The sequence below is a fragment of the Salmo salar genome, chromosome ssa12 (assembly GCF_905237065.1).
Source record: "Salmo salar chromosome ssa12, Ssal_v3.1, whole genome shotgun sequence".
NCBI classification, from domain to species: domain Eukaryota; kingdom Metazoa; phylum Chordata; class Actinopteri; order Salmoniformes; family Salmonidae; genus Salmo; species Salmo salar.
The window spans coordinates 11,423,158-11,495,246 of record NC_059453.1 but is presented as its reverse complement, the minus strand read 5'-3'; the positions used below and the strand labels follow the sequence as shown (position 1 = coordinate 11,495,246).

Genomic DNA, 72,089 nt, shown 5'->3' with positions numbered 1-72,089 from the left:
ACTGTTTACCAGGGGGCAGGGCTACCGACGTAAAGGCTAATCTGAAGATGGTGCTGGCTAAAGATAAAACTGGCGAGTGTAGAGAGTATAGAGATATTGTTATCCACGTCGGCACCAACGATGTTAGGATGAAACAGTCAGAGGTCACCAAGCACAACATAGCTTCAGCGTGTAAATTAGCTAGAAAGATGTGTCGGCATCGAGTAATTGTCTCTGGCCCCCTCCCACTTATGGGGAGTGATGAGTCTCACAACTCAATCGCTGGTTGATAACTTTTTTCTGCCCCTCCCAAAAGATATAATTTGTAGATAATTGGCCCTCTTTCTGGGACTCACCCACAAACAGGACCAAGCCTGGGCTGCTGAGGAGTGACGGATTCCATCCAAGCTGGAGGGGTGCTCTCATCTTATCTATGAACATAGACAGGGCTCTAGCTCCACAATGAGATAGGGTGCAGGCCAGGCAGCAGGCTGTTAGCCAGCCTGTCAGCTTAGTTGAGTCTGCCTCTAACACAGTCACTATTGTCAGCTCAGCTATCCCCATTGAGACCGTTACTGTGCCTTGATCTAGGTTGGGCAAAACTAAACATGGCGGTGTTCGCTCTAGCAATCTCACTGGAATAAAGACCTCCTCCATTCCTGTCATTATTGAAAGAGATTGTGATATCTCACATCTCAAAATAGGGCTACTTAATGTTAGATCCCTCACTTCCAAGGCAGTTATAGTCATTGAACTAATCACTGATCATAATCTTGATGTCATTGGCCTGACTGAAACATGGCTTAAGCCTGATGAATTTACTGTGTTAAATGAGGCCTCACCCCCTGGTTACACTAGTCTCTGAGGGTGGAGAGACAGTAGGAGTCTCTGAGGGTAGAGAGACAGTAGAAGACTCTTGAGGGTGAAGAGACACTAGGAGTCTGAGGGTGGTGTAGTCACCGTCTATGTAAAGATATGGCTCTAAACTCTCCATTTTGGGTCCCTTACCTTGACCTCCTCCTCAATCGCCCTCTTCAGCTCCTCCACCTGCTGGGTGAAGGCCTGTTTTCCTCTGGTCAGCTGAGACACCAGGGCTTCCTTCTCCTCCAGCTGGCGACCAAACTCACCTGCAGGGACAGAGGAACATCTTGTTAATAGGGTCACTGTTTTCTAAGATTGAAAATGTATTTTGAGGTATCGTAGGGCATTGTTAGTTTCTACTGTACTATTCACCACCTATGTGGATACAGCCCACAACACGTATTGTTTTCTACTAAATGAAAGCATTGGCTTGTTGTTCATTGTTGATGGTACCATTTTCTGTCAGGAGTCTGGCCCTCTGTCCGCTGATGTCGTTGACCTGGCGAACATTCTCATCATTCTTAGTCTTGAGCTCACTCAGCTGGTCCTCAAGAGTACGGCACATCTTCTCCAGATTGCCCTGTTAGTGAAACATGTTCCATCATTACTTTTTATATGTGACTCCTGTCAACTTCAGTTCACTTGAATGGTAATGTAGTTGACCATCCTCAACACTGCTTGATCAAAACATTACTACTCACCTTAGCCTTGGCGACAGCCTCCATGTTGCTGGAGAGGTCATCAATCTCCATCTTGTACTCACTCTTCTCCTTCTCCAGCTTCTGCTTGACGCGCTGCAGGTTGTCGATCTGCTCCCCGAGCTCAGCCACACTGTCGGCCTGCTTCTTGCGCAGAGCGGCGGCTGTGGCCTCATGCTGCAGGGTGGACTCTTCAAGATCACGACGCAGCTTCTGGAACTCAGCCTCACGCTTCTTGTTCATCTCAATCTGAGCAGCAGTGGCGCCTCCGGCCTCCTCCAGCCTCTCGCTGATCTCCTCAAGTTCCCTGGAGAGATCAGCCCTCTGCTTCTCAACCTTAGCCCTGGCAGCGCGCTCAGCCTCAATTTCCTCCTCCAGCTCCTCAATACGGGCCTAGAACAGGGGTAGGAGCAGGGGGGATAAACACCACAATACAGTTAAAACAATTGAACCTCACAAAATAAATATAGTATGTATATTTTGCATAAATGTGTTTAATACAAAGACAGTTACACTAATATATTCAGTAGACAGTGTCCCATGCAGGAGCCAAACCCTCAAAGGTAAGAAGTTAGACAGAGGAGATGGATATAAGCCATTTTAACATGGATATTGTCATTGAGGGCTGAATGGGGATGGTAAGAAGCACCAACAAGAAACACCATCTTCCAACCTACTGAGCCATCAGAAGCCACCTGGAAAACTGTCTGCTGCCAGAAAAAGTGTGCATTTTTTTTCAAAGGAAATGATTGAAGTCTGTGCTTTTCTGTACTGGAGTTTATATCCTGTACTATACCTGGAGTTCCTTGATCTTCTTCTGCAGCTGAGCTCCCAGAGACTGCTCATCCTCAATCTTGCTGAGGAGCTGGGTGGTCTCAAACTCCTTCCTAAGAAACACAAACACGTTGATTGCAGAGTTGGTTTTGCTTTGATGTGTAAAGGGAGAGGATCATACCATTCACTTTGCTTTTAAGAATCACATGTAAATGGTAATTCATAATTACAATAATTAGTCAAGAACAACCATTATAGCAGGTAGTACTGTAGTCATTTGTTTGCGTTTACTTCTTGATTTTCTCATCAGCTTGCTGCTTGTCATTCTCCAGGTCCATTATGGACTCCTGGGCCAGTTTCAGATCTCCCTCCAGCTTTCTCTTGGATCTCTCAAGGTCCATACGGAGCTTCTTCTCTTGCTCCAGAGAACCCTCAAGCTAGAAGATAAAAACACATATATTGTTCAAATCTAAACAACTGAAGATATCATTTTACATACTTTCATGGCCAAAATGTCAAACCCCACTCACGTCATCCACTTGCTGTTCCAGCTTGGTCTTGGCCTTGGTCAGTGTGTTGACTTTGTCCTCCTCTGCCTGCAGGTCATCCAGTGTCTGCTGGTGGGCCTCTTGGAGGGCTTTCTTCTCCTTGGTCAGCTTGGCAACACTCTCATCCATAGATGCCATCTCCTCAGTCAGGTTTTTAACCTGAAAACGGCAACATCAAAATTAGTCTTTGGTCACTTAAAGGGGAGATTTAGTTTGTTATATATTGCATTCATTTCATTTAGATTCGCACTGCATCAACAATTACTATACTATATATTCAACACTAGATGTCAGTGTTCATCATGCCAGTGTACTGAATGGAAGTCATAAATGAGGGGGAGCAGAACATGCAATGAATGTTGGGAGTACCCCACAACTGAAATTCTACTATTGTACAAGTGAATTCCATTTCTGTTAAGCTATGTTTTGAGTTGATTATTGTTTAGATTATTGTTTGGTTAGACTGTCTATGGTAAGACACAAGACCTTGTTTTCAGTGGCGTGCTTCTCCTTCTCCACTTTGGCCAGGGTGAGCTCCAGGTCATCAATGTCCTTCTTCAGCTCAGAGCACTCATCCTCCAGCTTCCTCTTCTTGGCAGTCAACTCAGCATTGATCTCCTCCTCATCCTCCAGCCTCTCGGTCGTCTCTTTGAGTTTGGCCTCCTGCTGGATCTTGCTCTTGATGAGCCCCTCACACCTTTCCTCAGCATCGTTCAGACTCTCTCCTTCCTGGTTTCAGAACAGGAGTAAACAAATCAGAGGCCTCACTTTGTGTATCAAAATATACATTTTACTCAAAGAGGTCAGAGCAAATCTATAGAAATTCATGAGATATATAACATGGGCAATAAAAATGTGTGTTCATATGTATTTGTTTTAACGTGTATGTAAATTTGCCCGTAATCAATGCTGTTTTTTCACTCACAGATGCGACTTGGAGCGCCAGGTCATTCTTCTCCTGCGTCAGGGCCACCAACTTCTCCTCCATTTGCTTCTTCGTGGACAGAGCCTTGGCCAGGTCTGCTGTCATCTTATCATAGTTCTCCTTCATGTTGGCCAGCTCCTTCTCAGTCTCAGCGCTCTGCAGCAGGGGCTTGATCTTGAAGTACAACTTCATCCATGGCCACGTTTTCACATTCATGAATGAGCGGATGTTGTACTGGATGGCGTAAATTGATTCTCTGGTTGACAGAAAGGATGGAGTGGCATGGTGAGTGACATGCTTAAAGCTACATTCTGTGATTAGATGAACAACAAAACAGAACCAACTGCCACTGTTTGTTTACAGATAAGCAAGGGAAATGTAACTCCTCTTTAATTCACAGATAGCGGACTAGATGCAAGGACTGACAGTCATGCTAAGCTCATGAGGCATTTTATATACTTCAAGAATAAATGGGTAAATACCACACATTTAAATGACAATTGAACAGCCAAATCCCAAACTGCAGCTATAATGCTAGAATCCTTAGTTGCTACATCCATTTCTGGACTAAATGAATTAACCCAAAAGCTTTAGTAGACCATTATAAGATGTACTTTCTCATTCTGAACAGCTCACAGCATATACAGTATGTAATCATAATGCATTAGATACAGGTGGTTGACAGAAAGCTTTGCCCAGATGTCTACTATTCCTCACCTCCTCTCCATCATCTTGGTGAACTCTCTCCTCATGAGGAATCCACGGCTGAGAGCCTGGACCATGCCGACCAGAGTGGCCAGCTTCTCATCTCTCATCTCCTCCAGGACACCCAGCAGACCGGCTTTGAAGAACACCTGAGACACAGGTTAACATGGTCAATGGAACAACAGATGGTGACAGATAGAAATGTTGGAATCAAAAGAGGGGAACAACACCACTAGATTGATTTAAACATTAACTTTGATATGGTTACAAACAAATCATGGGATAGGTTGTTTCTAAATTTTGAGTTATTCTACAGTAGATTAATAATCTACACAGATACAGATAACTGAAGCCATACCACTCTAACACAATGCACATAATAATGAGTTTAGTTTCTCTTCTATACTTGTGATGCATGACTTTGAAGAAAAACACTACAATGTTTTTCCAGCTTTTCCATTAGTGAAATGAAGAAGAAAGAACAAAAGGATGGATAGATCACCTGGAGAGATTTTATATGGTTCGGGTTTAAATTATCATTCAAGTTGTGTTTTGTTGTCAGCTTTTACTGGGGGTATTTGACTGACCTTGGTGTGTCCAAACTTGTAATCCTCATGATTCACATCAATGGATCCCAAGCAGCTTCTCAGAAGCCTTCTTGTTGTCCATGAACTGGCCCTCAGGGATGACACTGGCATTCAGTACTTTGTACCTGAATGAGGAGACATTTTTAACATGTCAAGTTGTAATATGTTGGTTATATTTCATTAAAGGTCAGCCAATTCTGATGCTGGGAAAACCCTTGGAGCAGATATTTTCTGTGGTGTGTGCATGTGTGTGTGCGTTTGCGTGCTTGCACGTGTGTACCTCTGTTTGAAGTCAGCATAGATGATTCTGCTGGGGAAGCCCTTTCTGCAGATCCTGATGCCCTCCAGTACACCATTACACCTGAGCTGGTGGATAACCAGGAAGTTCTCCATCAGACCTGGTAAAACAAAACAAGTCTCTTTTAATACTCATAAACAGGTTAAAGATTGGGATTGTTAAGGTTACTGGTACTGTACTGATAAGATTACATATTTAACTCAATATTTATTGTACCTGGAGTCTTTGACTCGTTGGGGATCAGGCAGCGCACAAAGTGAGGATGAGTGCTCCTCAAGTTGGTCATCAGCTTATGTAAGTTCTCCTGTAGGAGGGTTACAAACCATTTTCTCAGACATCATTTATGATAATCAATGCACCTTTTGAAGGACTGAATATACACATTTCAAAAGCTCACCCTGAACTGGGAGGACACAGTCTGCATGGAACCACCCTTCTTCTTGCCTCCTTTCTTTGCTTTATCTGTTAAAATGGGGAAAAGTAAAAGATAACTAGAAAAGTAAATTTCCTAGAGTGGGTGGAATAAATAGAATATTAATAATAAGAGTATGTAAGAAATCTAGAGTGGTCTTGTCTTCAGCAAGCACACTAATTATAAATCAGAGAATCTCTGGTTAACTTCACACTTATCTAGAGGCAAATGCTGCCAATGAGATTGTTTAAAATAACACCTATTGTTTTATTAAATTAACCGAGTGTATGAGTAAATCAACCCAGTGATAAACCTGAGAAATTGTGATACATTGAAAGACTTTAAAGAACATTTGGGTCTGAGTTGTAACTAGTATTTAGTTAAATATTCTGACATGATGCTAGTCTTACCCTCAGGAGGGGGAGGGGGATACAGGGCAGCCAAAATTTTGACAGAGGACTTCTGGTACAGCTGACAAACTGAGTCGTTCAGGGGATCCTTGTTCTTCTCCAGCCACCCAGTGATGTTGTAGTCCACAGTACCGGCGTAGTGCACCAGGGAGAAGTGGGCCTCTGCCTTGCCTTTGGCAGGCTTGGGCTTCTCAAACGCATTTGTTTTTCCAAGATGCTGGGCATACAGCTTGTCCTTGAAGGTAGTGTCTGAAGACTTGGGGAACATGCACTCCTCTTCAAGGATGGAGAAGATGCCCAATGGCTTTACGAAAAGAGATGTATATCAAATTAGTGATATTTACATTTAGTTAACATGCTATTATAGGATTATATTCATTTAGGGACACATAATAGGAAACATATTGAGTTCTCAACAGTCAGTGGCATATATTAATGGGTGCCAAGGGAAGCAAGGCTTCCCAAAGAAATTGACATAATATAATGTATCTTTCGTCTCGCTTAGCACGAGGATGAATGTCTCTCACCAGGTAAAGCATCAGAGTGAGCAGAACTGCACCCCTCTGCCTCTGTATGTGTAGCCCTTCTACCTGATTATGTCTGGTCAAAAAGAGTATGATATTGTAGCATTGAATGCAAGAGAAGCCAGAGAGCATTTGGCCTCCCTTTATATATAATTTTTCATACAAAAACAGCAAATCAGAGTTGAGCTAAACTGAGTGAGCTAATCTGTGAATGGTCCTGGTGCACCAAAAAATGTGCCAAGGAAAGTTTGGATTTGGCTTCACACCAAATCAAGCCAAATGTCATTGACAGAAAGAAAAACTTAAATTGTTGCATCTCATTGTGTTGTTGTCCTCTGGAGGATAGCTAGCTAGCTAGCTAAAATTGGCCCTTTCCTAAATTAGCCATGGATGGAGATAGGGACTTGGACTCATAGTTTTACTTAATTCTACGTACTGGCCAATGATTCTAACACCAATTCTGATCCAACTATAAAATTAATACATTGTGCTTTGGCCTGAAAGTAAGGAAGTTCAATATGTAGCTAGATGTAGAAGGCTAATGTTGACTACCTAATCGTTGCCCAGGAAAGGAAGTTAGAATAGCGAGCAAGCATTTTAGCCAGGTAGCTTAGAACAATTGTTTTTTAAGCTTTTAAGTTTCTGCAAGTAGGGTGAGTCAACATGTTTCTACTTACTCACACAAACATTAGTAACATGGACAAACACATTTAGCTTAGGTTGATTGGACTAAAATCGTTTTTGGAATCTTTTCATTCACTGTATTAGACTAAGCATAGGTTATTTGATGATATTGAAATGGTGCTGGAATATTGGAGGGGGCAGCTCCTGTTTTCTTTGCGACTTGCAGTAACTCTCTGTGGTTCTAAATCAATAGATGTACTTGACTGACCATGCTGTAGGTCATGTAACTGTTTGTTACATGCATTATGGACTCCACGAGACAGATGTTGCTCTCCGGTTTTGTGATGAAACAAAGGTGTTGTTGAATTTATTCTACCACTGTGTCTTCTTATTGTCTCGGCCTTAGGCCTGTATATATTTCACCCATATATAACTAAGCAAGTCAGTTAAGAACAAATTCTTATTTTTCAATGACGGCCTAGGAACACTGGGTTAACTGCCTTGTTCAGGGGCAGAACAGCAGATTTTTACCTTTTCAGCTCGGGGATTCGATCTTGCAACCTTTCGGTTACTAGTCCAGCGCTCTAACAACTAGGCTACCTGCCGCCCCATATCTCATTGTCAAAGCACAAAAACTAACAGGTTATAGAGCAAAGAACGCAATTATCACAACACAGGTTGTAATATGGATTTTTTTTTTTTACTCGATTGGCATCCCCAGTGGATTTAATACTGTATATGTTGTACCACTGTGATAATATAATCACACAACGCTCTGTATGAGCTATGGTGTTATGGTCCATTATAATCCCCACAGACAGCTTACCTTCTCAATAAGCTCAATGCAGGCAGCCAAGTCCATGCCGAAGTCAATGAAGGCCCAGACGATTCCCTCCTTCTTGTACTCCTCTTGCTCCAGGACGAACATGGTGTGGTTGAAAAACTGTTGCAGTTTCTCATTGGTGAAGTTGATGCACAGCTGCTCCATGCTGTTGTACTGTTGATGGAATTTTAAAAGGGCTCATTTCAACATACAAGACTGTAATCCATCTCAATCACATCTAAGTGTCTTGTTCTGGTCTCATACTCACATCAAAGATCTCAAACCCGGCAATGTCAAGCACACCGATATAGAACTGCCTTGGATTCTTGGTGTCCAACATCTCATTGATACGGATGACCATCCACAAGAACATCCTCTCATAGATAGACTTGGCCAGAGCACTGACTGAGTTATTAACCTGCAATGATAATACCTCAAATTAATATGTGAGATATTGACCATGTCTAGTGATAAGGTGATACAAGCTTTGGAAAAACAAAAGCAATGCACTCGCCCCAACAATAATTCCGGTGCTCAGAAAATGGTAGATTCTGTGTTTGGCCGCCTTACCTGAGGCACAGTCTGTCCCTTGGTCACATACTCGTTGCCGACCTTCACTCTTGGGTAGCACAGAGCCTTCAACATCTCAGCTGAGTTCAGGCCCAGCAGGTAGGCGATTTTATCAGCCACTGGAGAGAGAACCAACAACAACAGACTCAGGGACACTAGATCGCTTGTTTCTGATGTCACACTGACAAAATAGTTTGGTTAACATCTTTGTGGGCTAGGTTTTGATTCACCCACATTTGTGGAGGTTGGAATTTGTTCTCCAAAAATGATCTCCTGCCTGACTTTCATGTGGCACTGTCTGTCTTAGGTGTTCTATTTCTATGTTGGGGAATGGGACTAATGTTCTACATATTGTATATCTATGAGTGGGACTCACCCTCTGTGCCGTCTGGCTCGGCCTGCTCCTCACGCTGCTTCTGCTTGAATTTCAAGTTTCCATGGTGCAATACAGCTCCTGTCAGCTTGTAGATGCCAACCTTCTCATCATTAGAGAAACCCAGGATTGTAATGGCATCCTGGCATTAAAGAGGAAGTACAACAGTGATGAACTGAACTGTAGTTTGGTCAGTTACACTACAGTTCTGTGCTGCTCACTGCAGAACAAATGGGATGGATAGATTTGACTGGCTTCTCTGTTCCACATGATAACGCTTGGCCACACATTAGTAGATGGCAGCACAAAATTAGTTTTACACAGTTCCACAGGGCACTTAGTGGTGCTCTCTTGTGGACGGCACGAAGATTTCCTTGAGGCACATGCCTAACTAACACAAGGCATTTAGAATCAAACAAAAACATAGATGAAAATTCTCAGCTGCCACCAAGTTGGAATTTCACAGTACATTCAGTGTGTATGGTGGTCCTATCCATTCCATATCTAGAGTTTGGTGAACCCTTTGTTTGACTCACATCTGTGGCATCCAGCTCTTCATTGTCATTGATGCTGGCCACAGTGATCTGTCCCTGGCTGCACATGGGGAAGTCGTAGGGGTTAGTGGTGATGAGCGCCATTTCTGTGGACAACAGAGAACAGCTTGTCAGTTAAGTCTCAGAATTCTGCTGTCCTACCTTTACAGTATCTCTCCCTCCTTTACTCAGTAGATGGACTCAATGATACATGTAGTATATAATAAATAGCATCAAAAGAGGAGATTGAGACTTGTGGACTAGTGCATCACAGTGCATTACTTGATAGATATTTCCCAGAGACCTTCCAAATGTCTAGATGCCTTGTTACCTTGTAAGTAATCATTGTAATAGTATTATTAGTGTGTACTATAAATATTTTTAACAAGTTACACAGATTGGGGTGGGAAAGAGTTCCTCTGAACCTCTACTTTGTCGTACCAACTAGCTCAGGTTTGTGGCCTGTCATCATCTGGAAGAAGATGTGGTAGCCTCTCTCATCGGGAAGCTGGAAGGACACTCTGGACTTCTCCAGCAGGTCTGAGGGTGAAAGAGAGAGAGAGAGAGGGAGAGAGAGAGAGAGAGAGAGAGAGAGAGAGAGAGAGAGTGAACGACACAAAGAGAGAGAGAAAAAAGGGAGAGAACAAGAGAGAACAAGAGAGAGAGCAAGAGAGAGAACATGAGATACATTTAAATTGAATGATCTCCCCAATAAATTCTGTGTGCATTTAGGAAAGCATTGAGAAACAATCAAAACTAACTCACAGGTTTCAATATCAGCTTTAGCCAGTTTACCACCTTGGAAGTGAATCCTGATGAATTTACCCTATATCAGAGCATGGGGGTTAGAAATAGGCCAACAAATAAATTAACATTTTACTTTGATAGACCCCTTTAAACGTTACAGTTTGTTGGACAGATGTTGGATCTATTGATACAGATATAGGAGCTTGATGTAGGATCCAGTTTGCTACAGCAGGAAAATAATCCTGCAGCAACAGGAAATGTGAATTATGATGACATTTTAAAGATGAAAATTACAATTTTAGAACCTCGAATACACTACAAGTTCGAATTTTCAGCAACAAATCAGTGATCAAAATAAAATTGTAAATCTGTATAACGAAAGGGTATAACGTATCTGTATAACAAATTTTTTCCCAATATAAGGTAACTTCCACAGTATGCCCTTCATACTTACAAAGCGAGACGAGTTGTCGTTCCTCACTGTCTTGGCATTACCGTAAGACTCCAGCAGAGGGTTAGCTGCAATGATCTGATCCTCAAGAGACCCCTGATTGAGACAAACACAAGTTGCTCAAAAACTGGTAACATTGTCAAGTTAGTTTTTCTCAATTGCTTGAAAGAGGATTCACCACTGGAAAAAAAGTTTATATAGCCAACCAAACTGAAATGTGTTAAAAAGGCAAACATAACAACAACCTACCTGCATTTTGCCAGGTTCTGCTTCCTTCTTGGCACCAGACACTGCAATGGTGGCAAAGTACTGGATGACACGCTTGGTGTTGACAGTCTTTCCTGCACCGGATTCTCCACTGGTTTATATGACAGAGAAAGAGGGGTTTTAGTTACATGTCCGAGTGTAAGATTGGCTTTCACTAAGAAATAGCATAGACAAATACACTGTTAACCTGTGTTCTGACATAAGTCTTTAACAAATACTACTTCTCATCGACTCGTTATTACACATAGCCTAATGCTCTAATCCATTCATATTGTCATGTATTTCATCACACCAAGTGACCCAACTTATTACAATAGAAACACTTTCTCAAGTGACATTTTAGTAAACAACTTACGTAATCAGGACGGACTGGTTCTCCTTATCTGGAACCAAAAAACATATTGCTTATCATACTCAAGCAACATTATGGGGACATTTTTTAATTCATAGCATCATCATGAATTTTACTTTGGAACATTCTATTCAAGGGTAGTGAAATCAGATATTCCCAGAAAACTGTTAATACCTAGACTAGAAAACAGGAGATACCTTTCTGATGCATATTTTAATTTCCATTGATGCATCCATCCATCTATCCATGAGCACTTAATATCCATCTATCCAACCAACCAACCAACCAACCAACCATCCATCCATCCAACCATCCATCCATCCCTCCATCCAACCATCCATTCCTCCATCCATCCATGAGAGCTCGTACCAATCATCATGAACTGAAAGGCGTTGTCAGAGACGGAGAAGATATGGGGTGGAGCCTCCATCCTCTTCTTCCCTCTGTAGGCGTTGACAACCTCTGCGTCGTACACTGGGAGCCACTTGTAGGGGTTCACCGTGGCACAGAAGAGCCCAGAGTAGGTCTGGATGAAAGCATAATTACATTTGTGGATTAGTAAAGTCAGATGTACTTTTACCTGGATTTATGTAAGGATGTGGGTATACTTTGGTATACTGATGTGGGTCTACTGTATTGATTTGTTTTGGTTTCTACCATTCATTTATGTGTGTATTTATTTTGTTCATGTATGTGAGTGTTTGAATGCAGGTTTCTTACATAGATCATCCATGCTGCATAACGCTCTTTGAGGTTATACAACACAGAGGCTTCATTCAGGTAGGTCATCATGGCCATGTCCTCAATCTTGTCGTACTTAGGGGGATTCATCTCGAAGATGTCTGCATCTTTGAACTCTTTTCCTTCCTGAAATAGTCAGGAATATAGATTACACACAGATAACGGCCCAGTACATCACTGGGGCCAAGCTTCCTGCCATCCAGGACCTATATAATAGGTGGTGTCAGAGGAAAGCCCAAACAATTGACTCCAGTCTCCCAAGTCATAGACTGTTTTCTCTACTACCGCACGGCAAGCGGTACCGGAGTGCCAAGTCAAGGACCAAAAGGCTCCTTAACCGTTTCTACCCCCAAGCCATAAGACTGCTGAACAATTAATCAATAGGCCACCGGACTATTTAAATTGGACCCCCTCCCCCCATTTGTTTTGTACACTGCTGCTACTCGCTGTTTATTATCTATGCAAAGTCACTTCACCCCTACCTACATGTACAAATGACCTTGACTAACCTGTACTCCCACACATTGACTCGTTTCCAGTACCCCCTGTATATAGCCTAGTTATTGTTATTTTATTGTGTTACTTTTTATTATTTGTTTTACTTTAGTTTAGTTGGGAAATATTTTCTTAGCTCTTCTTGAACTGCGCTGTTGGTTAAGGGCTTGTAAGTAAGCATTTCACGCTAAGGTCAACACTTGTTGAATTCGGCGCATGTGACAAATAAAGTTTGATTTGATTTGATCAAAGTGGACATGACTGAATGCTTTTTGCTCATTAATATTACAGTTCAATCCAACATTTAATCCAACTACTTAGTTATCACCCACTGACACATAACTGGTGATTCTTGACTTGTCAATATCAAATGTTCCATGCCAATTTTAAATAGCAGCTTTAAACATGATGTGTTTGAAGGTTATATTCTGCTTACAAAAACAAATACATGTTCAATCTATCTGTTGTTACTGATACATATTGTCTATTGAAATGTTTTTGATCATTTTGATGATTTTTCATGAAACAGAGTAATTACACGAACTTGACCTTGAATACTTTTCAGATCAGGCTTACCTCCTTAGTGCCGTCAGGTTTCGTGACTGTTACAGTACACTTCCCGTCGGCCCTGGCAGTGACTAAACCCTTAAGGTACAGCTCTGCCTTGTCTGTCACATAGCAGGAGTTCTTTGAATCAAAGGGTGCGGTTTGTGCCTCAATCCTCTCCCTCTCAGGCTTACGGAGGTATATGGCAGCCTTGCCGTAGATTTGCATCTCAGCGTCCGTACTCATGGTGACGGATAACTAGGAAAAGAGATGAAACATGATTGACTCTGTGGTGCTTCCTCCCCAGTCAACAGAGTTAGGTGAGTGGTATCTCTCACAGAATATTCTCATCACTTTTTATGAGGAGACTCAAACCATGTCTCACCTTCTTTTTCCCCTCCTACAGATGAATGTGTACTTCTTGGAGGACTCTGTGAAACATGAGAGTGTTGTGAAAACGCAAAAGTCTAAAGCCTTATCATTTTAACCCCAGATTGTCTAAAAAACATTTAACTAAATAATAAAGCCATGTCAATTTAAACTACAGGTGCAACTGCTAACTTTCATTTTCCTAATAGCATCTCACTTACTACTGAAATAAATACCCCTGAAAACCCAGTTGCATTCTAGACTACTCCCTTAATTTACAAACAGGTGCTGGAGCACCACTTTAGACCATAAAAGGAAGTTACAGATTTGAAGTAATGCACATTTAAAGAAAACCAATGGCACTTGATTGCATATTGTCAAATCTTACAAGAGACATGCAGCACTCAATTTAAACAGTGCAGTTAGCTACTGCCTCAGTTGCTGAGTAAAGACACATTTACAACTCTAAGGAGGTGGAGAGGTCTTACCACAGAGGAAGAAGGTATCTGACTTATGGATGCTGGGGCCTCAGCCTCCTTATATCTGGTTGGAAGTGCCAACCAAGCAAAAGTTAATTATGGACCACTCTGGGAAAGGAAATGAATTGGATGAGAGACCTCTGTGTGGTTGTGTCTCACTAGCACCTCCCACTTCCAGGAGCACCACACTCCATTATTTTTTTATGTCATATTTGTCTCTGAATTGAATTTCGCTGAATTTACATAAATGAGAGATGTCATTACTAATAAATATGACAATACCAAAAGTTTGATTCATCCCAATGTTACCTCTACTGAACCTCATATACTGTAATGGAGTGAGTCCATGTTGCCCCACTACAACTATAATAGTTTTCATTAAACCTAATCTGTCCTTATTTAGTACCATTTTAGTGGCATTAATCTTCATCAACAACTTTTATATATATGTTCACCTATTATTTATATTATTTAGCTTGTAAACACATCTGAACTGTCTCCTCACCTCATGCTTATAACGTAGTTGGCCGTTACCTCGTGCTTTGCTCACTTTGATTTATCACCCTGGTGGAACCATATTAAATTAATATGTAAAATCTAGAACAGAAACATTTAGGCTTTCAATTACAGCTTATAAAACCGTTAAATCTAATGTGTTATTTATCTACAGTATGATCTAGTAAAAAGATTCTTGAGACGCTTTTATTTGTCTCACATTTCAGTCGGCTAAAACGGTCCAGTAGGATTCTTATGACTTACATAACACCAGTACAGTATTTCAATCATCTTATCCAGTCATATTGCTGACAGCGAATTAACTGCCTCAAACTTTTATTACACTTTGAAGTTAACCGCTTAGTAGCTGAACTGGCTTCAATAAAACGGTTATAAAAGTGAATAGGGAATAGTTGCAAAAAAGTAACAGATTCCTTTACATTTACATTGCATTTTCACCACCTGAATACACCCTGTGTGTTTGGGGTGCTGTGTCCACCCAGCACATTAGTAGGGAGACCGGGGTTGGTTGTCACTTTTTACTCTGGTGTGTATTTCTCATCACCAGTATATTTTATGAGGAAACCAATGTCTTGTGTTGAAATGGGGACCCTTTTTATCCTCATATCTAATTCCAACATGGAGTTATGAGTCATCAAACACACTCTGTCCACTTGTGACAACCAGCCCCATCGCAGGGGCAGTATTATTCCACAATACTGATGATGTCACACAGTATGGGGTTATTCTTTTGGTAAGAGGAAGTGATGCAATAGAGCAAACAGAATCTTAGCAATAGCCATGTCTTTCTTTGATTGAACAATGTTCCTAACAAAATGCAGAATTTTATGCTTTAAGAAAAGCATATGACATTTTGATCTTTGGCATTTAAAGTATACTGGCAGTATACTCTATACATTACTGTATACCCCCCATGGCTTGACCTAGGAAGTCAGAATATAGGTTTGAAATATAGCTCTCCCTTTCTTCTTTTTAACAAACATAATTCATGGATTATCTCATAGTTCGAACATTTACAACAACAAAAACATAAATTCCCCTCACATCAATGTTTTGTCATGCTCACATGAATTGCCCAGGGCCTCGTTTCCCAGTTGAGATGTAACTTAAGCACTGCGATGATCGCACCAGATGCATCGTTATTTTACAAGCACATTTTTTTATAGTTTCCCAAATAAGCACGTAGAGAAAGCGTTTGCTAAATGCATCGTTAGACCATGTGTCGATACTGATAGGATGGAATGAAAAGCACCTCTGCTCTGGGATCAGCTTTCTCCATTCAAATCTTACCTTAAAAACATTAGAATTATTCCACAATACTGATGACGGATCAGCTCCTAGAGAGATATTATCACCTATGGCTGCAAATAGGCAATTGAGGCGGCTTATTATGCTTGCCCAATAATAATGCACAAATCACAGATTGGGAACATAATTTGCTCACATGCTGTTGCACATCATGAAACACCAAGGCAAAAATTACAGATAGTAGCCTGGTCGCAAAATAGACTCCAGTTGATTGAACATTACATTTTATCCTTCACTTGTTTATAACACTTTTAAATTCCTTGGCAACTTTGTATTTGTAGTCAACTTTGTTCTGAAGTTATCGGCAGTCACAGTCAGACAGATAACCCAAACTTCTTGATTCTATGTTTAGCGAAGATCTGTGAATAACAATGCACTGTGGCTGCTCTACGAGTGGTCACTCGTAGATGTGCAAAGCTTCTTAAGAGACACGTTACTAACAAAGGCTCTGGGAAACACCTTGACTATTAAAGAGACATTGTAAGAAGGTTCTAAAGATTATCTTAATGCTACGAAAGCTCAGAGAATTCACACATTTGAACCTTAAAAATATTACACTGCGCCATTTAGATTGGGAATAATTAGCAATCTGACAACCAACCCGTGAGACAACCAACCCCAGTCTCCCCTACAAGAAGCCCCAAAGGGGCTACTGGACACACTAGATGAGCAGGGAGCTGACCATCTGGAAGGATCCCATCTAGGCCTTTTCATTTCTTGGACTGTGCTCTCATCTTCATTGCAGCCAAGGTTTATTGTTTGATATATCTGCCAACGCAGCCTAATTCTGGCACCGATGCCACTGTTATTAGACAAGATATTTACTCGCCGTGTTTGTGGGTGGAGAGAACATTAGCACCATGCAAACTAAATGGTTATGAGATTAAGTTATTTTAATGTGCAAATATCTTGCATGATATATGACCTGTCGTATACACCCGGCATGAGCTCCAAAACTTGCTCTGGGCAGAAGTTAACCTCAGGGAAATAAACCAAATTTGAACTTTGATTGAAAATGCAGTGATAGACATTTGGGTGACAATAAACCAAAAGTCTGATATAATTTTTTCATTGGAATTTGGTTATGCTTTATTTAAGATTTTTGAAAGCATAATGATCACACATTGTAAATACAACTATATTTTGGCTGTCTTTTTGAGTGGGTGAATATAGGTTGTAATCTCATTGATTAACATCTCAACCAAATATTACCCAATTATCCACGTTTAAATGACGTGGTGTGCCCAGTGGGATGACCCTTCACAACAAGTTGATTTAGCTGAACCGGCTGAGTTAGTGCTTGGGGTGGAACAAGAGCCTGCTAACCATGTGGATGGGCTGTCCAGAACAAGAGTTGCAGGTCCCTTGTATACTGTTATTAACTGCCAGATGTCATTAAGCAGTTGAGTAAACTGTCATTATAAAACTGTTTTGTACATATTGGCACATGGGGGAATCGAATAGTAACTCTTGATCCAATACATTTTAAGGGTGCTTTAAACGATCAGTCTGTGCTTGCAAAGTAGTTTTATCACTACAGACAGGAGTTTGGCTGAGACACCCCAGCGCCTTGGCTCAAGTCAGCATTTCTTTTACATGAATCAATCCATTAAAATGTCACAGCCAGTAAAAATCTAAATCTGGATATGAAATGTCAGATGCTTGTGGCATAGATCCACAAAACAACCAATCTTGGCTCGGTTAATTGAGATCTTATTTTCCAGGTCACATATCTCACTATAAATCTATTACGGTGGCAGCAATGTGAGGAACGTCTGGTTAACTAATAAGGTCAAAATAATGTGCTGGCCTGTATCAGATCTCTGTGGTCCACAGTATAGGTATGAGGTCTTCACCTTTCAGCATGCAGTGTGACGTCAATGGAGGGCTAAATGTAATATTAATCTAATACATTTACAAGGAGAAACACTTGGATCAAATGGGGAGCTGTTGCAATTTAAAGCAAGCTGTACAGATCTTTAGTCCAAATTATTCAAATTATTACCCCCTTTCAGTGACCTCCAACCATGGCCATGATATGAAACTGCATGTCAGAAATACATGCAGCCTGAAGTCAATTGGGATTGCTTCATGATGCCTGATGAGCTATTCTTGAAACAAACATTTGATCCCATACAGTCGATGGCAAAGTTACAGGAAGCAAACTAAAGCAACAGATCATTTACAAGCCCAATATGGCCATGTTCAGAAGTGCGTGTATCAGAAATACATCCAGCTTCCACAGCAATATATCTCAGGTAATTTGGCATTGCTTTATTGGTAGATCTGCTGCAATTTGAGCTGTGCACCAGAGGATAGGACCATATATGAAACAGACTTATAACTGATATGGCCATTAAACGGACCAGTCAAATACCTGCTTCTTTTGGACAGCTTTATTTTTAGACTTTCAAATGTAAAAACAGCAGAGATTGCAGAAAGACACAGTCAAGGACAATATGAGTAAGTCCATAACAGAGAACATCAATAAAACTGGGAATCCCACAACCTCCCTTCAGCTGCAGCTGTTGGAACACAAGCGTCTCTGGGAGAGCAGGGGACTCTTCCTAGCCAAGCCTTTTAGAACAGAAAGACACATGACAGCCCAATCCACTAGATGGCCCCACCAAGGATCACTGTTTAGAAGTTAAACCCTTCATATCCAGTCGCACAATTGGAAGACTGATTTAAATCATGGGGGAAATGGGAAGTGTTCCTGTCTGCCAGTGAATGAGTTGAATAGAAGGTGTTGAATAGAAAGTTGTCCAGTTTAACTGCTGCTTTGGTAATATCCTTGACGTCTATGGCAGCTGTTATATCTGGGATGACTGAAGACTTGATAATAGGAGCCTCTGTTTTATAGTCCTGCAATTTATCCCACAAACAGGGCAATGTACCAAAAAGTCATAATATGTTAAAATGTCATAATAACAGTCAACTTTAATATCGCAATCATCTAAATAATGTTGTACTCAACTTGTTGGATCAGAATCAGGGTTGTGTTCATTAGGTACACCGTAGCAAAACATTAAGAAGCTGGCGGCCACAGGCTTCTTAATTAGGCATTGTTCAATGCTCAATGTTAAATAAAAAATATTTATACCATCCCATCTAAGCCAATATAACAACAATTTCAATGAAACTCAGCCAACTAACTTATATGCAGGTGCACAACACACTCCCCATCCTCTCGTCATGTTCTGTTCAGCCGTTAACGAGAACCACATACCTGATTTATAAACAGGGTCGTTAAATGTCACAAATGTTCCAAATTAAATGGTGTATTTCTCAATTATGCTTTAAGATACAAATGTCAAATATATGTCAACAATCCTTACTCCAAAGGACTCTTCAATGGATTAAATGTGAAAATCCCAAAATCTTATTTTTTTCTAGTTTGGTGAGGAATCACCCCAATAGCTTTCTAATAGCTACAATAATGTGGCATACAGATTGTGACTTTCTAGTTAACCTTCTTCTCTCAAGTAATTAATGTTTCCTCTTTCAGAACCTGTTCATAATCCATTTCATTTTTACATGTTGAACGCTAAATATGTTCAAAATCACATTGAGGTGACATTAGTGTGGGACCAATGTGTCTGATCAACTTCCCCTCGCACTCCATGGTCCTGGACCTTTCTCTTTGGTTTTGACTAGATGGTATACAGCTCTACGTCAGAATTGAGTTTTTGAATTTACACAGCAGGTTAGGAGAATTAGGTTAAGGTTAGGAAAAGCGTTAGGGTTAGTTAAAATGCAAAATGTTCAAACTTAAAGCTGTATCCCATCTAGCCTGCAACTAATGTAAGCTTACCGAGTGGGTAACTGCTCACTGCATTCAAACCTCTCCCGCCACTGTGGATTCTATTTATAGCCTTCTCATAAAACTGTGAAGCCTCTATTATGTGTATGCTGACAAAGTGATCTAGCCTCCAACTCATTGCAATTTGAACCCTCTGGTAAATGTGGGTAAGTGTAACATTACCGAATACATGAAATGCTTTTTTCCTAAACGGGTAAAGACTTGTTACTGCTTGTCTAATAATATATTATTGAATTATTGCAAGCACCACTCCGCAACAACCAAGCCAGCCTCTGTGAAGAATTCCTGCTGCTGCCACTGCATCACATGCTCTCTGCGCCTTTTAATACACCAATGGTTCACAGAATGAGTTACTTACATAGCTAGCTAGTCTAGTGGTGCCTGCAGAGTGTTAGCAAAGATACTTACGTTGCCCTGTTCATTTGGGGAAAATGGTGTAGTCGACACAGATGTATTAATTTAAACACTGAATAACGTTATGCATAGAATTAAATATAGATTTTCTCTTTGAATTGTATGCTGGTACAAGTTCAAAAAAATATGTATGCTCAGCACACGTGGGAACTTCCTCAGGATTGTTGGAAAAGCATTCCAGTTGAAGCTGGTTGAGAGAATGCCAAGAGTGTGCAAAGCTGTCATCAAGGCAAAGGGTGGCTACATTGAAGAATCTCAAATATAAAATATACTTTTTTTGGTTACTGCATGATTCCATATGTGTTATTTCATAGTTTGGATGTCTTCACTATTATTCTACAATGAAGAAAATAGTAAAAATACTTTTTTGACTGGTACTGTATATACAGTCATTGGTCCAGATACATCATTCGAACAAAAACAATTAGCCAGCTTGCTAGCTAGCCAGCCACACCATAAAGAGTTAACCTAACAGACATCTGGTGTCATCGAAACAATTATTGGTACCATGATTGTCTTAAAAAAAAACTGTACACAAAGATTGATCTCCCCTGATCTGGACACAGCACCAGCTTTTTTGTTTCACCTGGCTGATGGTTCCTGATCTTTTGAGAACATAATTTGAAGCTTGAGAGGAATGGGAGATGCAGTACTTGATGCAAATCTGAGGCAGAGGGCTCATAGTGAGGATGACTGCCTACTACTCTGAATCTGAACTGTGTGTGGAGAGCTTTCTGGCGCCCAGAGCTGCTGAGGAATCACCCACGTGGGTGCTACAGATTGTGGAGGAGGAGAAGTCCAGTGGCTATGTTACGCCCCTGAAAAAGGGGAGAAATAATCACGAGAGTGATACGGTATTATTTCCTCAGTGAGAACTTTTACTGTAATGAGGAAAAGACCGCGATTTCCCCGCGAACTTGGGTGGAGACCAGAGCAATCGATCTCACGCTCATAGATTAAAGAGCATTTAGTAGATCACAGATTAACACTTTTCCCCTTCAATTAGGCACCACAAAATAAAGTAATTAATATAACGTTTACACATTCCTTTTACAATTCTTACCTTTTGTACGCTTGATGGATTTTAACTTTAACACAATTATGAATGTTGTCAATCTCTATCAACTAATACAGAATGCATTATCTTTTTAACCTTAGATGTTTTAAGATCCTCACATACTATGAAATTACTAATACTTTTTAATGTATAACAGGCTATGAGTATTTCCTTTAACCTGTCACACTCTCCCCGACAAAATAAATGTTGTCCCAACATTACCAACATCGTCTTCTTCAACAGTCTGTCTGCACTGGACCTAGGAAATCCTCTTCTGTAAGGTAGTACTTGAGCAGAGGTCAAGGGTCACAGTTCAAATATAACTAACAAGTTATTTTCACAGTCCATATCTGTTGACCAGCTGTATAAACAGTCCATAAGCAGTCTTTTCTCATACCATTGATCAACAGTCCATCCATTTTAATGATCTATATGCATAGTCTGCAAATTGTCTCTTGTGACAGTCTGTGAAATCAGTCAGTAGTCCATGGTCAAACATGTCAACTCTGTAGCCTCATGTTTGCTGAAGCCCATACATGTAAGGTGGCTGAAAGTAACATTGCTGTAGTGATGGCAGCCATGGAACCATTCCTGGTGCAGAGTAGACAGGGAACAACTGTGGCTGGATACTGTAGCAGGAAGGGATACCAAGCTGATCATAGGTGATACGTCTTGGAGGGTGTCTCTCTCTTTGTGGCAGCTGGTAGGCTGGTTCCTCAGGTTCAGCAGCAGCAGTTAATGAAGGAAAGGCACTTGGTGGACGATCATCAGGCACATTTTCAGCAGGCAAGTTCATCTCCTCAGCAGGCAGGTCTTTAACTGTTGTTGTCTCCTCCAGCCGCTTTTCAACCAGAGGCTGTGCTGGTTGCGTATCAGGTACTGGCACTGCAACTGTCTGTTTCACTGGTGGGGGCCTGTGTTCCCACTCTCTTGCTGGTTCAGCATCCCTCTCCTCAGGTACTGTAGGAGATGTGGGAACCTGTAGCGGCTCATGATGAAGGTCATATTCATCCCCGCTGTCTTCATCAGAATCTAGAGGCTCTGATTCAGGCTGATGTCTCCTTTTTTTCTGACTTTTGTCATCTTTGGTCATTTCTGGTTGTGTCTCAAAAGGTAAGTGGTCACAGGACATGAGCAGGTTTCTGTGCAGGACCCTGGAGCGTCCCCTACCCTTTTCTGGTCTCAATTCATAAATCGGCAGGTCTGAACCCATTTGTCTCACTACTGTGTGAATTGTATCTTCCCAATAGTTACGGAGTTTTCCTGGTCCTCCACTTCTTACTTCTTTCAGCGGCTTTCTGAGCATTTTCATTTGCAATGGCGTATGCTTCTTCCATCCCTCGTTTCCAGTTCTCCACGTAGTCTCGCTGGTTACTGGAACCTGCCTCTGTGCACAATCCAAAGAGCATATCAACTGGAAGCCTGGGTGATCTCCCAAACAGAAGATAAAATGGTGAATCGCAGTCACTTCGCAACGGGTGCAGTTATAGGCATAAACCAGTTTGTTCAGAGACTCCTTCCAGTTTGACTTTTGTGTCTCAGTTAGTGTCTTTAACATTTGCAACACTGTTCTGTTCATGCGTTCCACTTGACCGTTCCCCATCGGGTGATAGGGTGTTGTTCTGGACCCCGCCATGCCACTGAGTTTCTTTAATTGATGGAACAACTGATTTTCAAATTCTCCCCCTTGGTCATGGTGGATGCGGGACGGGAACCCGAACTTCAGGGCAAAGTCATTGAAGATGAGATTTGCAGCAGTTTTACCTGACTTTGATGTGGTGGCGTAGGCTTGAGTGAAACGTGTAAAATGATCAACAATCACGAGGATGTACTCATATCCCCCTTTGCATCTGTCGAGATGAAGGAAGTCTATACATACCAGTTCAAATGGCTGTGTCGTCACAATGTTTGTCAGAGGAGCTCTTGTTTCATGGGCTGGCTTTTTCTGCTTGACACAGCTACAAGTTTTAGTCACATAGTGCTCGATGTCAGCTTGCATATATGGCCAGAAGAAGCGGTCACGTACTAGTGATACAGTGCGGTCAGTACCTTGGTGTCCCATGTTATTGTGCAACTCTTCCATTACTTTACCTTTGTGCTGCTCTGGTAGAACTAACTGCTTGCGGGCTGTAGTGATTCTGTACAGAATGCCATCACTGTCTATTGTCAATTTGTCCCATTCCCTGAATAGGCATTTTGTCTTTGGACTGCATTCCTTTTGCTCTTTAACTGGCGGTTTGGAACCAGACAGTTTGAAATTGAGCACAGGACGGATGACCGGATCAGATTCTTGTGCTTCTCTTATCCCATCTTTTGGGATCGAGCTGATTGTTGCAGTGGTTGTCTCACCTTCAGCTGATACTGACATAGATGCAGCTGAAAGTGACCAAGGTACAACAGCCTCTTTCTGTACCTCAACTGCTTGTATCGTGGCGGCAATGGTGTCTGGTGGAAGCTCCTCAGAACATTCTTCCATCAGTGACTCTACATCCAGTGGCATCCTTGACAAAGCATCTGCATCACCGTTCTCTTTGCCTGGCCTGTACTTTATTGTAAAGTGGAAATCAGCCAATTCTGCAACCCACCTGGAAGTGGTTGCGTTCAGTTTTGCAGTAGACAGAATGTAGCTGAGCGGGTTGTTATCGCTGTATACAGTGAAGGTCGGAGCATAGTACAAATAATCACGGAACTTATCAGTGATTGCCCATTTTAGAGCTAGAAATTCTAGCTTGCCCGAGTGGTAGTGATAGTTCTTCTCAGCTGCTGTTAAGGTTCGAGAGCCATAAGCAATGACCCTAAGCTTCCCATCTTGCTTTTGATACAGAACTGCTCCCAAGCCTTGGTGTGACGCATCAGTGTGTACAACAAATGGCTGAGTGAAATCAGGGAAACCTAAGACTGGTGGGTGAAGCAAACACTCAATCAGCTGTTCAAGTGCCTGTTGATGCTGGTCAGTCCACAGGATTGGCTTGTTTGAGGGCACCACATTACTTACTTTCTTTGTTTTTGTTTTCCGTGGGTGGTGAGGTAATTTCTCTGAATCTGCTTTCAGGAGGTCATACAGGCAGCTGGCCCTCCTAGAAAAGTCTTTGATGTACTGTCTGTAGTAAGTGAGTAAACCAAGCATTTTTCTGAGCTGGCCCACAGTCTCTGGTCTGATTTCTTTCAATGCTCTTACTGCTTCAAAATCGGCTGGGTCAACTCGGCTGCCCTCTGCAGACACTATTCTGCCCAAATAACGGACCTGGGGTTTAAAGAGATCACACTTACTTGGTTTGAGTTTAATGCCATACTCTCTGAGACGCTGCAAAACTTTTCGCACATCATTCACATGGCTGTCGAATGTTTTACTGAAAACTAGCGTGTCGTCCAGATAAGGAATGCAGATGTTATCCCGGAGCCCTTCCAAACACTCCTCCATACACCGCTGAAAAGCTGCAGGAGCGTTCATGAGGCCGAATGGCATACGTATCCACTCATAGAGTCCCCATGGAGTCACAAATGCTGTCAGTGGTCTGCTTTCTTCAGAGATGAACCCCTGGTGATACGCTTTTCCCTGGTCTAAGAGGGAGAACCAGGAATTACCACCTAAACTGTCCATGATGTCTTGGACCCGAGGGATGGGCTGGCGGTCGGGATGTGTCTTTCTGTTCAGGTCTCTGTAATCTATACACTTCCTAACTTGACTTCCTAACCCAGCCCTGGGCTATGAGGTCATAAAGGTAACCCTTCATCTCCTGATACAGTGGCCTGGGCACTGACATGTATGTGCGCTTGACTGGTTCAGAGTCCTTTAGCGAAATAGTCATTTTCAATCGTTCAATGCAGCCAATGTCATTGTCTGATCTGGAGAAGGAGTGACACTCTTCTCTAAGCATTTGCCTAACAACTTCTCTCTGCTCTTCGGTTAGGTGATTTAAACCTACTGGTGGATCCCACTGTTCAGTAGCAGTACATGGGGTTCGAACGCTGGTGTGATTCACTGTGGCTGGGGTGACAGTTTTTTCAAAGACCTGGGCAGGTAACACAGTCATAATGGTTTGTACTGTACCGATTATTGTGCGTCCTAGCAGGGCAATGTCGTGGTCAGTGGGGTTAGAGACATCAAGCATGATAACTGGAAAAACACCTTTCCTGACTCTGACTAGTGTGTCAAAGAACTCAAGGTCGTCTGGCCACTGCGGGTTCAGGTCTGGCTGGAAAAGCATTGTCATGTCCTCTTTGAAAGGCTGGGAAGCTACACGGCACTCAATCTGAATGCTTCTGTGTTTTGGTACGGCAACCTTCTCTTTCTTGGTTTTCACTGCATATTCATCTGTCTGTTCTGCGCTAACAGCCTGTATAAAAGCTCTCACCTTGTTTCTTTTGAGGCTTGGGAAAGCTGTTTTTACTGTACTGTATTGTTTAGTCTTGTCGGTCATTGTCAGGATGTGCTCGATAACATTGAAACCTATGATGGGATGAGATAGGTGACAGCCTTTCATTACCAGCACTGGGATGATCAGTTCCTTTGTTTGGTCAGTTTCAGAGGCTAGCCGAAAAGTTGTTTCAATCCATCCCAGGTACGGCATTTCAGTCCCATTTGCTGCAGTCAACATTAGACCATCAGGTGAGTCCAGGATTTCTGAAACATCTCTCAGCCTTGCGTTTGGGAGAGATTCCTCTTTCCATCGTTCATCAATGACCGATACCTGAGAGCCTGTGTCCCATAGAGCTTGGAGGTGGTGGCGATTCAGGTGACACTCAATAAGGCACTGTCTGCCGACTAGCGAGGTGACCTTACGGGGGTGGCAACCTTGAGCTAGGGATGGTAAAGAGTGGGCATTTTCCTCTGTGCAGGAAAACCTTTCCCTGGTAGAGTCAATTTTCAGGTGAGTGCATTTTTCCCTATGTTTAGTCCAATGTTGGTTTTGACATACTTTGGAACAGTACAGTGTCTCTTTACATGATGAACATTGTTTCAGGTACTCAAATGAATCTTCTCTGGCACAATTTGCACATTTCTGGGACTTTTTGGTAGCTACGGTTAACACTTGTCCCTCAGCGGTAACCCTTCCCCGTTTAAAGGGGCCTCTCTTGATGGTCTGACTCCCCGGATTTTACATCCAGCTTGAAAATGTTCTCCACTCCCACATCGGAAGCAGTGTGTGCAGCGTGCATCTGTTCTGGCCTGCTGGCAGACAAAACACCTCCTTGGAGCTTGAGCAGAACGGTTGGTATACAGGTTAGGTGCATATTGATGCTGCGCAGGGTCAGGTGCTTGGGGCTGACTGTAGTTGCTGTAATAGTGCTGCTGGGAAACAGGTGGCTGGGGTTCCCTATCTGGCCTCCTAACTGGAGGTGGGGCATAGACACAAGGCGGTGACTGAAACATAGGCTGCTGTAATGTCTCCTTAATCTGAGCAATCTCTGCACTGAGACCTTTTAGAGAAGCTACACCTGTCTTAAGTTCAGCTAACTCTGTTAACAGTTCTGCGGGTATCTTAGCTTTGGCTTCCTTCACAGGGCACTTTGCAGATGGCGTATCTTCTAACTGGACTACACTTTCCGTTGTAGCAGGCTGTGGGGAATTAAACCGCCTTTTGTTTCGTCTTTCTATCTCATTAGCACAAGCAATGTTAAGCTTCTCTAGCAAAACCTCATCTGATGTTTCGCTATCTAGCAGGAGAGGCTGCATGTCTATCCTGATACTGTCACTCTGGAGACCTGTAAGGACTGTGTGTAAACACATGCGCTGGACTAGAGCAGGGTCATACTTAAGCCCTGATTCTGACTCCTGGGATGCAAACAGTACTTTCTGCCTCAAATCTAAGACGCGCATCAGGAAGCTTTGAGGGGTCTCCTTGCTATGCTGTGCTTCTGAAGCTAGCTGTTTGTAAAGCTCTGTTGCACTCTTCTCTTGGAAGTGGGAACGCAGGATACATCTAAGTGTGGGAAGAGTTAGCTGGGGTTTACCCTCCAAGTAGCTGCGTAGCTGTGAGCCTGGAGAAATAGCCCTGACTACTGCGTCTACTATTTCTACCTCAGGATAGCCTCTGTTAAGTCCATTCTCGATCTGATGGGCAAGGCTGGAAAAAATCAGTTTATCTTTCTGGCCCGGTTCACCTATCTGACCAGAAATTTTAAACTCTTTGCGCCAGTATGAGCTGGGCTGTGCACTGGCTGAGAGCGGCACGCTCACCTGGAGATTAGCATGGGGTTGGGGCTGACGCAGAGAATCACTGGCTTTGGCTGCAGTAATCTGCTCAGTTCCCACCCCTTGTTGTGGGGTTGCAGTTCTCAGTTCCTCTATTCTGTGATGTGTTCCGGCTGTTTCAATATCATGGTCAGTTTGCCCTGTTTTGTTATCTATGCCACTGATCATCTCTGTCATTTTGTCTTTAAGTAGCAACAATTCCGACATGCCGCCATCTTCTAACTCTGCAGCTTCCTCTCTTTCAAGGAACCTCATAATGTGAGTCATCAATGATATGCGGGATTTGTCTTGAACATCTCTTCTCTGTTCGCCTGAGATGTCAAGGAAATCACATATCTCTAGTAACTTGTCTTTAGTCAGGGTGTGCAATTCTCCTACTACCTCTTCCTGTAGTTCTTCCAAGGCGGTCGTCATGTTGACAGAACAGGAGGAACTTTTACTGTGCAGGAGTTGACTCTGAATTAGATGGTCCTTACTGTCTCTGATGGTCGATCAATGGCCTCAGCTGACACGTACTTAACCACCAACTTCCAGCTCTCCTCGAACAGCAACACTTTCCTCACTGCAGCCTGCCTGAGTTGTTATGTGGGGATTTAGCTGGCTCGGAATTCAGCGACCAGGATGTGGAAACTGGACATCTGAGCAGCAATCTCAGCGGAGCCTCCAAAAATGTTACGCCCCTGAAAAAGGGGAGAAATAATCACGAGAGTGATACGGTATTATTTCCTCAGTGAGAACTTTTACTGTAATGAGGAAAAGACCGCGATTTCCCCGCGAACTTGGGTGGAGACCAGAGCAATCGATCTCAGGCTCATAGATTAAAGAGCATTTAGTAGTTCACAGATTATTACTTTTCCCCTTCAATTAGGCACCACTATAAAATAAAGTAATCAATATAACGTTTACACATTCCTTTTACAATTCTTACCTTTTGTACGCTTGATGGATTTTAACTTTAACACAATTATGAATGTTGTCAATCTCTATCAACTAATACAGAATGCATTATCTTTTTAACCTTAGATGTTTTAAGATCCTCACATACTATGAACTTACTAATACTTTTTAATGTATAACAGGCTATGAGTATTTCCTTTAACCTGTCACAGCTACATGACTCAGACTGGTTCCCAGACTAGCCCTCTACAAGATCGTCACTACACATTTCATCAACCACCTCTTTGATCACATTCCTCTAATGAAGGTTCTGACTGTTGTTGGATGTGGCAGCGCTTGCAAACTATCACAGATTACCAAAAGAAACCCAGTCGCGAGCTGCCCAGTGAAGCAAGTTTACCAGACGAGCTGGTAAGTACCTTCTATGCTCACTTTGAGGCAAGCAACACTGAACCATGCAAGAGACCACCAGCAGTTCTGGATGACTGTGTGATCACGCTCTCCGTAGCCGATGTGAGTAAGACCTTTAAACATATGTATGTACGGTCACAAGGCCACAGGGCCAGACGGAATAGCTACAGAGCATGCGCTGACCTGCTGGAAAGTAAACTTGGTTAGAAGGCCTAGACTACTTCATCCTAATGTAATCTAAATGCATTTGATACAAAACAAACACTGGCTAATTATAAAGGAGAATATTCAATTTAATTATATGCATGCATATCAAACAGATAATACAGTGCATTCAGAAAGTATTCACACCCCTTCACCTTTTCAAATTTTGTTACATTACAGCCTTATTCTAAAATGTATTAAAATTGTTTTTTCCCCTCGTCAATCTAAACACACCCCATAATGACAAAGCAAAAACAGGATTTTATAAATATTTGCACATTTATTTAAAAAAAACGGAAATATCACATTTACATAAGTATTCAGACCCTTTACTCGGTACTTTGTTGAAGCATCTTTGGCAGCGATTACAGCCTTGAGTCTTCTTGGGTATGACGCTACAAGCTAGGCACACCTGTATTTGGGTAGTTTCTCCCATTCTTCTCTGCAGATCCTCTCAAGCTCTGTCAGGTTGGATGTGGAGCGTTGCTGCACAGCTATTTTCAGGTCTCTCCATAGATATTTGATCGGGTTCAAGTCCGGGCTATGGCTGGGCCACTCAAGGACATTCAGAGACTTGTCCCGAAGCCACTCCTGCATTGTCTTGGCTGTGTGCTTAGGGTCATTGTCCTGTTGGAAGGTGAACCTTTACCACAGTCGGAGGTCCTGAGCACTCTGGAGCAGGATTTCATCAAGGATCTGTCTGTACTTTGTTGCGTTCATCTTTCCCTTGATCCTGACTATTCTCCCAATCTCTGCCGCTGAAAACATTCCCACAGCATGATGCTGCCACCACCATGCTTCACCGTAGAGATGGTGCCAGGTTTCCTCCAGCCACAATGCTTGGAATTCAGGCCAGAGAATCTTGTTTCTCATGATCTGAGAGTCCTTTAGGTGCCTTTTCACAAACTCCAAGTGGGCTGTCATGTGCCTTTTACTAAGGAGTAGCTTCTGACTGGCCACTCTACCATAATGGTCTGATTGGTGGAGTGCTGCAAAGATCGTTGTCCTTCTAGAAGGTTCTCTCATCAGAGGAACACAGAGGAACTCTGGAGCTCTGTCAGAGTAGCCATTGGATTGTTGGTCACCTCCCGGACCAAGGCCCTTCTCCTCCGATTGCTCAGTATGGCCGGGAGACTAGCTCTTGGTGGTTCCAAACTTCTTCCATTTAAGGATGATGGAGACAGCAGCCAGCCGCGACCAGGAGACCCATGAGGCGGCGCACAATTAGCCCAGCGTTGTCCGGATTAGGGGAGGGTTTGGCCGGCCAGGGTGTCCTCGTCCCGTCGTGCTCTAGCAACTCCTTGTGGTGGGCCGGGCGCGTGGACGCTGACTTCGGTCACCACTATTTTGTCCTACCACGCCAATGCCACTGAGTGAAATGAATTCATCAGTTGCCATCTGTCCCTGAAAACAAATTGAAATTAGCTAGCTAGCTAGCTAGCAAGTTCACCAATTCAGGATTTTTTTTTAAACTGTCGACACTGCTGATTTTATGATTAGTTAATTTAGTTGTTCATCCCTAAACAGCTGATAACTAGGACGAGATTGCCTGCTAGCTAGCTAGCCATTGCATCTGACGAGATAACTTCGCTTGGCTAGCGGGGCTGATAAACAGCAATGACTTAACATTTGAATACAAAATTCATATGAAAAAGTAATTTGCTGAACATAATTTGGTGAATAAATAAACGTAATACTTAAAGTTATTCCTCAGGAATATTTTTTCCCCAAAAGGGTCTTCAGTCTGCCATTGAAACAGAAGTTTGGGGAATTTTTGCTGTGTCGCACGGTGCTATGGGATAGCTTCCCCATCAAAGGGAACAAAAAAGTATGCTCCCGTGCGTGCTTTGTTTTCCAGCTCTCTCCCAAGTACGCTTATAGAACTTCCGGTAAACTTAGTACATACTTGCCATTTCGTGTTCCTGTGTTTGGAATCCCACTTGAAAAGTGAGTGCTTAGTCCCATCCTGCACTCCCTGTTCACCCACTACTGCGTGGCTGACTCCCAACATCCTCATTAAGTTTGTGGACAACACGACAGTGTTAGGCCTGATCACCGATGACAATAAGACAGCCTACAAGGAGAAGGTCAGAGACCTGGCAGTGTGGTTCCAGGACAACAACCTCCCCCTTAACGTCAGTGACACCAAGGAGCTGATCACGGACCTCAGGAAACGGGAGGCCAAGCACGCCCCCATTCAAATCGACGTGGCTGTAATGGAGTGGGTCGAGAGCTTCAAGATCCTCAGTGTCCACATCACTAAGGACCTATCATGGTTCGAACACAACAAAGGAGGCTGAAAAGATTTGGCATGGGCCCTCAAATCCTCTCAAAGTTCAACAGCTACACCGCTGAGAGCATCTTGACTGGCTGCATCACCGCTTGGTATGGCAACAACTTGGCATCCGACCGCAAGGCGCTACAGAGTGTAGTGCCTACGGTCCAGTACATCACTGGAGCTGAGCTCCTTGCCATCCAAGACCTCTATAACAGGCGGTGTCAACGACTCCAGCCACAAGTCTGGGACCAAAAGGCTCCTGAACAGCTTCTACACCGAAGCCATAAGACTGCTGAACAGTTAATCAAATGCCGACCTGGACTATTTGCGTTGAACCCCTTTTTGAAAAGTATATATATATATATGTATATATATATATGTATATATATATATATATATATATATATATATATATATATATACTGCTCAAAAAAATAAAGGGAACACAAAAATAACACATCCTAGATCTGAATGAATGAAATAATCTTATTAAATACTGTTATCTTTACATAGTTGAATGTGCTGACAACAAAATCACACAAAAATAATCAATGGAAATCCAATTTATCAACCCATGGAGGTCTGGATTTGGAGTCACACTCAAAATTAAAGTGGAAAACCACACTACAGGCTGATCCAACTTTGATGTAATGTCCTTAAAACAAGTCAAAATGAGGCTCAGTAGTGTGTGTGGCCTCCACGTGCCTGTATGACCTCCCTACAACACCTGGGCATGCTCCTGATGAGGTGGCGGATGGTCTCCTGAGGGATCTCCTCCCAGACCTGGACTAAAGCATCCGCCAACTCCTAGACAGTCTGTGGTGCAACGTGGCGTTGGTGGATGGAGTGAGACATGATGTCCCAGATGTGCTCAATTGGTTTCAGGTCTGGGGAACGGGCGGGCCAGTCCATAGCATCAATGCCTTCCTCTTGCAGGAACTGCTGACACACTCCAGCCACATGAGGTCTAGCATTGTCTTGCATTAGGAGAAACCCAGGGCCAACCGCACTAGCATATGGTCTCACAAGGGGTCTGAGGATCTCCTCTCGGTACCTAATGGCAGTCAGGCTACCTCTGGCGAGCACATGGAGGGCTGTGCGGCCCTCCCAAAGAAATGCCACCCCACACCATGACTCACCCACCGCCAAACCGGTCATGCTGGAGGATGTTGCAGGCAGCAGAACGTTCTCCATGGCGTCTCCAGACTGTCACGTCTGTCACATGTGCTCAGTGTGAACCTGCTTTCATCTGTGAAGAGCACAGGGCGCCAGTGGCGAATTTGCCACTCTTGGTGTTCTCTGGCAAATGCCAAACGTCCTGCACGGTGTTTGGCTGTAATCACAACCCCCACCTGTGGACGTCGGGCCCTCATACCACCCTCATGGAGTCTGTTTCTGACCGTTTGAGCAGACACATGCACATTTGTGGCCTGCTGGAGGTCATTTTGCAGGGCTCTGGCAGTGCTCCTCCTTGCACAAAGGCGGAGGTAGCGGTCCTGCTGCTGTGTTATTGCCCTCCTACGGCCTCCTCCACGTCTCCTGATGTACTGGCCTGTCTCCTGGTAGCGCCTCCATGCTCTGGACACTACGCTGACAGACACAGCAAACCTTCTTGCCACAACTCGCATTGATGTGCCATCCTGGATGAGCTGCACTACCTGAGCCACTTGTGTGGGTTGTAAACTCCGTCTCATGCTACCACTAGAGTGAAAGCAACGCCAGCATTCAAAAGTGACCAAAACATCAGCCAGGAAGCATAGGAACTGAGAAGTCGTCTGTGGTTAACACCTGCAGAACCACTCCTTTATTGGGGGTGTCTTGCTAATTGCCTATAATTTCCACCTGTTGTCTATTCCATTTGCACAACAGCATGTGAAATGTATTGTCAATCAGTGTTGCTTCCTAAGTTGACAGTTTGATTTCACAGAAGTGTGATTGACTTGGAGTTACATTGTGTTGTTTAAGTGTTCCCTTTATTTTTTTGAGCAGTATATATAATATATATATACTGTGTTTATTATCTATCCTGATTGCCTACTCACTTTTACCCCTACCTACATGTACATAGTACCTCTATTACCTCAACTACCTCGTACCCCTGCACATTGACTCGGTACCTGTAGTGCATAGCCTCTTTATTATTTTATTGTGTTACTATTTCTTTTTTAAATTAGTATTTATTTATTTGCTAATCATTTCTTACTTTTTAACTCTGCATTGTTGAGAAAGGGCTCATAAGTAAGCATTTCAAGGTAAAGTCTGTTGTATTTGGCCATATGACATTTTTTATTTTATTGATTTGAGTTTTTCCTAGCCACTGTGCTTATACATCTGCATGGCTTGGTCTTTGGGGCTTTAGGCTGGTAAAGTATAGCACTTTGAGACAACAGCTGATGTAAAAAGGGCCTTATAAAATACACTTGATTGAAATGTCATGTAAACATATTTAAAGATTTTTCATTTTGTTCCGTTTTACACACACACACACACACACACACACACACACACACACACACACACACACACACACACACACACACACACACACACACACACACGATCCACTGTCTGTTTCCTAAAGACCACACACACCACAGTAGTCCATAAATACTGCCAGCCAGCCCAGGGGAAGCCCTTCTTGAGAACTGCCTTGATCCCCTGTTTCCTAAAACACTTGCACATGTTGTCCATAAATAGGCCAACCAACTGTCAGTGGAAGCTCTACATGCTGACTCAAAGACAGACAGTCAGGGTGGAGAGGTTAACTGTGGTTATTTAACAGTTTGTTTTAGCAATGCTTTAGGCTCCTCCAATTTCCCTCCAAGATCTCTTTCAGGCACCTCCAATAAACTTTGATGTGGCAGGCAAAAAAAAGCCCCTTGTATTGGCTCTTCTAGCCTTGGCGATTAGTGCCCTCTATTGAGGAATAGTTATACTACATCAATCAAATGTATTTATTAAGCCCTTTTTACATCAGCAGATGTCACAAAGTGCTTATACAGAAACCCAGCCTAAAACACCAAACAGCAAGCAATGCAGATGTAGAAGCATGGTGACTAGGAAAACTCCCTAGAAAGGCAGGAACCTAGGAAGAAACCTAGGGAGAAACCAGGCTCTGAGGGGTGGCCATTCCTCTTCTGGCTGTGCCGGGTGGAGATAGAATAATGTGGCCTTAATGGCCATGTACTTCAAGATGTACAAACGTTCATAGATGACCAGCAGGGTCAAATAATAATCACAGTTGTTTTAGAGGGTGCAACAGGTCAGCACCTCAGGAGTAAGTGCCAGTTGGCTTTTCATAGCCGAGCATTCAGAGGTCGAGACAGCAGGTACAGTAGAGAGAGAGAGAGAGAGAGAGAGCGAGAGACCGGAAAAGTTGAATACAGCAGGTCCGGGACAAGATAGCACATTCGGTGAACAGGTCGGTGTTCCATAGCAGCAGGCAGAACAGTTGAAACTGGAGCAGCAGCACGACCAGGTGGACTGGGGACAGCCAGGAGTCATCAGGCCAGGTAGTCCTGAGGCATGGTCCTAGGGCTCAGGTCTTCTGGGAGGGGAGGGAAAGAAAGAAATAATTAGGAGGAGCATACTTAAATTCCCACAGGACACCAGGTAAGACAGGAGAATTATACCAGATATAACAGACTGACCCTAGCCCCCCGGCACATAGACTATTGCAACATAGATACTGGAGGCTGAGACGAGGGACAGGGCCAACCAGGCAGGATATAACCCCACCCACTTTGCTAAAGCACAACCCCCACACCACTAGAGGGATATCAACAGACCACCAACTTACTACCCTGAGAGAAGGCTGAGTATAGTCCACAAAGATTTCCACTGCACGAGCCCGAGGGGGCGCAAGACCAGACAGGAAGATCACATCAGTGACTCAACCCAGTCAGGTCGAGTATAGCGGGAAAAAGGCCTGGCACGACGTGACGTACCCCTCCTAGGGACGGCATGGAAGAGCACTAGGAAGCTAGTGACTCAGCTCCCGTAATAGGGTCAGAGGCAGAGAATCCCAGCGGAGAGAGGGGAGCCTGCCAGGCAAGACAGCAAGGGCGGTTTGTCATTCAAGTGCCTTGCCGTTCACCTTTGCACGCCTGGGCCAGACTACACTTAATCATAGGAGGTTGGTATACCATTGTTTGCCAGTGCTGTGATAAGATAGTGTAAAATAATGAGATTGAAGAATTTATATGCACTGCTTGTTTGTTTGGTAACTAGCCAGTCACACTTACAAAAATGTATTTGTTGCGGCAATCTTCCTGCAAACTAAATAGTGTGCCAGAAGTTTGGAAATGTTTGCCACTAGTGGTTAATCTGCAGCAAACCTTTGGCAACAATAATATTTATTGCAACTCGTGGCAAATAGTTCACCATTTCTGGAGAACACATAAGTTCCAAGACCAGTAACCGTTGACGACCAGTCAGGGGGAGAAGAAAAATCTGTTGGAAAATGGAAACCAAGCTATCTAGCTGGCTTCCTACCGAAGTTGTCCGGTGAGTGTCTACCTTCCTAATAAACTTTAAAATAGTGTTAGCTAATTGATGCCTAGATGGGATAGAGTAAAACACATTGTATTGATATCAGTTTCAATCTGTCAGCGCTATTGACTGGTTATCTAGATAGCTAACGTTAACTGGCTAGCGCTTAGCTAGTTAATGTTAGCTATATTTTTGCACAATGAATGCGATATCTAGCTAGCTAACTAATGATTTGCCTAAACACATTTTTTTGGTGAATATGTTGCTGTCTTTTAACACCATATGCATGTCAATATGCTAGCGTCACGGTTCAGTAGCATGTTAGCTAGCACAACAGCAGTAGCAACAATGTGAGCACACTTGGCGTCAAAGCAAAACTTTTGCAGATACCCTTCTCCTATCCGTGGTGTTGCAAGAGGCTGCATTGAGAAGAGGATGCATCAACACCCTGGAAATATGTTTTTGGTGCACTCACTCATAACACTTTGTTTGAGTGAGAAATGTAGCCTATTCATTCTTTGTAACAATTAGATGGGTGACATGTCTGGTGAGTATGCAGGCCATGGAAGAACTGGGACATTTTCAGCTTCCAGGAAATGTTGTACAGATCCTTGTGACATGGGCCCATGCATTATCATGCTTAAACATGAGGTGATGGCGACGGATGAATGGCATGACAATGGGCCCCGGGATCTCTGTGCATTCAAATAGCCATCGCTAAAATGCAATTCTGTTCGTTGTCTGTAACTTATGCCTGCCCATACCATAACGCCACCATGGGGCACTACGTTGACATCAGCACACCACTCACCCACATGACGCCATACATGCTGTCTGCCATCTATCTGCCCGGTACAGTTGAAACTGGGATTCATCCGTGAAGAGCACACTTCTTCAGCGTGCCAGTGGCCATCAAAGGTGAGCATTTTCCCACTGAAGTCTGTATGACGCCGAATTGCAGTCAGGTCAAGACCTTGGTGAGGACAACAAGCGTATGAGCTTCCCTAAGACCATTCCTAACCCAAAGTTTTATCAGCTGTCCGGGTGGCTGGTCCCAGACGATCCCACAGGTGAAGAAGCCGGATGTGGAGGTCCTGGGCTAGTGTGATTACACATGGTCTGCGGTTTAGAGGGCGGTTGGATGTACTGCCAAATTCATTAAAACGACATTGGAAGCGGCTTCTCTGGCAACAGCTTTGATGGACATTCCTGCAGTCAGCATGCCAATTACACGCTACCCTCAACTTGAGACATCCGTGCCATTGTGTTGTGTGACGTAACTGCACATTTTAGAGTGGCCTTTTATTGTCCCCAGCACAAGGTGCACCTGTGTAATGATCATGCTGTTTAATCAGCTTATTGATATGCTACACCTGTCAGGTGGATGGATTATATTGGTAAAAGAGAAATGCTCACTTACAGGGATGTAAACAAATTTGTTCACAAACATTGAGAGAAATTAGCTCTTTTATTTCAGCTCATGAAACATGGGACCAACACTTTACCTGTTGCATTAATATTTTTGTTCAGTATACATGAAGTGCCTTGGGTATACAAGTCTAGGGGTATACAAGTCTAGGGTTGATTATTTAGAATTACGAGAGAACATTTTTGATCCCCCAGAGCTGTGTGATTTGTACTAATGTCCCTGCTTTTCCCTACAAATTATAAACTATGTCTATGTTCATTACAGGCCCCACCTAACCTGAAGTCAGTGCTGCAGGCCGGCTGGCTGCTGACTGTAGCCTTTGGCAACATCATTGTGCTGATCGTAGCCAAGGGGGCAGGTCTGAATCAGGTAAGTCCCTGTCCCACTAGTCCCACCCTGTATCACTGCTGGCTTGCCTCTGAAGCTAAGCAGGATCAGTCCTGGTCTGTCCCTGGATGGGAGACCAGATGCTGCTGGAAGTTGTGTTGGAGGGCCAAGTAAAGGACACTTTTCCCTCTGGTTTAAGGAGATCCCAGGGCAGTGAAGGGGACATTTCCCTCTGGTCTAAGGAGATCCCAGGGCAGTAAAGGGGACATTGCCCTGCATAGGGTGCTGTCTTTCAGGTTAGGACTTTAAAATGGGTGTCATTGACCTCAGGATGAACCTGTTACTCCAGTAGGTCGTTGGTGGTGATGCAGACGGCTCTGATCTCCATGGAACTAGGAAGGTCAGTCCAGGAGCTGGCCACGTCATTGTCCATGGAGCTAGACATCACCTTCTCCCTCCCCAAACTAATTGCTAAACACGCCCCCAGAACTAGAGGCCTGTTGAGGCTTGAATCCCGTTAGCGGGATCGATATGACGACAGCCAGTGAAAGTGCAGGGCGGCAAATTCAAAACAACAAAACTCTCACTTTTAAAATTCCTTTAACATACAAGTATTATACACCATTTTAAAGCTTTACTTCTTGTTAATCCAGCAACAGTGTCTGATTTCAAAAAGGCTTTACGGCGAAAGCAAACAATATGATTATGTTAGGTCAGCGCCATCACACACAAAAACACAGCCATTTTCCAGCCAAAGAGAGTCACAAAAAGCAGAAATAGAGGGAAAATGAATCACTAACCAACCTTTGATGATCTTCATCAGATGACACTCATATGACTTCATGTTACACAATACATGTATTTTTGTTTGATAAAGTTCATATTTATATCCAAAAATCTCAGTTTACATTGGCGCGTAATGTTCAGTAATCTTTTGCCTCCAAAAACATCCGGTGATTTTGCAGAGAGGCACATCAATTTACAGAAATACTCATCATAAATGTTCATGTCAATACAAGTGTTATACATGGAACTTTAGATAAACTTCTCCTTAATGCAACCGCTGTGTCAGATTTCAAAAAAGCTTTACCGAAAAAGCAATAATCTGAGTGCGGCACTCAGACACAAAAACATACCATACAATATATCCGCCATGTTGGTTGGAGTCAACAATCGTCAGAAATAGCATTATAAATATTCACTTACCTTTGATGATCTTCATCAGAATGCACTCCCAGGTCCACAATAAATGTTTGTTTTGTTCGATAAAGTCCATCCTTTATGTCCAAATACCTCCTTTTTGTTCGCGCCTTCAGTTCACAAATCCAAATTCAGGACACGCATGTCAGATGAAAACTCAAACATGTCCATTACAGTTCGTAGAAACATGTCAAACGATGTATAGAATCAATCTTTAGGATGTTTTTATCGTAAATCCGCAATAAAGTTTCAACCGGAGAAATCCTTTGCCTTCAGAAATGCAATGGAACTGAGGTACCTCTCACGTGAGCGCGCATGCCTGAGGCTCATGCCCTGCTGGCAGTGTTCTGACTCCAGGAGCTCTTATTCATCCCCACTTCACAGTAGAAGCCTCAAACAAGGTTCTAAAGACTGTTGACATCTAGTGGAAGCCTTAGGAAGTGCAACATGACCCCACAGACACTGTAGTTTGAATAGGGAATTAATTGAAGTCCTACAGACCACTTCCTGTTTGGATTTTTTCTCAGGTTTTTGCCTGCCATATGATATGCATCTTAGTTTCTGGGAGTGAGTAGCAGGCAGTTTACTCTGGGCACGTCAGTCATCCAAGCTACTCAATACTGCCACCATCCATAAGAAGTTAAAAGGAACTGGAACTTATCTTCAGCACCATTGGGACTGGGGACCTCTCCACCTCGTTACTGCTGTGCGCTGCTTCTCTACGCTGTTCGCCTGCTGACACGGGGACATGCCCGACGCAACTGCGAGAGGCTTCACCCAACACTAAACCCCAGCAGGCCCGGCGCAACGCGAGACCACCAAGCAACCAGCCACAGACAACCGTGCCAGGCTACCAAGAGCTCAACTCATACAACGCGCTCTACAGCACTATTAAAGAAAAATGTTTTTTTTTTTTTTTCAGCATGTGAGTGTGACTCCAATTGTTGGCCAGTACATGCTCTAATTGTAAGTTCTGTGTCCCCCGAGGCTACAGACACAGGGGACACATCCCGAGGCTACAGACACAGGGGACACATCCGACGAGGTTACAGGCACAGTGGACACATCCGACGAGGTTACAGACACAGGGGACACATCCGACGAGGCTACAGACACGGGACTCGTACGACGAGGCTACAGACAAAGGGGACACATCCGATGAGGCTACAGACACAGGGGACTCATCCGATGAGGCTACAGACATAGGGGACTCATCCGACGATGCTGAGAGGCCTCGTATTCATGGATGCCAAGGGAAGACAGGCTTTTTTTTTTTTATAACTTTCGTATCTCTATATTTCATAATTTTCTTTCAAGTCATAAGAGGCTGAATGTATCTCACCAGAGAAAGTACCTGAGCGAGCACCCCCCGTCCCTATGTGTAGACCATCTATCTGATTCTCTCTGGTCAAAAAATGTATGATTATTACGCCTGTAGCATTGAATGCAAGGGAAGCCAGCAAGGATTTGGCCTCCCTTGATAAAACATGATAAAATAATAGCCAATCAGCGTCGAATTAAACTGAGTGAGCTCAACTGTGAATGGTCCTGGCGCACCAAAACAAAGTGTCAAGGGAGGCCAGTTTGAATTTGGCTTCACACCAATCACATTACATCAAGGCAAATGTCATTGACAGAAAATAAATTGAATTACTACATCTCATTACGCCTGGCGAAAACCAAACACTACATTCCACTGTAAGAAGCTTATACCAACGGTCAAGCATGGTGGTAGTAGTGTGATGGTTTGGAGATGCTTTGCTGCCTCAGGATCTGGATGACTTGCCTTAATAGAAGAAACATTAATTCTTCTCTGTATCAGAGAATTCTACAGGATAATCCGTATGTGAGCTGAAGCTCAGCTGGATCATGCAGCAAGACAATGATCCAAAACACACAATCAAGTCTACATGAAAACGGTTAAAAAGCAACAAATTTGAAGTTTTGGAATGACCTAGTCAAAGTCCAGACATAATCCAAATTGAGATGTTGTGGCAGGACTTGAAACGAGCAGCTCATGCTTGAAAACCCACAAATGTCGCTCAGTTAAAGCAGTTCTGCATGCAAGAGTGGGCCAAAATTCCTCCACAGTGATGTGAGAGTCCGATCAACAACTACAGGTGGCACACCCAGTTATTGCGTGTAAAAGGGGGCAATACTTTTTCACACAGTGGAATTGGGTGTTGCATAACTTTGTTAATTAAATAAATAAAATAAGTATATTTTTTGTGTTATTTGTAAACTCAGGTTCCCTTTATCTAAGATTAGGTTTTGGTTGAATATCGAATAACATTCAATATTAAAAATATAAAAAAATCAGAATGGGGGCATATACTTTTTTAAAGCACTGTATATCCTCCTCCTCCTCTGACTTCGGTCTCCTCCTCCTGCTCTTCTTCTTTCACTCCTCTACCTCTTCTTTAACTTCTGTCTCTGTTCCTTTTCAATCTCTTCCTCTTTGTCTTCTCTCTCTCCTCCTCCTCCCTTCTCCTCCACCACCACCTTCTCTTCTTCTACTTTAAGTTCACTCTCTTCCTCTTTAACAATCACATTGACTTCCTATGGTTCACTGCAGTCCTCCAGCTTCTCTGGACCCCGCTGTGAACTTCTCTAGGCTGGAAGACTACAGCCAAAACCGGGGGACTCGGGTTCAGACATGGTAGGCTAGTAGGTGTATCTGTAGGTGGTTTAGTCAAAAGAGGCAGATACAGTGGAGGGTTTGGTTCTGTATGTAGCTGAATGTAGCTCAAGCTACATTCTATTAACTGATAAAGTCGTAGCGAACTAGCTAGCTAAGTTAGTTGTTCAAATTACAACTTTTCTCATCACTGGTTGAGTTAACTTCAATGACTTACTACCCATTAACACGCATTGCTTGCCGCACAGTTTTGGAAACATAAGGACATTATCTTTCACATCGGCAAGAAATTATTTTATTTTTTACACTGAAAAGGTTAAATTACAACACACCTTTATAAAGGTTAGGCTTAGGGTTCCTAAAGTGGAAATATTTCCATGTTCTAGCACTTGTTTACGGAAGACAGAGGCGACCACTTGTACCTAACTAGCATGCTCCAAACACCTGTGTGTAACGGGAGGAAGGACGGCAGAAAGTGTTTTAAGTGAAAAATACTGTCTGCTACAACTGTGATAAAGCTGGTTACAGCGCACAGAAAGTGTATATTTTACAACTGAAATGATTTTGATGTGATATGAAAGTAGAGGGATTTATGTTTCTAGAACCATATCGTAATTGAGAATTGATTCACGTTTAGATGGAATAAACCTTGTTGATATCAATAGCAAATTCAGTGAGGTTCATTTTAGGGACGTCCATGATAGCAATGACAAGTTGACAGTGGATTTACAGAGGTCTAAATGGAAACGTAAAATCAAACTAACTGAGCCATTTTTTGACCAATCCCTAAACTTTTCTCAAACTAAGTTAAGACATGTACCATGGATATACATTCCATATTTGGTGTGATTTGGTTCTATGGTTCATGAGAAGATTTTTGGAGTATTTTTAGCATTTAGTGTGGCCATATTTGAATGCATAAATGTTGTTTTCTCAAACTCTTTAGGGACTATTGTGATTAGCCCAAAGACCACATTTGGAGTGAATTTGACTTTTAGTCCATGAGAATAATATTTTTGATTATTATTTTAATTATTAGCATTACATAGTCAAAGTGAATTGTTAATGGTTTCCTTAATTGCTTAAGATATCAATGCCAAACTTAACAATGTTCATCATAGTGGCTTTGATGACCCTAAAAATGTTCATCATAATGGCTTTGATGACCCTAAAAAGTTTCAAGTTTCCATTATGGCCATTGTGGAGTGGATTTACAAAGGATTTAAATGGACAAGTAAAATCTGATTTATCAATAACTCAGCCATCTCTTAACCAATCCCTAAGCTTTTCTCAAACTAAGTTAATGGTTTGGGTGTTATTTGTACTTATGGTTCATGAGAAGTTTTTCAAAATGTTTTCAGAAATTTCCAAGATAGAGGAAAATCTATCCTGACAAACCTTGTGGATGCGTGAGGCAAATGTGTTCAGCACGAAGAAAGAAACATTCATACAAAGTTTCAAGTGTCTTGGTCAAATGGAGAGAAGAATATGGAGGGTTTACGTGAGGCGGCTTATAACAGCGCCACCTATAGGCCAATCAGTGCCATTATTATTGACCAAGTTACTCATGGCCTCTAGTTTCTGTGTGCCAAATTAGAATAAACAGTTACCAATCTATACTTCAGTCATTTAGCATAAAAAAGACTACAGAGAACCCCTAATTATTCAAGTAATCGTCTTAGATTTTTTTCTCCATCACTCACACCTGAAGATATTAACATCTAATATTCATCCAATGTCTGCCATGCTTCTGGATGACGTCATCGCTGCTTGCGCTGGGCTCCAGTGCGCATGCGCTATCGGCTCTTCAAACCGGATCTAGAAAGTTGTCTGTCACCACAAAACGGCAGATGTGAACGTGAGTAGATTTAAGTGAAAACAACGGTCGGCAATTTTTAGATGAAGTCTCCTGTTCTTCTCCAGCTCAATGGTATCACTTGATTAGAAGTACGTCATCAATGATGTCCAAAGCATTGTTTTCTCACAACCACCTGATTGGTTTGTTATAGGTTTTCCGTTGGAGACAAAAACCGCTATGCTAAGCACGTGCTACGGCCTGTTTTGATCATGCCTCCAGTAATGAAGACATTTTTGACACAATTGGCTGAAAAGCCTCAATCACTAGTGCTGCTAAAATCAGAAGATAGCCTTTTTTGTTGAGTCCTGAAATAGTGGCAAAATGCTCACAATAATAAACAGTTGATGCCCAGTAAGTCAGACCCTGTGATAATAAAAATAGCTGTTATGAAAAGAAAAACCTGTTTTAAAGAAATACATTATACACAGTAAGGTCAAACGTTTAGACAAAATCGTGAAGACATAATATATGAAATAACATATGGAATCATGAAGTAACCCAAAACATGTTAACTAAATCCAAATATATTGTATATTTTAGATTCTGTAAAGTAGCCACCCTTTGCCTTGATGACAGCTTGCACACTCTTAGCATTCTCTCAACCAGCTACAAGAGGAATGCTTTTCCAAGAGTCTTGGCGTTCCCACATATGCTGAGCCCTTGTTGCCTGCTTTTCCTTCACTCTGTGGTCCAACTCATCCCAAACCATCTCAATTGGATTGAGGTCAGTGATTGTGGAGGCCAGGTCATCTGATGCAGCACTCCATAACTCTCCTTCTTGGTCAAATAGCCCTTACACACCCTGGAGGTGTGTTGGGTCATTGTCCTGTTGAAAAACAAATGATAGTCCCACTAAGAGCAAACCATATGGGATGGCGTACCATTGCAGAATGCTGTGGTAGCCATGCTGGTTAAGTGTGCCTTGAATTCTAAATAAATCACCAGCAAAGCACCCCAAACCATCACACCTCCTCCTCCATGCTTCATGGTGGGAACCACACATGCAAAGGTCATCCGTTCACCTACTCTGCGTCTCACAAAGAAGTGGCGGCTGGAACCAAAAATCTCAAATTTGAACTCATCAGACCAAGGACAGATTTCCACCGGTCTAATGTCCATTGCTTGTGTTTCTTGGCCCAAGCTAGTCTCTTCTTATTATTGGTGTCCTTTAGTAGTGGTTCCTATGCAGCAATTCGACCATGAAGGCCTGATTCACGCAGTCTCCACTGAACAGTTGATGTGTCTGTTACTTGAACTGTGAAGCATTTATTTGGGCTGCAATTTCTGAGGCTGTTAAGAACTCTAATGAATTTATCCTCTGCAGCAGAGGTAACTCTTGGTCTTCCTTTCCTGTGGCAGTCCTCATGAGAGCCAGTTTGATGGTTTTTGCGACTGCACTTTAAGAAACTTTCAAAGTTCTTGAAATTTTCCAGATTGACTGACCTTTGACTAGCTCATGAAGCTGGTTAAGGGAAAGCCAAGAGTGTGCAAAGCTGTCATCAAGGCAAAGGGTGGTGTCTCTGAAGAATCTCAACTAGAAAATATATTCTGATCTGTTGCTAATATTTTTTTATTTAACTTGGCAAGTCAGTTAAGAACAAATTCTTTTAAAAAAACCTACCCTGGCCAAACCTGGACGACGCTGGGCCAATTGTGCTCCGCCCTATGGTACTCCCAATCACGGCCGGATGTGATTCAGCCTGGATTCGAACCAGGGACTGTAGTGACGCCTTTTGCACTGCGATGCAGCCCCTCAGTTCAACACTTTTTTGGTTACTACATGATTCCATGTGTTATTTCATAGTTTTGATGTCTTCACTATTATTCAGCAATGTAGAAAATAGTGAAAATAAAGAAAAACCCAGGAATGAGTAGGTGTTCTAAAACTGTTGACTGAGCTAGATAGATGATTAGATAGATAGGATACACACACAGATTTTCAATAATTTTTTGTTATCGAATGTTTTATCTCAACGATTTTGGGAGGTTTCATGTTTAAATCCAAAATTTGTTAAAACTGCATCAAAACCTCAGGAGAGGCGCCAGGGTATGAGTTGCCGATCGCCATATGCAGTAGCTACATTCCCATTCATTGAAATGCATTCAAATTGCATGCATGTGCACACGTTCCTTACTCCAGTCACTAGGCAAGATCAAGCAGATCCCTTTTGTCCAAGTCATCCTTGGTCAGCACCTTTCAAAGTGTGTTGCATTATGGTTATAAAATGTGTCAGACTTGCGACTGATTACATGTCGACTGCATAACTTACAAAAATCATGTGATTGAAAACAAAATCTTGAAAAATGAAGCCCAAATACCACTGTACAGTGCATTCAGAAAGTATTCAGATCCCTTGACTTTTTCCACATTTTGTTATAGCCTTATTCTAAAATGAATTAAACTATTTATTTTCCTCATCAATCTACACACAATACCCCATAATGTCAAGGTGACCCATGAGCATTATTTCAATATACAATACTCAAACTCCAAAACATGACTTGGAATCCTCTACTTTCGCCACTAACATTTTTATTTCATAATATAGCTACAGTGTTTATAACATGACACCCAAGTTAAAAGGTTGTCAACCATTCTTCCTTCACAAATATCTACCTATTATACCCATGATTACCATCATTTATTAACAGACATCCAGTGTTTATTACATGATACTCAAGGTTTATAAGATGTTACCAGGGTTACCCAGGATTGAAGTGGTAAAACAATAGGTTAGGTAAACGCTGAGCAGTGATCCAGATGACCAGAGACAAGTTGAGTGGACGTTAATGCCATAACCCCTGTCCTATTTGGGGGGCAAGTCCTATTCCCATAATAAAATGCAACAGAACTCACTTTAACAGGTATGTCGTCAGATTTGATGAGTGACCGAAACCTTTCCCATACTCAGAGCAGTGATTAGGCTTCTCTCTTGTGTGCGTAAGCTGGTGTCTATTTAGGGTCTGTAAAAGGGAAAAACTCATCCCACAAACAGAGCAGTGGTAAGGCTTCTCTCCGGTGTGAGTTTGCTGGTGTACCTTCAGGGCTGCTACTCGACTGAAACCATTCCCACACTGAGAGCAGTGGAAAAGCTTATTTCCTGTGTGAGTAAACTGGTGTCTTGTTAGGTCTCCTGCCCGACTGAAACCCTTCCCACACTGAGAGCAGTGGTGATGCTTCTCTCCTGTATGAATTAGCTGGTGTGTCTTCAGAGTTGATGAATGACTGAAACTCTTCCCACACTGAGAGCAGAGGAAAGGCTTCTTTCCTGTGTGAGTTATTTGGTGTCGATTTAAGTTCTGTGAAAGAGAGAAACTCTTCCCACAAACAGAGCAATGGAAAGGTTGCTCCCCCGTGTGAGTTCGCTGGTGTATTTTTAGTTTGCTTGGGGTCTGAAAACTCTTTCCACATTGCCCACATGGGTGCGTCTTTCTTTTTTTTGTCGGTTTTGATTTGAGGTGAGTTGGACAAATAAAACTGCCTCTGCAATCTGAGCAGGAGCGGGGCCTACAAGTGTGCCTTCTTAACTCCTCTGGCTCATAGAAACTAGTGAAGCAGTCCATGCAGTGGTGATGTTTCTGTCTTGAGTTCCTCTGTCTGTGTTGTTTATTGTTTCCTGATGCTGTGGAACTGGGCTCACTGTCTGAACCTGGGTTGGAGCTCTCTCCTGTGGGAATATGAACAAATATGGGGTTAAGGCCTTATTCTCACCAAGTCCAATTTTTGTCCAAATAATTCAGACCAAAAAGAAAAATACGAGCATGTCATGTTTATGATGCCTTTCACACCAATTGCGAAATATCAATAATTTATTCAGACCCATGAGCACCAGGCCATTTCCATGTAAAAGGACCCATGAGCACCAACATGTGAAGTTCATAGGAGCATGTGAAATTAAATGTCAAATGAAAAGTGGTCTATATTTAAGAAATTAAGGCATATATACATTTTAAACATTTTCCATCCTAAAAATGTGAAATAAGCAAAGACTTTGATTTCTGGTCAAAGAGATGTTAAAGGGGTCTTAGAAAACATTTACTAGAAAAAGTCTTACGGCATCAGAAACACATCAGAACACAATAATGAAGTAAAGACGCCAACTAATATTAGCACTTCTATTTAGATTAGGACCAACTTCCCGGCCTTCCATAAGTTTAAGAAACATTGCCTTGTGTCTTTGTGGGTTTCTGGTAACAGAATTACATATCTTGAAGATATTGTCTAATTTCTCTCCCTCATGAGGATAATGAAAGTTCACAGAAATAAAAAGTAAAAGGTAGAACTCAATAAAATTTGTGTTTTAATGATTCAAAGGAAATTGATATCAGTAAAGTGTTTAGAACTCGAAATAACCAAAATCAGTAACAGAATTTCGGAAAAATCGTTAACGTAATTGTAAATTGGCTACAATGGATAATCATAGTAGTCACAAAACACAATTGGGTTCACAGGTTTGGACAGCACAGTAGAGTATAGTTCAGTACAATAGAGTTAAGTACAGTAGACGTTTATGATTCGTTCAGATTTGGTCCAGACCGGACCAACCAAATTTGGTTGTTTGGAGGCAGAGCTCATTAAAATAATAGCTAGCCAGTGTAGAATAATGCCCAAAGTAGGATATTGCATATATATACACCTTTGTGTACCTATTTAGGGTACATCACCATGAAGAGAATGACATTCATATCCAAATGATCTCCATCATTTCTGTGTAGTACAGATCAGGAATCCATGATGAAATTCCATTACCACAATTCCGTTACCAGGTGTAAATCCACTTCAATAACCAAAAGAGATTTTTTCAAAGTCAATGTGTCATGTCATAGCTGAGACCCCATGATTTCTACAGATATTGGTTGAATCTAAATTCAGAGCAGATATTTAAGAGTTTTGGGAAAACGTGGACGCAACCTGTTTCCAAACTTTGCATCTGCACAGTTCTTCCAGTAAATGTATCTTTGTAAAAATATTCAGAGGAAATTGTTAAAAGTAGTCCTTGTGCATAGAGTTGTATGGTTTGTTAACTCTTGAAAATCAATGGTTTTTGTTTGGCATATATACTGCTCAAAAAAATAAAGGGAACACTTAAACAACACAATGTAACTCCAAGTCAATCACACTTCTGTGAAATCAAACTGTCCACTTAGGAAGCAACACTGATTGACAATAAATTTCACATGCTGTTGTGCAAATGGAATAGACAAACAGGTGGAAATTATAGGCAATAAGCAAGACACCCCCAATAAAGCAGTGGTTCTGCAGGTGGTAACCACAGCCCACTTCTCAGTTCCTATGCTTCCTGGCTGATGTTTTGGTCACTTTTGAATGCTGGCGGTGCTTTCACACTAGTGGTAGCATGAGACGGAGTCTACAACCCACACAAGTGGCTCAGGTAGTGCAGCTCATCCAGGATGGCACATCAATGCGAGCTGTGGCAAGAAGGTTTGCTGTGTCTGTCAGCGTAGTGTCCAGAGCATGGAGGCGCTACCAGGAGACAGGCCAGTACATCAGGAGACGTGGAGGAGGCCGTAGGAGGGCAACAACCCAGCAGCAGGACCGCTACCTCCGCCTTTGTGCAAGGAGGAGCAGGAGGAGCACTGCCAGAGCCCTGCAAAATGACCTCCAGCAGGCCACAAATGTGCATGTGTCTGCTCAAACGGTCAGAAACAGACTCCATGAGGGTGGTATGAGGGCCCGACGTCCACAGGTGGGGTTTGTGCTTACAGCCCAACACCGTGCAGGACGTTTGGCATTTGCCAGAGAACACCAAGATTGGCAAATTCGCCACTGGTGCCCTGTGCTCTTCACAGATGAAAGCAGGTTCACACTGAGCACGTGACAGACGTGACAGAGTCTGGAGACGCCGTGGAGAACGTTCTGCTGCCTGCAAAATCCTCCAGCATGACCGGTTTGGCGGTGGGTCAGTCATGGTGTGGGGTGGCAATTCTTTGGGGGGGCCGCACAGCCCTCCATGTGCTCGCCAGAGGTAGCCTGACTGCCATTAGGTACCGAGATGAGATCCTCAGACCCCTTGTGAGACCATATGCTGGTGCGGTTGGCCCTGGGTTCCTCCTAATGCAAGACAATGCTAGACCTCATGTGGCTGGAGTATGTCAGCAGTTCCTGCAAGAGGAAGGCATTGATGCTATGGACTGGCCCGCCCATTCCCCAGACCTGTATCCAATTGAGCACATCTGGGACATCATGTCTCGCTCCATCCACCAACGCCACGTTGCTCCACAGACTGTCCAGAAGTTGGCGGATGCTGTAGTCCAGGTCTGGGAGGAGATCCCTCAGGAGACCATCCGCCACCTCATCAGGAGCATGCCCAGGCGTTGTAGGGAGGTCATACAGGCACGTGGAGGCCACACACACTACTGAGCCTCATTTTGACTTGTTTTAAGGACATTACATCAAAGTTGGATCAGCCTGTAGTGTAGTTTTCCACTTTAATTTTGAGTATGACTCCAAATCCAGACCTCCATGGGTTGATAAATTGGATTTCCATTGATTATTTTTGTGTGATTTTGTTGTCAGCACATTCAACTATGTAAAGAAAAAAGTATTTAGTAAGATTATTTCTTTCATTCAGATCTAGGATGTGTTGTTTAAGTGTTCCCTTTATTCTTTTGAGCAGTGTATTTTAAGTGAAAAGTCTCAGGACAATTTTGTTATGGTGGAATTGCCAACCCCCAATATTATTTCTCTCATTACGCAGTCCTTCCTCTCTTCAGCAGCGTTTGTGACGTTGAACAAATATTTAATTAAAGTGTGGGGAAAAACGCATCAGACTTGTGAATGGTTTTAAGGTTTGGGGTCAATTCCGTTTTAATTCAGAAAGTAAACCAAATTCTAAGTCCAATTCCAACATCTCCTCATGGAAAAGCATTGAAGAGAATTGGAATTTCAGTGTGATTCCTGAATTGACCCCAACTCTGACGGTTTTGTGTGTCAAAATCAGAATCCATATTTTTCCAGAATATGTAACGCAGTTGGTGTGAAAAGGCCTTTAGAATCAGAAACAGAGCATTGAAGGGGGCTTTAAAATACTTGTTGATACAAGTAGAAGCACAATAATAGGGTTTTAGAATCCCCTGTGGCCACCAACCTCTCCGTACTCCACACCTGAACTTACCTGGGTCAGTGATACTATCTACTTCCTCCTCTTCCTCTAGATCTGGAGCAGACACTTCCCTGTTCTCCACCTCTTCTTCTTTGACTGCTCTTTCCTCCACCTCTTCTTCTTTGACTGCTCTTTCCTCCACTTCTTCTTTGACTGCTCTCTCCTCCACTTCTTCTTTGACTGCTCTCTCCTCCACCTCTTCTTGGATTTCTGTCTCCTCTTCTTCCTCTTTGACAATCACATTGAGTTCCAGTGTTTGACTGCAGTCTTCCAGCTTCACTGACACCATCTCTGGACCCTGCTGTGAACTTCTCTGGGCTGGAAGGCCACAGCCAGAACCCGGGACTCCATGGACTTGGGTTCAGCCATGGCAGGTTAGTAGGTAGGTGGATCTGTAGGTGGTTTAGTCATAAGAGGCAGATACAGTGGAGGGTGAGTTGCACATAGCTAGCTGAATCTACACTGAACAAAAATATAAAACGCAACAATTTCAATGTCAGGCCTAGCCAATCAGAATGAGTTTTCCCCACAAAAGGGCTTTATTACAGACAGAAATATACCTCAGCACCCCCCCCCCCCTTCTCCCTCCTCAGTATTTAGTTTTATATTTTTGTTCATTCAAAAGTGTTGTAAACGATCATGGCACTCCTACAGGACTGCTAGTTGTAGAGCCCTATTAAAAATGAAAAATAAATAAACGTTTACATTTTTTTATAAATAAAAATATGTTTAAATTTGGTTCCCGGTTTTGTTTTTCACAAATTCCATTTTGTTTTTCCAGGTTTCTGTTTTTCGCTCTCTAAATCAGTTTTTAACCCTTTACACTTGTGGGAATTGGCCTATATTGATAGGGCTAAACTGAAATGTTTCTTACATAAAAAAATATTAACAGCATATTAAATGCATATGCATGGTAGCAACTGAAAGGGAACACTTTGGAGATTATGGTAAAATGATTAGACTTAAGTTGAGGACACAACAGTTGACCTGACAAGACTATATCCAAACATTACACTGTTGATTTTATGTACATTTTACATTTATTTTGACACATTTGTTGATAACAAAATCTGAAAATACTCTGGATACATTCAGTAACATGATAAGAATATTCCTGTAATATGTGGGGTAGGTGCAACATAAGACAAAAAAAATGACAAGGGTTTGAGTGAGAGGACTAACTGGAGTCTCCAAGTGGACACACACCTCTCCAAAGTGTTCACAGTTCTTAAGTAACTTCAATGAACTTGAATGACTCAAAGAAGAGTCTTAATAATCATAATAACCTTCATAGTTGCTCTCCTAGCTGTGCCGCTGAGGAACTAGAGCAAGCACACTTGTAGTTGTTTTGAACATAATCCTGCATCCCCGCCATCACACAATTACTGTTGTTTACGCCATCCAAACACGGCCCATTATAAATGGCAATCTGGGTCAAGCTTGTTCTATTGCCAACATAACTAGTATTTATTAGTCCCTCAATGTCTCATCTTTCAAAATACATTGAGTCCTCTTAAAATTTACAGCATTTCCCTCTCAAGACAGCAAAACATTTGCAAAAGTTACTCAATTAGCGGGAGAGATGGGGGCAACTTGTCGCGCACGATGCTCAAGTTCAGAATGGCTGTCAGTCAAAACCCATACAGCGCTGTGAAGCACAGAGTCTGAGCTCTGACATCATGTATAGCATGTTAATGTACAGCCACTGGGTTCCAATGTAGCTTTATCAGTGCCCCAATCTGTCATTCTGAGTGTAAAGGTTACTAGAAAAACTAAATTGGACAATGCTTAAACCACTTTTGAGGTCTGGGAAAAATAGAAGAAATTTAGATTTTTGGGTGTAGTTACACTTTAGTGCGCACCAGCAACAAACCGTTGCTTGGTTACCAATGTTTCTGTAGCAATGATGTAATTGCAGTTTGCAAAACAAATGGCCACTGGATTGATGTAAATAATCATGATATCACTCTGCCAGGTAGGTGTTTATCGCCCCGTCCGTGTTGCTGAAGCTGCAACATAATTAAAGCCATTTCTGACTGAAAAGTTCTGTTACCAAAATCCCTAATTTGTTTAGCAAAAACATTCCTTATTCCCTCAAGCTGTAAGCATCTCATGCATGTAACCAATAGGAGCTGACCTATAGCATATCATAATCACAATAATACATTGATTATAACAAATACCGTGACAGCAACATTTGACAGCAAAATGGATGCAGAGGACGTGACAAATTAACTCGAAACGAGGGAATGTTTACAGGTTGCTCAGGAGGTAAAGGGGAAGTCAGATGTGTGGAATAAATGTGACTAGTTGTGGAAAATACTGGAGATCTAGAAAAAGAAGGTAAAGGAGCAAGCACTACAAGCATATTATATGTGCCAAACAGGTGCTGATAGATTACAATATACTTTTTCTGACCGTTTGGAACAATGTAAACAACAGCAAATAAATGATAAGCATACCAGAGTGTCTGTTGTAACGTTTTTTTTGTAAAGCCTTTATTACAGCAAAGACTATAAAGCATTGCATTAATTTGTGAAAGCAATTTCCGGAATTGAACGGTTTACATGCTTTAGGCTATTAAACAAACACTCAGACAGGCAACAGAATCTGTCTTATTTCTGGAGATATATGGATGATTTATTTTACTAGGTAAATTCTTATTATCAATGATGGCCTAGGAACAGTGGGTTAACTGCCTTGTTCAGGGGCAGAATGACAGGTGTTTACCTTGTCAGCTCGGGGATTCGATCTCGCAACCTTTCGGTTACTGGCACAATGCTCTAACCACTAGGCTACCTGCCGCCCCAAGCTTAACAGTTAGGCTATTGATTATAGACCTAATTAAGTTGGGGTTTCCTCTTTCCTTGTCTCCTAACTCCACCGCATCGTTCTCAACACCTATATGCTGGATAACTTTGCTATTATGCACATAGCAACATGGTCTAGGAAAAGGCGCCAATTCAACAGCGCATTGATTGTTTCAGACCCGCGGACAGCGACCGTTATCCAACATGAGAGAAAGTGCATGTCATTAAAAAAATGTTTTATTAGTGTTGTTCCGACAATATAACCATACACAATTACAGTAGCACGTCTTAGACTGATGGACTGTACCATCCTCACGGCTTCCACATTGGATCAGTCCACTCAGACACGAGCCAATCAGAAAGGTGACACCATGAATTATTTTTTTTTACTAAAGAAATATCGGACGACCAACAGCCAAACAATGGACCAGTTGACTAAATGGGGTCAGCCCTAAGGCATAGCCGATAGGCACTCACTCAGCCCACACACAGACAGACAGACGGGCATTGCTGTGACATTTCAGAAAGTTGCATGAAAATATGAATCACTAATGCATTTAGTCTCATAACTTGGGCAAATTAATGAACGTTCTATTAAGTTCAATACGTTTTATATTTTTTACATTATGTTTTAATGTCTGGATTTTGTCCATGTTCTCCGCAATGCATATTTTATAGGGCCTTACAATTGCTCAATTACCTCAGGCCACGCCCCTTCCCTCCACACCTGTTCCCACTCTCTAATCACCTCTCCTCTGCCTTTTACCTCAGGCCACGCCCCTTCCCTCCACACCTGTTCCCACTCTCTAATCACCTCTCCTCTGCCTTTTACCTCAGGCCACGCCCCTTCCCTCCACACCTGTTCCCACTCTCTAATCACCTCTCCTCTGCCTTTTACCTCAGGCCACGCCCCTTCCCTCCACACCTGTTCCCACTCTCTAATCACCTCTCCTCTGCCTTTTACCTCAGGCCACGCCCCTTCCCTCCACACCTGTTCCCACTCTCTAATCACCTCTCCTCTGCCTTTTACCTCAGGCCACGCCCCTTGGTTGCAGCGTTGGGCCAGTAACCAAAAGCTTGCTGGATCGAATCCCCAAGATGACAAGGTAAAAATCTGTCGTTCTGCCCCTGAGCAAGGCAGTTAACCCCCTGTTCCCCGGGCGCCAAAGACGTGGAGGTCGATTAAGGCAGCCCCCGCACCTCTCTGATTCAGCTGTACAACTGACTAGGTATCCCCCTTTCCCCACTCTCTAATCACCTGCCTTTTACCTCAGGCCACACACATTCCCTCCACACCTGTTTCCACTCTAATCACCTCTGGTCTCCAACATAAGTAGCATGCTACCTTTACCTTTGTAGATGACACGGGGTGGCTCTATCCTAACCTGTGTGTGACATGATGTAAGTGCCTTTATTATAAAGTGGTAGGGCTGGGCGATTATGGCCATAATCTCATCCCGATATAGGTCATTTCATATCACATTCTGTACATTTAATTAAATAGTTTATATAAAATGACCACATGTAAAGGCCTATTTATTACATTTTGAATTAAACTCAAAAGGTACTTACTCATATTTGATTATTTATCCTTTTACTTAGAACCTTAGCAACTTCAGTTAAGCATGTAACGAAATATTAATGTATAAAAAAAATTAAAAAACACTACCAAAAAACAGGCCTAAAATAAAAATATTTTGGGGGGGGGCTTGCCTGTTTTGCATGTTATTTTGGTATTAATACTTGTCACATATCAATTTGGTACCTTGGGTCGAGTGTTAACACCAGTCATGAAACCCCCGTTTCTCGACGTGTAAATTGGGGCCATGTCTTTGCAGATGTTAGTTGTAACTGCAGTTGTTATCTCCTTCCATCTTCGTGATTCTTTGCCAGATGGTGTGCCGTGGGCAAAAGCCTCTTCCAACGTCTGAGTTGGGGTTGTTTTGAGCACTCGACTGTACTTTTTTGGGCCTCATCCGTAGACTCTCTCCGCACTGTTTCACATGATTCTTGAGTAGGTGGTAAAAGAGGTTAGTGGTGTTTGAGCCGGTTGTTGGGACCGGCCTGCGGCATATTTCGCAGAGGACGGTTTTCTGGCTCTTTTTCATACCCAAACCACGTCCATGCGACCGAAGTAGCCCCTCTTTTAGGGACGAGCTCCGTTTCACTTTCACTCTCCTCCGTGTTTGTTTGTGTTGCAAATTTCCTTTACACGGCACGCAATGCGTCGTCCAATTGACGACAAATATTGCCGTAAAGAGTGTGATTTGCGACACAAGGAAATAAATAACGTTTTTCTATCGTCACACGATATATATCGTCATATCGCCCAGCCCTATATTACGGTGTAGAAGTATTAAGAATCTGTATTGCTGCCCTGTCGCTATAGTAAGTATTAAGCATGTACAGTGCCTTCAGAAAGTATTCACACCCCTTGATGTTTTCCCACATTTTGTTGTTACAGCCTGGATTTAATTGAGATTGTCACTGGCCTACACACAATAGCCCATAATGTTAACGTGGAATTATGTTAGACATTTTAAATTAATACAAAATTAAAATCAAATGTCTTGAGTCAATAAGTATTCAACCCCTTTACAGCAAGTCAACAAAAAAAAGTCAAGGAGTAAAAATGTGCTTAACAAGTCACATTAATTTGCATGGACTCTCTCCATGTGCAATAATGGTGTTTAACATGATTTTTGAATGACTACCTCATCTCTGTACCCCACACCTACAATAATCTGTAAGGTCCCTCAGTCGAGCAGTGAATTTCAAACAGATTCAACCACAAATACCAGGGAGGTTTTCCAGTGCCTCGCAAAGAAGGGCACCTATTGGTAAATGTGTAAAACATTTATAACAGACATTGAATATCCCTTTGAGTATGGTGAAGTTATTGATTACACTTTGGATTGTGTATCAATACACCCAGTCACTACAAAGATACAGGCGTCCTTCTTAACTCAGTTGCCGGAGAAAAAAGAAACCACTCAGCGATTTCACCGAGGCCAATGGTGACTAAAACAATTAAGGAGTTTAATGGCTATGATTGGAGAAATATGAGGATGGATCAACATTGTAGTTACTCTACAATACTAACCTAATGAAAGAGTGAAAAGGAAGCCTGTACAGAGTAAAAAGATATTCAAAAACATGCATCCTGTTTGCAGTAAAGCACTGAAGTAAATTTTTTTTAAAATGTAACAAAGAAATTAACGTTATGTCCTGAATACGAAGCGTTATGTTTGGGGCAAATCCAACAACAACACTGAGTACCACGCCTCATTTCCAAGCATGGTGGTGGCTTCATGTGGCTATGCATGTCATCAGCAAGGACTAGGGAGTTTTTAGGATGAAAATAAATGGAATAGAGCTAAGCACAGGCAAAATCCTGGACAAAAACCTGGTTCAGTCTGTTCCAACAGACGTTCACCTTTCATCAGGACAATAACTTACAACACAAGGTCAAATATACACTGGAATTGCTTACCAAGACGACATTGAATGTTCCTAAGTAGCCAAGTTACAGTTTTGACTTAAATCAGCCTGACAATATATGGCAAGACTTGAAAATGGCTATCTAGCAATGATCAACAACCAATTCGCCAGAGCTTGAAGTTTGCAAGTATTGTACAATCCAGGTGTGCAACGCTCTTACCCAGAAAGACTCACAGCTCTAATCACTGCCAAAGATGACTATAATATGTATTGAATCAGGGTTGTGAATACTTATGTAAATGAGATATTTCTATTTGATTTTCAATAAATTTGCTAACTTCTAAAAACACTTTCTAACTTTCGTGTGTAGATGAGTGAGAGAAAAATCTGTAATCCATTTTGAATTCAGGCTGTAACAACAAAATCTGGAATAAGTCAAGGGGTATGAATATGTTCAGAAGGCACTGTATCAGAGGCCTGCAACACCTGTTCTGGACAGCCCATCCACATGGTGTGCAGGCTCTTGTTCCATACCAGCACTAACACAGTGGGCTCAGCTAAATCAAATAATCATAATCCTCAATTTAGCCCTTATTACTTGACATTCGTATGGGTATGAATATTTTCTAAAGGCACTGTAGCTATAGCTTATGATATGTCCCTTTTGTATAACCATGACCTGTTTGATATGCTAATGCCCTCCTTTTGTCGTGTTTAGTCCTGGCAGTCTCATACATATGTAACTATATGTTAAGCCTAGTCATATGGCATTACTTCATGATTTATGCACCTTTGTTGATGTGTTCCTAATGCGTTTCTCTAATCTCTCTTCTAGACCGCCACTTTCCTCCTACCGGCCTTACAAGCCCCAACTCCAACTCTTCCCCCATAAGCAACTGTGCTTATTATAAATACCCTAAACGTGGATTATTAACCTCCATCTCCTAAATGTGTTCTGACCGATGCTGCAACACCCCGGAACTAGCCTATACAGTTCACACAGTCCTTTATTTTTGAAATCGTAGCTACTGCAAGTAGTATAGCTAGTACTAACTTGGGTGGGTCTACATTGAGGATATTGAAGTAACGAGACATTTTGTTTTAATGTCTACTTCTAGCTAATCTCGGTTACCCAGAAGTAAATTATCGCTAAACCTTAGGTGGTGGAAAATAGTTCAGGACTGTTGCTCCTCTTCATCACTGCTAGTAAACAAAGCTAGCTAACAGTAGATAGGTTGTTGGCCCTCAGTAGCGGTTAACCTTCCAATGAGGTTTTCACTGACGATTGATAATGGAAGCCAGACCTTATTCACGTTCATAAATAGTTAAACAGATCATAAACTCACCTTTAAAAATAGTCCTTGTCGTCAGTTGTTTGGCTGAGAAAGGACACGCGACAAAAACCAGCAGGACTGTAAACTACCGCCCGCGTTCTAAAAACGGAAGTGACGTTATATTTGTGCTGCCGCCAGTTAGATACTGTAGGTATGTAGCCAGCAACTCAAAGGCTTTCCAATAAACAAAATATATAAGGCAGCTGAAAAGTATATAGTATTGATACTTCTTCCCTTCTGCCACTACCAAAACGCTAGAGAATTAAATAGTTCAACTCTATAAAAAATGGCAGGACATGCCAGTCACAGAGCAAGCTAACAAAGTTAGCTAGCATCGTTAGCATTGGTGTGTGGATGTTTTGTTTGCAGCAGTGGTACTAACATCTGAATTATTGTACCATAATTTGTTAGACATCCAGGGTTTTTACCTGATACTAAAATAATTATTACATGTTACCCAGAGTTGAAGTGATAATGTAGGGTAAGTAAATAATGAGTACTGATGACAAGTAGTGTTCATGTTAACGCAAGAACCCCTGCCTGCTCTATTGTCACACAACAGTTGCGGTTGGTAAATACTATTTACATATTAACATGCGTATACATGTGTTTTACTTCTGTGGTTTGAAGTTGACTTTCTTCTAAAGCAACAGTCCAGTGTCAGGCCTGTGATACAACATCACTACTCTATATTCACGCTCATAAATAGTTAAACAGATCATAAACTCACCTTTAAAAATAGTCCTTGTCGTCAGTTGTTTGGCTGAGTAAGGACACGCGACAAAACCAGCAGACATACCCTCGTAAAACTGACCATCTTACCGATCCTCGACTTTGGCGATGTCATTTACAAAATAGCCTCCAACACCCTACTCAACAAATTGGATGCAGTCTATCACAGTGCCATCCGTTTTGTCACCGAAGCCCCATATACGACCCACCACTGCGACCTGTACGTTCTCGTTGGCTGGCCCTTGCTTCATACTCGTCGCCAAACCCACTGGCTCCAGGTCATCTACAAGACCCTGCTAGGTAAAGTCCCACCTTATCTCTGCTCGCTGGTCACCATAGCCGCATCCACCCGTAGCACGCGTTCCAGCAGGTATATCTCACTTGTCGCCCCCAAAGCTAATAACTCCTTTGGCCGCCTCTCTTTCCAGTTCTCTGCTGCCAGTGACTGGATAGAACTACAAAAATCTCTGAAATTGGAAACACTTATCTCTCTCACTAGCTTTAAGCACCAACTGTCAGAGCAGCTCACAGATTACTGCACCTGTACATAGCCCATCTATAATTTAGCCCAAACAACTACCCCTTCCCCTACTGTATTTATTTATTTTACTCCTTTGCACCCCAGTATTTCTACTTTGCACACTCATATGTCAAATCTACCATTCCAGTGTTTTAATTGCTATATTGCATTTACTTCGCCACCATGGCCTATTTATTGCCTTTACCTCCCTTATCTCACCTCATTTGCTCATATTGTATAGACTTATTTTTCTAGTGTATTATTGACTGCATGTTTGTTTTACTCCATGTGTAACTCTGTTGTTATACGTGTCGAACTACTTTGCTTTATCTTGGTCAGGTCGCAGTTGTAAATGAGAACTTGTTCTCAACTTACCTACCTGGTTAAATAAAGGTGAAAATAAATAAATAAATAAATACTAACCAGTGTGTCATTTTTTTATGACCAACAGAAACCCTTCCCACACTCTGAGCAGTGGAAAGGTTTCTTCCATGTGTGAGTGAGCTGGTGTCTTTAGATGGTGTAACTGACTGAAACTCTTCCCACAGAGCAGTGGAAAGGCTTCTTTCCTGTGTGGATCAGCTGACATCTATTTAAGGTCTGTAAAAGAGGGAAAACTCTTCCCACAAAAAGAGCAGTAGTACAACTCATTCCCTTTGAGTTACTTGGTGCATCTTTAATTTGCTATTCCCACATTGACCACAGGGGTAAGTTTTCTTTTTTTGAGAGTCTGTTGGGGTGATTTAAGGTAAATTGGATAAATAAAACTGTCTCTGCAATCTGAGCAGGGTTGGGGCCTACAAGTGTGTCTTCAAGTCCTGTGGCTCATAGACACTAGTGAAGCAGGCCATGCAGTGGTGATGTTTCTGTCTTATGTTCCTATGTCTGTGTTGTTTATGGTTTCCTGATGCTGTGGAACTGTGCTCACCGTCTGAACCTGGGTTGGAGCTCTCTCCTGTGGGAATATGGACAGATACGGGGTTAGAATCAGGAACAGAGCATTGGAAGGGGCTTTAAAAAGAGCAACTTCCCCTAAAAAACAAATTCCTTTGAAAACAGCCTGTGGCATCGATATAAGTCAAAAACATTTAGTCTAGTGTCACAATTGACTACAAATTGTAAATAGGATAATTATGGTCATAAAGTCAGTCTCGTTTTAAAATGGAATTTGGAACTTCAGTGCGTCACAACAAGTAAATGAAGGTTGGGTTTGGATTACAATTATGTCAACAAATCATGCCCCCTTTTGCCAATCTCCAAGTGCAAATCGTCCCTCCGCCCACTTCGCTTCCCTTCATTGAATGGGGCTCTGTTGTTTCATCGCCCCCAACGCGTTCAAAGGATCATGGCCGTTTGAAACTTACAAGCCCTATACGGATAGACCATGTAATGCATGCTTTCAGTAGGATGCACAGCCTGTGCTTTGCATGCCCAGTGGTTGGAGTTTGTTGGTCCCCAGTGGTGGTGAGTATACCGCTAGCTAGACCATAGACTGCTGGTTATGAATGGTCCAGTCCATTCAGAAAGTATTCAGACCCCTTGATGTTCCCCCACATTGTTGTTACAGCCTGGATTCAATTGAGATTGTGTGTCACTGGCCTACACACAATAGCCCATAATGTCAAAGTGAAATTGTTACACTTTTTTAAAATTAATAAAAAATTAAAAGCTGAAATGGTTTGAGTCAAGTTTTCAACCCCTTTACAGCAAGCCTAAAAAAAGTTCAGCAGTAAAAATGTGCTTAACAAGTCACATAATAATTTGCATGGACTCTGTGTGCAATAATGGTGTTTAACATGATTTTTGAATGACTACATCTCTGTACCCCACACCTACAATAATCTGTAAGGTCCCTCAGTCGAGCAGTGAATTTCAAACAGATTCAACCACAAATACCAGGGAGGTTTTCCAGTGCCTCACAAAGAAGGGCACCTATTGGTAAATGTGTAAAAAAGAAATGTATAACAGACATTGAATATCCCTTTGAGCATGGTGAAGTTATTGATTACACTTTGGATGGTGTAGCAATACACCCAGTCACTATAAAGATACAGGCGTCCTTCCTAACTCAGTTGCCGGAGAAAAAAGAAACCACTCAGCGATTTTCACTGAGGCCAATGGTGACTTTAAAACAGTTGAGTTTAATGGCTGTGATTGGAGAAATGATGGATCAACATTTTAGTTACTCAATACTAACCTAATGTAAGATTGAAAAGGAAGCCTGTACAGAATAAAAAATATTCAAAAACATGCATCCTGTTTGCGATAAAGCACTGAAGTAAAACCGCAAAAAACATAACATAGTTAATTTCTATGTCCTGAATACGAAGCGCTATGTTTGGGGCAAATCCAACAACACAACACTGAGTACCACGCCTCATATTTCCAAGCATGGTGGTGGCTTCATCATGTTGTGGGTATGCGTGTCATCGGCAAGGACTAGGGAGTTTTTTTAAATGAAAATAAATAGTATAGAGCTAAGCACAGGCAAAATCCTAGACGAAATTCTGGTTCAGTCTGTTCCAACAGACATTCACCTTTCATCAGAACAATAACCTACAACACTTGTGCCTTTTACTGCGGAGTGGCTTCCATCTGGCCACTCTACCATAAAGCCCTGAGAGCTGCAGAGATGGGTGTCCTTTTGGAAGCTTCTCCCATCTCCACAGAGGAACTCTGGAGCGCGGGTTCTTGGTCATCTTCCTGACCAAGGCCCTTCTCCCCCGAATGCTCAGTTTGGCAGGGCAGCCAGCTCTAGGAAGAGTCTTGGTGGTTCCAATCTTCTTCCATTTAAGAATGATGGAGGCTACTGTGTTCTTGGGGACCTTCAATGCTGCAGACATTGTTTTGGTACCCTCCCCAGATCTGAGCCTCGACACAATCCTGTCTCGGAGCTCTACTGACATATCCTTCGACCTCGTGGCTTGGTTTTCGCTCTGACATGCACTGTCAACTGTGGGACCTTATATAAACAGTTGTGTGCCTTTCCAAATAATGTCCAATCAATTGAATTTACCACAGGTGGACTCCAATCAAGTTGTAGAAACATCTCAAGGATGATCGATGGAAACAGGATGCACCTGAGCTCAATTTCAAGTCTCATAGCAATGGGTCTGAATACTAACAGTATGTAAATAAGGTATCTGTTTTAGATTTTTAATACATTTGCAAACATTTCTAAAAAGCAGTTTTCGCTTTGTCGTTACGAGGTATTGTGTGTAGAATGAGGACTTAAAAAAGATCTATTTTAGAATAAGGCTGTAACGGAACAAAATGTGTAAAAAGGGAAGGGGTCTGAATATTTTCCAAATGCACATTTATAATATTAGAAAGGAACTTAGGGATGGCAGGTAGCCTAGTGGTTAAGAACATTGGGCCAGTAGTTAGCTGGTTCGTATCCCCAAGCATAGGTGAAAAAAAATCTAATGTGCCCTTGAGCAAGGCACTTAACCCTAATTGCTCCTGTGAGTCGCTCTGGATAAGAGCGTCTGCTAAATGACTAAAATGTCAAATGTAACTAACTTCTTTCTCATGTCACGCACAAAGTAAGTAAGGAAGGAATCAGGTCACCTCATGGCCTCATCAAGCATGAACTACTACTCAGGTAATAGCATACTGCTTATATGGGAAATGAAAGGGGTGAAAAAGGCAGAGAGGTGATTAGGGAGAAATAACATAGGTTTTTTCATTAGTCGAATTCAGTTGCAATACGTTTGGTCTGTTGCAAAACGTTTTGCAACTGAAACCGTTTACTCCAAATGAAAACGATTTGCATCAACAAGAATTTCTATTGGACAAATTAAAAGGGATACTTCGGGATTTTGGCAATGATGCTCTTTATCTACTTCCCCAGAGTCAGATTAACTCATGGATACCATTGTTATGTTTCTGTGTCCAGTATGAAGGAAGTTAGAGGTTGTTTTGTAAGCCAATGCTAACTAGCATTAGCGCAGATACACCATAGACTTCAAGTCATTGCGCTAATGCTAGTTAGCAACTTCCTTCAAACTGCATGCAGACATAAAAAAAAAAAAAATGGTATCCACGAGATCATTTAGCTCTAGGGAAGTAGATAAAGGTCTTAATTTCCAAAATCGCTAAGTATTCCTTTAAGGTAGGTCCCCTCCCGGTTGACTAAATGTTTAGCAAAATAATACAACTAATCAATACCCCTGGTGTGGAGGGAAGGGCCTTCAGGGGTAGCCAAATAGATTCAGCTGCAAACTGATCACAACTAATCACAATTTCATACCTTGATTACATTGGGACATGATCACATCTTTTTTTCGTTTAATAATTGGAAATTCCTAAATTAAACAAATTTTTTGCTGAATTTCTAGTGATTATTTTTTTTTAACCAGAAATTAAATCCCCCCCAAAATAATAATATAGATACTTTTACAACTCTGAAAGGCCCCCAAAATAAAACTGTTATTCTACATATGACTTATTTTAGCAGGGTCTTGATTTTACATATTTTAGCAGGGTCTTGGAAGGATCGGATAGTAACTCTTGATCCAATACATTTTAAGGGTGCTTTAAACGACTCAAGTCTGTGCTCGCAAATTAGTGTATCACCACAGACAGCAGTTTGGCTGAGACACCCCAGCGGCTTAGCTTATGTCAGCATTTATTTTTACATAAATCAATCCATTAAAATGTCACAGCCAGTAAAAATGTAAATATGGACATGCTTGTGGCATGGATCCAAAAAACATCTAATCTTGGCTCAGTTAATTCAGATCTTATTTTCCAGGTCACATATCTTGCTGTAAATCTATTATGGTGTCAGCAATGTGAGGACCGTCTGGCTAACTAATAAGGTCAAAATAATGTGCTGGCCTGTATCAGATCTCTCTGTGGTCTACAGTACTGGTATGTGGTCTTCACCTTTCAGCATGCAGTGTGAAGTCAATGGAGGGCTAAATGTAATATTAATCTAATACATTCACAAGGAGAAACACTTGGATCAAATGGGGAGCTGTTGTGTTTTTCAGCAAGCTGTACAGATCTTTGGACAAACAAGTACTCAAAATGATTACCCCCTGCCAGTGACCTTCTCCTAACATGGCCATATTCCAAAACTGGGTGTCAGAAATACATGCAGCCTGAAGTCGTTTAGTAGAGTAGTGGCCCGAGGGCACACACTTAGTGTGTTGTGAAATGCAATGTTTTTATCTTATATAACTGCCTTATTTTGCTGGACCCCAGGAAGAGTAGCTGCTGCTTTGGCAGGAACTAATGGTGATCCATAATAAATACAAATATAAGCCCAGTTATGTCAAGTTGGCTGGATGTCCTTTGGGTGGTGGACCATTCTTGATACACATGGGAAACTTGAGCAGGAAATACCCAGCATCGTTGCAGTTCTTGACTCAAACCAGTGCGCCTGGCACCTACTACCATACCCCATTCAAAAGTACTTAAACATTGTCTTACCCATTCACCCTCTGAATGGCACACATACACAATCCATGTCTCAATTGTCTCAAGGCTTAAAAATCCTTATTTAACCTGTCTCCTCCCCTTCACCTACACTGATTGAAGTGGATTTAACAGGTGACATAAACAAGGGATCATAGCTTTCACCTAGTCAGTCTTTCATGGAAAGAGCATGTGTCCTTAATGTTTTTAATATGAAGGCAGCTTAATGTGAATACTGGGCAAGAGGTGTGTAGACTTTCACTAGCGACTGTATATACAGGTTTAATATGTGAATTCTGACCAAATAGGTTCAATATTGTAAAATCATTTTAATTGTGGTAATATAATGACCCAAGTACCTCACCTGCATCTGGATGGAGTAGTCCTGCTTGTAATTGCAGTAGTCCTGCTTGTAATTGCAGGACTAATTGCACTTGTCCAGTATTGGTGGCTTGATCCATATGTGGTAACCATCGATGACCCTGACTGCTGTCTTGGAAATACTTATTTAAAAAATATTTCAGGCACCGGAGCTTGTGAATTCAATATAGACTTTATTACTAAGTATCAAGCCGAGCTGGTCCATGGAGCAACTGCCGGTCCCAGACTCGGATCTCTTTATGTACAGTTTCAGTCTGACACAACATACATAGTCACTCCTCTTTATGTACATGATCCACATCTTTTGGTATCATGTAGGTGGTATTCTGACACTATTGTTTCCTAATCTTACTTCTAGTCTGTCTATGCCCATCTTTACTTGGTTTCTCCCCCCCTTCTTGGCACATACAGGGCATAGATTATATTGGCGGCCAAACCATGGCAATGATACAAAAATAGTACAGACATACATTCATAATGCAGGTGCATGTCCAAGGACACACACAGGACTAGACAACGGCCTCCCTCAAGCCCACCATGGCCCAGACACCCACAGGACAAGACAACGGCCTCCCTCAAGCCTACCGTGCCCCAGACACCCACAGGACTAGACAACGGCCTCCCTCAAGCCTACCGTGCCCCAGACACCCACAGGACTAGACAACGGCCTCCCTCAAGCCTACCGTGCCCCAGACACACACAGGACTAGACAACGGCCTCCATCAAGCCCACAACGGCCTCCCTCAAGCCCACAATGGCCCAGACACACACACACACACACACACACACACACACACACACACACACACACAACGGCCTCCCTCAAGCCCACAATGGCCCAGACACACACACACAACGGCCTCCCTCAAGCCCACAATGGCCCAGACACACACACACACACACAACGGCCTCCCTCAAGCCCACAATGGCCCAGACACACACACACACAACGGCCTCCCTCAAGCCCACAATGGCCCAGACACACACACACACACGGCCTCCCCCCAAGCCCACATTGATTGTGCTCACCACTCCGAGACGCACAACACACGCAAAAAAAAATCCCCCATACTGCCTGGTTTAACACTGGATTTCTCACCAACTTCCCGAATCCTGCACGATGACCTCATCTTCTGGAGTCGATGGCCTTCTTGTGAACAATCCTGCACACAGCAGGTTTTGGGACGCTAAAAAGTGCTTGCTATTACCCTCTAGGAAAGGCAGTGGTCTAGCAAGTAAACAATGATTCGGACCTTGAAGTGCTGCCCCCAACCATGATCCTTCTCATAGTGAAGCAGTCTCATGAGCTGTCCCCAACCATGATCCTTCTCATAGTGAAGCAGTCTCATGAGCTGTCCCCAACCATGATCCTTCTCATAGTGAAGCAGTCTCATGAGCTGTCCCCAACCATGATCCTTCTCATAGTGAAGCAGTCTCGTGAGCTGTGCCCAACCATGATCCTTCACCTAATGAATTAGTATTTTGTAGCATTGTCTTTAAATTGTTTAACTTGGGTCAAACGTTTTGGGTAGCCTTCCACAAGCTTCCCACAATAAGTTGGGAGAATGTTGGCCCATTCCTCCTGACAGAGCTGGTGTTACTGAGTCAGGTTCGTAGGCCTCCTTGCTCGCACACGCTTTTTCAGTTCTGCCCACAAATTGTCTATGGGATTGAGGTCAGGGCTTTGTGATGGCCACTCCAATACCTTGACTTTGTTGTCCTTAAGCCATTTTGCCACAACTTTGGAAGTATGCTTGGGGTCATTGTCCATTTGCGACCAAGCTTTAACTTCCTGACTGATGTCTTGAGATGTTTCTTCAATATATCCACATAATTTCCCTCGTCATGATGCCATCTATTTTGTGAAGTGCACCAGTCCCTCCTGCAGCAAAGCACCCCCACAACATGATGCTGCCACCCCCGTGTTTCACGGTTGGGATGGTGTTCTTTGGCTTGCAAGCTCCCCCTTTCAACCCCAAACATAATGATGGTCATTGTGGCCAAACAGTTCTATTTTTGTGTCATCATACCAGAGGACATTTCTCCAAAAAGTATGATCTTTGTCGCCATGTGCAGATGCAAACCGTAGTCTGGCTTTTTTATGGCGGTTTTGGAGCAGCGGCTTCTTCCTTGCTGAGCGGCCTTCCAGGTTATGTCGATATAGGACTCGTTTTACTGTGGATATAGATACTTTTGTACTAGTTTCCTCCAGAATCTTCACAGGGTCCTTTACTGTTGTTCTGGGATTGATTTGCACTTCTCGCACCAAAGTACGTTCATCTCTAGGAGACAGAACGCGTCTCCTTCCTGAGCGCTATGACGGCTGCGTGGTCCCATGGTGTTTATACTTGCGTACTATTGTTTGTACAGATGAACATGCAACCATCAGGCGTTTGGAAATTGCGCCCAAGGATGAGCTAGACTTGTGGAGGTCTACAGTTTTTTTTCCTGAGGTCTTGGCTGATTTCTTTTGATTTTTCCATGATGTCAAGCAAAGAGGCACTGAGTTTGAAGGTAGGCCTTGAAATACATCCACAGGTACACCTCCAATTGACTCAAATGATGTCAATTAGCCTAACAGAAGCTTCTAAAGCCATGACATCATTTTCTGGAATTTTCCAAGCTGTTTAAAGGCACAGTCAACTTAGTGTATGTAAACTTCTGACCCACTGGAATTGTGATACAGTGAATTATAAGTGAAATAATCTGTCTGTAAACAATTGTTGGAAAAATGACTTGTGTCATGCACAAAGTAGATGTCCTAACCAACTTGCAAAAACTATAGTTTGTTAACAAGACATTTGTGGAGTGGTTGAAAAACAAGTTTTAATGACTCCAACCTAAGTGTATGTAAAGTTCCGACTTCAACTGTATGTATGTGTGTGTATATTATTTTACTGCTCTATGGATGTAATTATTGTTTGGATAATCTTATTTACTATTATGTATTGATGTTTATTTTATATATATTTTATATTCACTCTGTGACGTGCAATGCAGAGAACGCCGGAATAAATATAATTTAATTACCATAGTGAATTATTGTAATGTTTGTTTGTGTGTCAATTAGGGATGGGTTGCCAATTGGCGATTTAACACAAAAATACAATTTCATTCATTCGGTAGAAACAAAGTCAAATTGATTGTCTAATAAGGTTAATGCATTAATGCATAAATAGCTGTCTCTGAAAAACTGATGTGAAACATTTAAAATGTAATGATATTTAACTCAAAAGATGCCCAATGATTGAAAAGAGCATTCCGTCTGGATTAATTGCCATTCTGTAACTTTGTAAACAGCAACAAAATTGCTGTGGTATAGTTTTGGTATTGAGTATTGTGATACTGAACCTGGTATCGGAGTCAACATTCTGCTATCGTGACAACACTTTCAGGAACAGTAAGAGCATTAAAGGGGGCTTTAAAATACTTGTTGATTCAAGCATAATCATCGTTTTGGAATCCCCAGTGGGCGCCAGGGCACCAACTTCTCTCCGTACTCCACAACTGAACTTACCTGGGTTAGTGATACTATCTACTTCTTCCTCCTCTTCCTCTAGATCTGGTGCAGCCACTTCACTGTTCTGCACCTCTTCCACTCCTCTCTGACTTATCTCTTCTCCTCCACCACCTTTTCTTCTTCTTTAACTTCTACCTCTTCCCCTATCACATTGACTTCCAGTGGTTGACTGCAGTCCTCCAGCTTCACTGAGACCATCTCTGGATCCCTCTGTGAGCTTCTCTGGGATGGAACACCACAGCCAGAACCTGGGGACTCCATGGAGCTTGGGTTCAGCCATAGTAGGCCCATGTGGTAGGTGGATCTGTAGGTGGTTTAGTCATAAGAGGCAGATACAGTGAAGGGTTGTTTTCTAAAGTCATAGCTTACTAGCTAGCTACCTATAGCAAGTTGTTAAAATTACAACTTTTCTCATCACAGGTTGAGTTAACTTTAATGACTTACTACCCAAAGAGACATTTAGCCAATTGTTACCCTAACGTATATCTAGTATTTACTCTGAGGTGAAATCAGACTGCATGGGTTCTACTAGGTAGCATCAGGCTAGCCCTTGATCATGACTCTCAGTTCCATTCAATTACACATAAGAGTCATTGGACTAAGGCATCATTGGACTAAGGCATGTTCAGTACGGGGTAGTTTTTGATACACCTTTTAGGGTTAGGATTCCCACACAGCCATATTTCCATGTTACTGCACGTGTTTGCAGAAGACAGAGGGACCACCTGTGCTAATTAGCATGCTCCTAGCACCTGTGTGTAACGGAAGAAGGCCGCCTGAAACGTGTTGTAACTGAAAAATACTGTCGGCTGCAACTCTGATAAAGCCGGTTACAACAGTGTACATTTTGTATTTATGAAATAATTTTTGATGTCATATGAAAGTAGATGGCTTTATGTTTCTAGAACCGTATCGCAATAGAGAATCGATTCACTTTTTGATGGAGTATTTGGCTGTTTTGGCTGCCAGAGCCAGTCTACTTCTAAAAATACCATGTGCTTGGACCTTAAGAGTAAGGGTAGGCTCCTTTAGAGTACATATTAGGTTAGCTAATTAACTATCTTTTAACAAAAGGTGGTGGTATATGCTTCGCCTTTTACTCTCTGCTGGTAACACAAGCTAGCTAAGAGTAACTTATGGTAGCTAGTTATCTGCCCTTGGTGGACGTCATTCCACCAATTTGACTTTCACTGAGGATTTGCAATGGGAGTCGGGGTTTATTTACACTCATAAATAGCTCAACAGATCATACACTCACCTGTAAAAGTTGTACAATAGCTAAGATTAATTATCGTCAATTGTTGACAGGACACTATCAGGAACGTAAACTTCCGCGTTCTACTTCTCTTATTCTATGGTATAAAGGCGTTGACACAATTTGAATGTGCATGCCGCCACCTACTGCATGGTAGTAAGCTAGAGAACAAAATAAATGTCAATTTGCAGAAAAGGGAATTGTCCCCCACAGTGGGCACGTCATTAAACCCATTAAACCTAGCGGTCAAACACGGAAATGGTTCCAATCGTCTTTCCACCATTCATTTTTCACATAGTGAATTTTACAAACAATGTCAGCTACCATCAGGGGTGAAAGTAAGGCAAAACATGAGCCTATCACAATAAAGAAAACATTAGGCTATTACACCATAATTTTTGTATCATTACTGCATGTCAGAGTCATGAAAAATGAGCATAGATATAGCCTATGCTCAAAAATGCCATTTGTTTCGACGGGAACACTGACATTTTGCCAAGGCAGAGATAAGTGGCTTACACCAAGACTTGCACAGACAGCAGTGGAGGCATAAATATTGGTCTAATGACAATCACCAAATGTCATGACACTATTTGGTGTTTTGTGTAACAGATGTCACCACTGTTCGAAGGCTGGAAATATGTTGCTAGTGGGTGAACGTGTGTGGGTAGCCTAGTAAAGCAGACATTTGAAGTGATTGTTTTACAATCAGATGAAAACATCATGACTGGTTGTGTTTATGCCACAATAAAAGGCAATAGATTTATAAAGTCAAATGACAAATCTTCATGACTCACAGAGATGCTATTGAATTAAAAGGGATTCTATATGTAATTATATGACTAGGCCCACAGAGATGCTATTGAATTCAATGGGATTCTTAATGCAATTATATGACTAAGCCCCACGGCAGGCCCCTCATTAGGCAACAGCCTAGAGCGGTAGTTTGACGAGGGCAGCATTTTCCATGCTAAACTGACCAAGACACACCTCCAACAACTCACATTATTCTGGCCAAAAAACAATGATAACTTCTCTCACACAGTGGCATGAGGGCTATTTAGGTGAGTGTTGATGCCGCCCAATGATAACCAGTGCCCACTTTGCCAAAGGCATTGGCGCAAAATATTTATGTTGTCCATGCCCAGCACGTCTCTCTAAGGTGCTGTTGGAGAGACGCGGCCCTTCAGTGCTCCACCAACGCTCCATCAAATGAACTTAACATGAATTCTGTAGTCTACGGTCGAAAGAGTAGTAGCCTAGATGGTTTTACGGTAGCCTATAGACTGGAGACCAAATAATGGCGTGAGTATTGGTTAAGTGGGACAGCTGGCAAAGTGGGACACTTAAGCTTTGTAATGGATATATTTAAATGTATACAATAACATAACCACCAATCAATGCCTGTGTGTTTGTGAGGAAGTATGTGATGATAAAAAATGGCTTCAATTGGTATGATGTCATCGTTATGGGCGTGGCCTCCCGTCTAACGACACGTCTCTAGAGTCGTACTGGTAAGTAAAATGACATAGTGTTCTGAGGTAAATAATGAAAAGGTTATAAAAAAACGAAAAAAAGATATTCAGTGTCTCATCACATATTTTGTAATGAGATGTAATTGTAAACAAAATGACTAAAGTGATTTCTTACTACTCTCGCCTTTTGAGAATATTGACATTTTGACAGGTGTCCCAGTATGCCAATCACCTACTGTCAAACTGGGAAACCCTGTTACTGTCGAACTGGGACACCCTGTTACTGTCAAACTGGGACACCCTGTTACTGTCGAACTGGAACACGCTGTTACTGTCGAACTGGGACATCCTGTTAGTGTCGAACTGGGACACCCTGTTACTGTCGAACTGGGACACCCTGTTACTGTCGAACTGGGACATCCTGTTACTGTCGAACTGGGACATCCTGTTACTGTCGAACTGGGACACCCTGTTACTGTCGAACTGGGACATCCTGTTACTGTCGAACTGGAACACGCTGTTACTGTCGAACTGGGACATCCTGTTAGTGTCGAACTGGGACACCCTGTTACTGTCGAACTGGGACACCCTGTTACTGTCGAACTGGGACATCCTGTTACTGTCGAACTGGGACATCCTGTTACTGTCGAACTGGGACACCCTGTTACTGTCGAACTGGGACATCCTGTTACTGTCGAACTGGGACATCCTGTTAGTGTCGAACTGGGACACTCCTCTAGGCCATTTTAATGCAGAACAAATATTTTGGGGTATAATGAAATACATGTTTTCTTAACAGAAATCCATTTTCTAAATAGGATCAAATGTTATTTTTCCTCAAATCTGCTGTCAGCTAGCTTGTAGAAAAAGCTAGAATAGCTGCATTTTACTAAGAAAGATATTACCTCACCAATATTAAAAATCCTAGCTAGCTA

At 42.3% G+C, this 72,089-nt stretch overlaps 1 protein-coding gene, 1 long non-coding RNA gene and 1 pseudogene across 5 annotated transcripts; 1 reads left to right on the top strand and 2 right to left on the bottom strand.

Moving 5' to 3' along the window:
- Nucleotides 1–13,501, bottom strand: part of LOC106596400 (myosin heavy chain, fast skeletal muscle-like) — a 19,636-nt pseudogene extending 6,135 nt beyond the window's left edge.
- On the top strand, nucleotides 3,979–4,543 carry LOC106564200 (uncharacterized). Its single transcript, XR_001319428.2, has 3 exons — nucleotides 3,979–4,070; nucleotides 4,186–4,259; nucleotides 4,454–4,543. It is a non-coding gene; the product is annotated as an uncharacterized lncRNA (long non-coding RNA).
- A 32,153-nt stretch (nucleotides 13,502–45,654) lies between the features above and the next one.
- On the bottom strand, nucleotides 45,655–69,785 carry LOC106564166 (zinc finger protein 239). 4 transcript variants are annotated; one of them, XM_045690697.1, is made up of 5 exons: nucleotides 69,683–69,785; nucleotides 68,422–68,728; nucleotides 60,028–60,054; nucleotides 50,275–50,654; nucleotides 45,655–46,806 (listed from the first exon to the last, which is right to left on the bottom strand). In XM_045690697.1, exons 4-5 carry the CDS (start codon nucleotides 50,549–50,551, stop codon nucleotides 45,992–45,994), a joined length of 1,092 nt encoding a protein of 363 aa, XP_045546653.1. In that variant the 5' UTR covers nucleotides 50,552–50,654; nucleotides 60,028–60,054; nucleotides 68,422–68,728; nucleotides 69,683–69,785; the 3' UTR covers nucleotides 45,655–45,991. The 4 variants fall into 4 exon arrangements, with proteins under 4 accessions (XP_045546653.1, XP_013985666.2, XP_013985667.2 ...); XM_014130191.2 differs by lacking the exon at nucleotides 60,028–60,054; XM_014130192.2 differs by lacking the exons at nucleotides 60,028–60,054; nucleotides 68,422–68,728; nucleotides 69,683–69,785 and adding an exon at nucleotides 57,860–57,967.
- Between the last annotated feature and the right edge of the window lie 2,304 nt (nucleotides 69,786–72,089).

Coding starts and splice junctions, on each gene's coding strand:
- LOC106564166 (XM_045690697.1), bottom strand. CDS start 50,551: ATGGTGTCAGTGAAGCTGGAAGACTGCAGTCAAACACTGGAACTCAAT. Junction 46,807..50,274: donor AGATAGTATCACTGACCCAG/GTAAGTTCAGGT, acceptor ATATTCCCACAG/GAGAGAGCTCCAACCCAGGT.